At 41.0% G+C, this 70,748-nt stretch overlaps 5 protein-coding genes across 15 annotated transcripts in view; 3 read left to right on the forward strand and 2 right to left on the reverse strand.

Annotated features, from left to right (window-relative positions):
* The first annotated feature begins 592 nt into the window (after window positions 1-592).
* Window positions 593-25,394, forward strand: LOC129169806 (anthrax toxin receptor 1-like). Of its 8 annotated transcripts, none has more exons than XM_054756596.1 (20): window positions 593-740; window positions 1,416-1,581; window positions 5,035-5,106; window positions 5,204-5,275; window positions 5,366-5,447; window positions 5,518-5,551; window positions 5,969-6,048; window positions 6,724-6,792; window positions 6,874-6,954; window positions 8,076-8,136; window positions 8,364-8,462; window positions 10,847-10,916; window positions 11,039-11,117; window positions 13,073-13,168; window positions 13,360-13,407; window positions 13,678-13,770; window positions 14,663-14,830; window positions 16,195-16,275; window positions 19,810-21,255; window positions 24,439-24,570. In XM_054756596.1, the coding sequence occupies exons 2-19, from the start codon at window positions 1,418-1,420 to the stop codon at window positions 20,137-20,139; spliced, it is 1,779 nt and encodes a 592-aa protein (XP_054612571.1). In that variant the 5' UTR covers window positions 593-740; window positions 1,416-1,417; the 3' UTR covers window positions 20,140-21,255; window positions 24,439-24,570. The 8 variants fall into 8 exon arrangements, with proteins under 8 accessions (XP_054612571.1, XP_054612570.1, XP_054612573.1 ...); XM_054756595.1 differs by having other exon boundaries at window positions 678-740; window positions 1,180-1,581; XM_054756598.1 differs by having other exon boundaries at window positions 678-740; window positions 1,180-1,581; window positions 13,363-13,407.
* LOC129169805 (AP2-associated protein kinase 1-like) lies at window positions 23,908-46,990 on the reverse strand. 2 transcript variants are annotated; one of them, XM_054756593.1, is made up of 20 exons: window positions 46,031-46,990; window positions 44,795-44,913; window positions 43,490-43,598; window positions 42,575-42,717; window positions 42,179-42,300; window positions 41,903-41,984; window positions 40,791-40,923; window positions 40,546-40,649; window positions 40,273-40,355; window positions 39,996-40,156; window positions 38,216-38,337; window positions 37,789-38,139; window positions 37,587-37,717; window positions 37,365-37,510; window positions 37,202-37,291; window positions 37,004-37,102; window positions 36,793-36,900; window positions 36,540-36,704; window positions 33,672-33,782; window positions 23,908-27,471 (listed from the first exon to the last, which is right to left on the reverse strand). In XM_054756593.1, exons 1-20 carry the CDS (start codon window positions 46,191-46,193, stop codon window positions 26,921-26,923), a joined length of 3,093 nt encoding a protein of 1,030 aa, XP_054612568.1. In that variant the 5' UTR covers window positions 46,194-46,990; the 3' UTR covers window positions 23,908-26,920. The 2 variants fall into 2 exon arrangements, with proteins under 2 accessions (XP_054612568.1, XP_054612569.1); XM_054756594.1 differs by lacking the exon at window positions 23,908-27,471 and adding an exon at window positions 28,929-33,422 and having other exon boundaries at window positions 46,031-46,989.
* Window positions 46,991-47,409: 419 nt separating this feature from the next.
* anxa4 (annexin A4) lies at window positions 47,410-56,591 on the forward strand. 3 transcript variants are annotated; one of them, XM_054756605.1, is made up of 14 exons: window positions 47,489-47,527; window positions 47,590-47,681; window positions 48,463-48,513; window positions 50,184-50,271; window positions 51,412-51,506; window positions 53,106-53,219; window positions 53,331-53,421; window positions 53,802-53,881; window positions 53,965-54,021; window positions 54,093-54,186; window positions 54,264-54,359; window positions 54,440-54,498; window positions 54,632-54,754; window positions 56,375-56,591. In XM_054756605.1, the coding sequence occupies exons 3-14, from the start codon at window positions 48,505-48,507 to the stop codon at window positions 56,429-56,431; spliced, it is 963 nt and encodes a 320-aa protein (XP_054612580.1). In that variant the 5' UTR covers window positions 47,489-47,527; window positions 47,590-47,681; window positions 48,463-48,504; the 3' UTR covers window positions 56,432-56,591. The 3 variants fall into 3 exon arrangements, with proteins under 3 accessions (XP_054612579.1, XP_054612581.1, XP_054612580.1); XM_054756604.1 differs by lacking the exon at window positions 47,590-47,681 and having other exon boundaries at window positions 47,410-47,527; XM_054756606.1 differs by lacking the exons at window positions 47,590-47,681; window positions 48,463-48,513 and having other exon boundaries at window positions 47,461-47,527.
* A 5,763-nt stretch (window positions 56,592-62,354) lies between these two features.
* On the forward strand, window positions 62,355-67,489 carry prlhr2b (prolactin releasing hormone receptor 2b). The gene is made up of 3 exons (XM_054757306.1): window positions 62,355-62,395; window positions 64,023-64,466; window positions 66,393-67,489. Exons 2-3 carry the CDS (start codon window positions 64,039-64,041, stop codon window positions 67,024-67,026), a joined length of 1,062 nt encoding a protein of 353 aa, XP_054613281.1. The 5' UTR covers window positions 62,355-62,395; window positions 64,023-64,038; the 3' UTR covers window positions 67,027-67,489.
* Window positions 67,490-68,424: 935 nt separating this feature from the next.
* Window positions 68,425-70,748, reverse strand: part of brf2 (BRF2 RNA polymerase III transcription initiation factor subunit) — a 3,677-nt gene continuing 1,353 nt past the window's right edge. Inside the window, exons 3-4 of the mRNA XM_054757326.1 lie at window positions 70,407-70,728; window positions 68,425-69,496 (exon numbers count right to left, since the gene is read on the reverse strand). Coding sequence (XP_054613301.1) covers window positions 68,764-69,496; window positions 70,407-70,728 — 1,055 coding nt within the window. The 3' untranslated portion in view covers window positions 68,425-68,763. The remainder of the gene's footprint in view (window positions 69,497-70,406; window positions 70,729-70,748) is intronic.

The following is a 70,748-nucleotide window of genomic DNA, read 5'->3' on the forward strand; positions in this document are numbered from 1 at the left end:
ATACAGTAACTACATCAAATTTTAGGTCAATGCATATACATTTTGGAAATAAAAGGTTTTATTTTACTGGAAAATAAGACACTGCCATAAAGCCCATAGTTTTTGCATGCTTATGTCGTTTTGTTTCATTAGGTTTTTTTATTCCCAGCGTTCCTCGAACGCACGGTGTAGCACCACATTATGTAATAATGGTTCATTATGTAACAATTGCTGTATTTTGTCATAAAAATATTGACCGCATTTTGTAATAAACTTATAATAAACAAGTTATTACAAAATTCGGGTTCACCCCTTTTTTTCGGAAGAAAATGTAACATTTTGGTGTATTATGTAACAAAGCTAATTGATGATTTAATTTGAAAAACCATCAGAACAACATTAAGTATTACAAATTCATTAGAAATGACTAAGTACAAACATATTGCTTCTATTTTAATTAATGACTTATTTATGACTACACTAGCCTAGCCATTCAGTGAGGTAAAAATGTGAATGTATTACAGGGTTTTGTATTGACATTATGTAGGTACAAAATTGGAATACTAGTGACAACAATTTATTTGGCTAGCCTTGAGCTGGGGGGTTAGCATATAGCCTGCTAGCGGTTTGGTAAATACTTCAAACAAGGGCTAACCCAGCTGGTTGCAGTTCCGAGCCACTGGCTTAGTTAGCCATGAGCTAATCCTTGAATGATCAGCAGCAAACTAGACCCCTCCCTCGGTACACATGACAAAATACAGGTAATGATTCACGGCTGAAAAATTCATGTTAAAATCTGTTTTTAAAAAAGCATACTATGTGGTTTTGTAGTGGTCGGTGGGGGTAAACCTAGCTAGTTTATGCCATTTGTTGACCCAATTAAGTTCATTAAGTTCTCCTTCAGTCTTCTGATGCAAACCTGTTTGCACAATCAAATTGTTATTTTTGACATCAGCTTTTTGAAAACAAAGCAATTATTCCTCTCAGAACTGTTCTTGTCATGTAACTCAAATATCCTTGTGAAGTGAACGGCATCTTGAATGGTCACCACTAGGTGGCACTGACGGATAAGGATGTCACTTTCACATTCTGCAGGAATTGGAAGTAATGCTAATAAATGCTATGCTATTTTGTTAAGAAGATGATGAAATGTGCGTTATGTATTATGTGGTGTGAGGTAACAGCACTAGTTTGTTAAAGGGATTGGGCTGCAGAGACGGGAGAAGGAAGGCCAGTTTGAAGCTTCACTCCCCCTTTCTTTCCTGTGCACATCTGTTGCTGAGGAGATGGAGGTCTTGATTCCAGACTTCATTGTTTCACAGCATGGCGAGCTGCATCGCTGGAGCTTACTGCTGAGACTTTGAAAGAAGATATCTCCTTCACTGGAGATGTTCTCTTAAAGTTACTGTTTTTTCTTTTTTTCTTTTTACTCCAAGGGATGTCCCGGTGTTGGTGCAGGCAGGTCCTGCTTGGTGTGGAAGTGGGCATTGTGGTGGTGGTGCTGTTGCTTCTGCTGGTCGGTGCTGCAGGACAGAGCCAGGGCGGTAGGGAAGCTGGGTCGTCTTGCTATGGAGGATTTGACCTTTACTTTGTGTTGGACAAGTGAGTGCATTTGTTTTGTACTTGATCAAGGGATTGAGATGCCCTCCAAGGATAATTAAAAAAAAAAAATACACTTACTGTTTTTTTTCTACACTATTGCAAAGTGTATATATAACGGCTGCCAGCTGGTGCAGCTGTGCAGAAGTACTATGGAAAACCTCACTCCCTGACACCTTAAGGGTTGGGCTGGACATCGTGTTGACAGCTCGGGCTTTCAGCTTGATGCCAACCGCTCTCGACACTTTCATTTGGTAGACTGTGGTTCGAGTCCAGGGACGAACCGGAATGATTACATATACAGTAGAATAGGGTAGTTGTAAATATGCCTACACTCTTTACCTTCAGGACTATTTTGGTCCTACTGACTTCCATAATAAACACACATTTTTGACTGATCAAAAAGTGTAAAAATGCTTTATATTAGATTTGTATTAGACTTTTATGAGTTTTGATGTTTTGGGACCTATTTATTTTTAATAAATTATAAACAATAATCATTTCAGCTCCAAAAATAATGATGCATTAAAATAATCATTGTTATCAATTATTGACCAAGACTGTAATAAGATAGATAAATATATATAAATATATAAACTTTCTTTTACAGCTGATTATTGTAGTCAATAATAAAAATCCAAGTCAATAAATACCTCCTTTGTACAAATAAACACCTCCTCTCAAAGAAATGCCTTGCTCTGAATAAACACTTAGTAGTATCCTCTGCTGAGTAAACTGCTTCCAAGCATGCAAATCAATAAACACAACTGCATTCGGTAGCACAATCTTTGTGATAAAATGCACAGTCAAACTGCAGCCACGCGTCACTGAAAGGACAGCTGCAGCCCACATCTCGTCCCAAGCGTCAAGAACCCTTTCTCCATGAGAGCCAGCTGTTCCAAAGAGCATTTCTGGCCGCCTCAGCACTATGGGACTCACATCACAGGAAGATAAATGAAAACACACCAAGAGGGAGGACAGAGAGAAAAATGGAGCAGCACAGCAAGACAAGAAGAAGCAGCAGAGAATGAATGCTTCTTTTGATTTGATTGTTTATATTTTTGTCAAATAACTTACAAAATATTACAATTACCACAAAATATTACAATTACCACATTGACCATCATTATCTTAAAATTAGCATGGTAACTCCTCTGCTGTATGCTAGCAGCCTTTGAGGCACTCTTTTATGGTGTCACCTCACCAGGTCACTGGTGTGTGTGAGTGACAGGAAGGAAAGCTCTGACTCGCTTGGGGGAGAAGTTGTTTGCAACCACCTGTTCTCTTGCTGACTTTTTTCTACGGTAAAAATATATTCAGGTCAATATGGTATATGAAGTATATTAAATACATGAATGTATTTAATGTTAGTAATGCGATCTTTGATCAGTTCTCTTAAGGGTCAACTTGTGACAAAAACTTCTGGAATGATTTCCATGTGTATTGTAGGGGTGGGCCAAAGTATTACATTTTTGAGTGGACTTGGAATTCTATGTCGAGCCAAGATTTTTATCCACTGCTGTTGACATTGTAAAATATGTTTCTTTTGGTAATTTTTCCTAAATTTCTCAGTCCATAACGCATTAATCTTCATAAATGGCATTTTTTTCCCGATCTTTAATTTGTAAGATAACTATGTCAATTAAGTGACAGCTTAACAAATTACAAATAAATACAAAAATATCTACCTCAAAATAAAATTCCTCTAAATACGTGAATAAATAATAGTAATAAACTAAATACAACAATCAACAATAATCAAACATCTTAGTTAGCACACAATAACCTATACAGTATTTCAGCTACATTTACACTATGACTTAATGATATAAAATATTAAATACTAAACTAAATACAATGGTAATTTAAAATACCTATACACAACTACATACAAAACTATGTACAAAAATGATGGGTGCAGGGAGACTTGTTATCTTTTGCAGTAATATAAATTGGGCATTGCTTTCCATTTGAATCAATGTGAACTTCCATTTTAACAGTTGGCAGTAATGGTAATAGCTAGTTCTAATTATATTGTGAGTAAGTGAATTTTTCCTGATTTTTGGCATCCCCTGGAGGCCGAGGCGCCCTTGGCATCTGCTTTTTGCGGGGGTGCAACCACATGACCGAGAGGCAGTCCGCATCACTTCCGGTGATCGAATGGGGGCAGATAACCACATAACATATCAACTCAGTATCTTTGTTCAATGTTGGGTAAATGAATGCGAATAACAGTGCATGCCGTTGAAATTATTTGCTTAAGTTATGTGAGTGTGCATGGTGTGTTGCATGAAAACATAAAATAGTTCAAAAGAAGGGAAGTTTAGCAGACATAATGAATGTTGCAGATGAAGATAAGCCTTATAATGAGTGTCTGCCACCTTACACTAAATCAGGTGGTATAAATACATTCTAGTATGTATCCTTCATCGTTTCACTGCGCTGTTTGGCAAAGTGTGAGGTCCAGAGCCACGCCCCCGGGCTCATGGTGTCTGCTCGCCGTTTTATCTGCATTTCACTCACTTTCATGTCTCGACTGCTCCCCGATCCCTTCCACACTTCCCCGCCCCGTGTGGCGCATCACTGGGCCTGCTTACAGGCGGAACACCTCCCCTGTTGGACTTTGAGCCCTAATGGGTTGTTTGTTGTTGTTTCTTGAACTTTTTTCCCTTCACGATTTTAGTAATAATGTTTTCTAAAACCCCCATTTCTGCGATTTCCAGATGGGAGAACAGCGCTTGCATTCGGCGTTTGCACTCTCACTTTACATGACTTCTAGTTATGAATAATACGCTTGTTTGACCCCCATCTGTTTTGAGCCTGTGACGTCAGCAACCGGATGTGATGTCACATGCAACCTACCAATATACCTAGAAGGTCCAGAAGCAAACATCTGACAGAGCATACAAAAATGAACCTTACGTCTGAGAACATTTGTAGGCTAACGGAGCAAAAGGCAGATCTGGAAGCATGAACGTTACACCAAACAATAATCCAGTGACTACATGCCAATGAAGCAAGGCATAGGACTTACTAATTTCAGATGCAATGCAAATGTGCTTAGTCGCTCCGCCCACCATAGGAAGAGGGAGAAAATAGAAGCAGAATGCAAACCAGTAGAAGAAAAAGTTGACTTAGCAAAATAAAATGCCAACAACAAAATAACAGAACACAGCAGAGACAGAACATGACAATCCCTGTGACATTACATCCATAGGATTAATAAAATTATGATTACAGGTACTACTTTTCTGTTTTTGCACCCATAAAAATTATAATACGGACCGTTGGAGGTTGTCTCAGGGACTACCAAATAGTCCACGGATATGATGCAATTGTATGCAAAGTAATTACAATTGTTGCCACTGATGGACTGCATTTCACTGCTAATATTTTTCAATGGGTATGAATGAACAAATATATTTGAAAAATGTCTGCTCGATGATTTCTTCCCAGATCTGGCAGTGTGCAACATTACTGGAATGAAATTTATTACTTTGTGGACCATCTGGCTCAGAAGTTTATCAGGTATTTGTTGTTGTTCAAAGATAAAAAAAAAAAATATATATATATATATATATATATATAAACATGTATATTAACAGGTACCTTTCTCATTGTCAAGTCCTCAGCTGAGGATGTCTTTCATCGTCTTTTCAACTCAAGGACGGACAGTCATGCCGCTAACAGAAGACAGGTGCCACATTAACACACGCTGTAATCTGTCTTTTATGGCTGTTTTTAGTCCTTTTTATCATAATGTTTTTTTTGTTCTTTGTCCATCCAGAGAGCAAATACGAGCCGGGTTGGCGGAGCTCCGAATGGTCCAACCGGGCGGAGACACCTACATGCACCTTGGCTTCGAAAGAGTGAGAACTCACAATAATGTCAATTTCAATCTGTTTGCATTACACTGATGCCTTAAACTTCTGTTCTCAGGCAAGTGAGCAAATTTACTACGCGACAGGTGATGGTGAGTAGAAGATTTTTTTTTTTCTCCACTCTTAATTGTGTGCTTTTCCTGTGGAGTTCCTGTGTCCATCCAACTAGTACCAGTAGTTTGTTGGGGGTGTGTGTTTGTGGTTGTAGTCTGCAGAAGTGTAAAAATATTAATAATGAATAATAAATAATTAAGAATTAATAAGAATTCAACCTCCGTGTGTACAATGAAAAGTGATTTTAACTGCAAAACATTTGAAACATTGACAACTACAACCATAAAAATGATCTATGTTAAATTAGGAGCAAGATTACCTGTGAAACACAAAAACTGCTGAATACAGCTCTTGCACTGGATGTAATTACATTATATTAGATGTACATTAAGAAGTATTTGTATAAAGTTTGTATTTGTGTTAAGTAGCACATTTTCAATATATCTGTGTTCCAGGCTACCGGACAGCCAGCGTCATCATAGCCTTGACAGATGGCGAACTGAGAGAAAATCAATTTGATCTGGCTCAAAGAGAGGCAAGAGAACTACACTCAACAAAAATATAAACACACCACTTTTGTTTTTGTTCCCATCTTTCATGAGCTGAACTCAAAAGATCTAAAACCTTTTTTATGTCCACAAAAGGCCTATTTCTCTCAAATATTACCCACAAATCTGTCTAAACCTGTGTTAGTGAGCACTTCTCCTTTGCCGAGATAATACATCTACGTCACATTTGTGGCATGTCAAGATGCTGATTAGACAGCATGAGAATTGCACACGTGTGCCTTTGGCTGGCCACAATAAAAGGCGTCACACACACGCATGCACGCAGAGCAGAGAGACAACACTTCCTACACATTTTCTCTTACATATTTCTCATTTCTGCATGTTTCCTGCTGTCATTTTCACAATGGTCCGTGCAGCATTCACATTTGAGCCCGAGTGAACCAAACCACACCAGAGTTGGCTCACAAGACCGAGACCCATCTCTCAAATGGTCTCGAGTTCCTTTTAACCAAAGCAAACATATCAAATGTGAACACATTGTTGGACTTGGTGGTTGATGGGTATGTTCCATCACTACAAGACCCCCCCCCCCCACCCCCCCCCCCAACAATCGCCAATAGCCCCTGCAGCTGCACTTTTAGTGATTTAACCTTTGACATCAACCTGTTTGATGTTTTTTTGTTCTTATTTAAACAAACCAGGCAAGCAGAGCTCGACAGTTGGGTGCCACTGTGTACTGTGTGGGAGTGAAAGACTTCAATGAAACCCAGGTGAATCAACCAAACAATAGCAATAGTGCACAAATGAATGTTATGTGCCACAGATAATCAAAATGGCGCATGTTTCTGCAGCTGTCAACCATCGCCGACAGCCAGGACCATGTCTTCCCCGTGACAGATGGATTTCACACCCTGCAAGGGGTCATTGACTCGGTATGAGAGTAAAGTTCTCACTCACAAAAGCACAATTATCACATTTCGCTTCCGGTAAAAACAGATTTACTATGCACTGAAAATGACTCAACACACAGCCGTTATTGTCTCGTGAGTAGCAAGATCATTGTGTCTTGCCTATATGGTGGAAGCATCATGGTCTGGGGCTGCACAAATGCTGCGTCCACTGGGAAATATGATGGGAAAACACAAATACCAAGAAGAACTGAGCCGCAAGGCAGGTTTACAACATGATAGGGAGCCCAAACAAATCTCCAAGTGCCTTGCTGAGGAAACTGAAGGTGAGGGTGATGGAGTGGCCAAGTATCTCCTCCAGACCTGAACCCACTTGTGCACTTGTGGGTCATCATGAAGTGAAAGGAAGGTGGAGGAGTGCAAGGTGTCTAACATCCACCAGCTCTGCCAGTGATGTCATCATGGAAGAGTATTCCACTAACAACCTGTGCAGCTCTGGTAAATTCCATTCCCAAGAGGATGAAGGCAGCGCTAAATAACAATAGTCCGCTCACTAAATATTCTGACTTTTGACACAATTTGGGCACGGTCATTGCAAGGCATACTCACTTGTGTCGCCAGATATTTAGAAAATAATGGCTGGGTGTTGACTTATTTGGTGGGTACAATAAATCTATAGTGTCACGACTTGGCTCTAAGGCAGCGGCAACCACAAAACAAGGGAGACAGGACTAGCCATACAATGCCACACATTTATTGGCAAGTCTGTGTCTGCCTCAGTCTCCACTGAGTGTAATCAGCATCTGGCTTTAAACCCCAGAGGCTGCACCCGGACCCAGGTGGAGGGAGTTCACCCTCCACTCCAGGTCCTGGATAGAGAGAGAGAAAGAGAGAGAGCGAGAGAGAGAAAGATGGATTAGTAATTCTTATGTTTTTGTACGATTTGGTTTGGATGGACCCTTTGAAACGGATTAATAACCAATCAAAGATCGTGGTACCACTGTATAATAAAATGCTTGCTGAAATGTAAGCGGTTGTATTTATATTTGGGAGAGACTATGCATGCACAGATACATGTATAATATATTTAAATGTCTTGGATTGGAACTTGGATTTTTAAATTTGTTTTATGGTTAATGTTATAGATCCTGAAGAGGTCATGCATTGAGATTCTGGCTGTTGAGCCCTCTAGCATCTGTGCAGGAGGTAAGGAGGATTGTTTTTAGCCTTTTAGCCACTGTTAGCCTGCGCCAGTGCGATTACTGATTCACTAATATTGTTCCTGTCGTCTGGACCGACCCAAAATCCGTTTTCATTGTAAATCTGCCTTGTCTACATGAGGTTTCTTGGCGATAATTCTTATGTTTTTGAATAATTATGGCCACTAACCAACAGAATGATTGATTATTTCAATAACGTCAATGCTACCTCAGAATCTTTCCAGGTGGTAATCAGGGGAAATGGTTTCCTCCATGCCCGTGATGTGCAGAAAGTCCTCTGCAGCTTCCGCATCAACGACACAGTGACTTTTAGTAAGTACCTGCTCTGAGGTCAGAATTTTTTTTTTATGAGGCTCAGTGCAGCGAGTTCATACATAAAAGCGCAAAAATGATTCAGCTTGGAGCTGCCAACTGTTCCTGTGTGTGTGTGTGTGTGTGTGTGTGTGGGGGGTTACAATTAAGACGCCTTTAAGTGGGTTGTACATAAACGCAAAGCCCTCTGCTGTGTGCTGTGCCGAGGCAGAACCGAGCCAAACCAGCATATTTGGCGGTAAAAGTGGCTGGTTGGAGGGGATTAAGTAGCTGAAGAGCCAGATAGATTTCCCAGGAGTTTGGCGAGACGTTTGTCAAGTCTGTGCGCTCGCTGCCTGCGGTATTTATTATGCAGACACGTGATTTGTTTTTGAAACACAGCTTTATAGAGCAAATAAAAAAGATGATTTAGCTGATTTATTGCTGTGGCAGTCAACAAAGACACAAGGAGGAAGGAACAGTGGAGTATATGATGTAAGGGTGCGTTCATACTTGTCATGTTTACTCTGCAAGTATGGTTTGTTTGGTCAAGTGTGAATGCCATAATTAGAACCCTGGTGTGCACCAAGCATGGTTCGGTTCAGCTCAGCTCACTTGAACACTACACAGATCAGTGTTAAAATAACATCATGCAGAAATTAATTTCTAAGAGAAAATGCATAGGGAGTGCTGTCTCTTTGCTCTGCTTTCTCCCTGTGTGACAATAAGATGGTAAATATCCAGGAGAAGAATGTAATAATAACCTGTGTATTCAACACAGCAGATGGGATTTTGGTTGAGAATATTTGACTTTTGTCACATAATATGTGACAAAAGTCCATACTTAGAATCCATACTGACAAGTCCATACTTTATGCACATATTCTTTACTGCGCAGCTTTTGGTCCCATGACAAAAATACCAGTTTAAAAAAATCTGCACAGACGACAAATGTGAACGCAGCAAAAGTGTGTGTGGTAGGAAGACAATTGAATATAATAACATGGATCTTTATTATTTTTTGAGCCAAAAACGTCAACCTGCCAATTGTTTAAATTTAGACCAGTCTGGTGGGTAATGGGTGAGGGAAAAGTTCTCTGTTGTCCCCCCTCACCCTGCTTAAGATCAGCTGGTATAACACTCAACCCTTCTCAGATGTCTGAAGGGGGGAGGATGTGGATCCCATCGAGAAGGAGCGGCGTCTTTGCTCACATTTGACACCCTGCTCCTGGACCCAGTGTAAACAAACCACAGCCCTGCTCGTTGGCCTCCTTTCTCACTTGCAAAAGGGGAAGTGCAGGAATTTAGTTACAAAGAGGAAAAAAATGTCTTGATTTCATTGCTTCAGAAATGCATCACTCTGTAAAAGTTGTGTAAAAGTTTGTTGAATGCAGTACCTCCGTTTTTTTTCCAAAGTCTCAAAATCAATCACAAGCTTAAAGGTGCTGTCTGCCTTGATTTGGTACTGTATGGGGGGCTAACTTTCAAGTGTGTATATTCCACACTCTTCCTGCTCCAACATTGCAAGCCACGCCCCACATAAAACACACACACACACATTCATTAAGTTTGTTGTCAGCAAACAATAGCAATCTGGCATAGTTTAGCTACTAACAATTGACTGTTTAGCCTATCACAACCACACAATGACTCTGTGCACGCGTGACGGACATGTAGTGGTTCCGAGACAGCGTGGAGTTTATTCAAAATTTTTACAAAGTTTAACTTCAAATTGTGACAAATATAGACATTTATTGGTTCAGTCTATTCTTTTAAACCTCTATTGGTAACATATGCTACCCGGAGATGTTGGTGATATAGTTTTTGGTTGAAAAAAAGTTTGAGACAAAGAGGGATAGCATCTATAAATATCACTTTACAAACCTTGCAATGGTATATCAAATTAAAGAAGATAGTATTATGTTATTAACAAGCTCCATTGGGAGATTTTTTTTCAACAAACGACATGTTTAATATTGGTTTAGTGGCCATATGTGTTACTTGGCATCGCTATATAGTTGTGAAAGAAATTGTAATAACAAATGGAATTCAAACACTTTTTACATGTAGAAAAATCTCTTTCCTTTTTGATAATAATTACGTATGTGAACTTCGGCGGATTAATCACATCATGAAGCAATTGAGCCATGATGGTCAGTCTATATCCTGCATTACCTATACATTTTACAATGTTTCTGTCAGTTTCTTACTCCAGTATTATTTATTTATTTGAAAATGGTCACATTTAAACACAGGAAGTGAATGAACTCAGTAGTTGCTGAGACTTGGGGAAGGTATAAACCGTGTGATATTCGTCAGGCTAACCTGTTGAACATGTTTGAAACAAATAGACCATAAAAACACACACATGCTGACATATTTTGGCTTTAACTATCATTGCACAGTGAAAAGGCCTTTGGTGGTGAGAGACACCTACCTTCTGTGCCCAGCTCCCATTTTGGAAAAAGAAGGAACGTAAGTAAAATGCACTATCCCAATGAGCGTGAAACTACAGGAGTGCTCATTTATATACAGTACGGCCAAACTGTCAGGAAAAGTTATTAATGTCATTCACACGCGCTTGTTGTTCTCTGCAGGGCCGCCACACTCCACGTCAGCATGAACAATGGCCTGAGTTTCATATCGAGCTCCGTCACCATTACTGCTGTCACTTGTGTGAGTATGACGCTAAGGGCGAGAAGAAAACTAAAGTGTCACCCTCCAGTTGTGCGTTGACGTCACCGTTACATTATATGCCTCCCAGTGACTCTCAGGTTCTCTTTATCTCCCACTGATCTTAAAATCTTGGAAGATTTGAAAACCATCTGCCACACATACACCTTCCTCTTTATGTTACTGCATTTCACCAGCAACCTGGACTTGAAGATACGATGGAAAGTAATATTTTAAACCTCATTTTAGTGTGCACACCCATGATGCATAATGAAATGAAATTAGAACCCCTAAAAGCCAAAAAAATGTTTACTCAAACCAGACATTTTTGGCTCAAGCCAGGTCGGCTGTCACCTTGATTGCCAAATCGGATGGAGAAATATTTTAGTCATCAATTGACAGACACCCAAGTCTAATTCCTCGTGTGTGTATCTGTTATCAATTATACACATTACTTTGTGAAAACACTCCTGCTCTTAGTTTGCATTCTCTATTTTTGCCTTGGAGGGGTTGATTGCGTCCAGATCATTCTCCATGGACATACGAGAGAGGAAAGGCTGTATTTTAAGGAACACTATGAACATTTTACTGCTGGGAAAATGCGATATCTTTTAATGCACGTGTGTGGGTGTATCTTAAAATGAAGTACAGTAATCCCTCGTTTATCACGGTAAATTGGTTCCAGATCCGACCATGATAAGTGAACTTCCACGAATTAGGAGTTTTTATATATAAACCAAATATTTTCGTAGTTAGGGCATGGAAAACCTGTTTACGGCCTTCTAAATACAGTTTTTAACATTATTAGAGCCCTCTCGACTTGAACTAACACCCCTATGGTCACCTTTACACCCATGTTACCCAATATATTAGACATAAGAGTAAATAAGCCATTTAATACAACTTGTGCTTGTTACTATAAATGTGTTCCCTAAGGGAACTTAGTGACGGGTGACAGGAAGTGATGTCAGGGTTCAGAATTGAGCTTTGGCTTGGCATGGGTTACAGCCGTAGCAGTAGCTCGTGTTTTTATTAGGGATTTTTCTTTGGGAATATCGTGACTGTTGTGAGATTACTTTAACCTGTTCCGACGATCAAGTCTGGTGTTTGTGTCTCACCGTACATTACAGTAACATTCCTGACACCTAGTGACCAGTGTAGACTACCACATATCATTCACAGCGTTGTTGAATGCATCTTTTGAATGCCTTGTATTTGTAACTTAGTTCGTTTCGTCATTGTTATGTTTGAAAATCCTTAATTTTGGAAAAAGTAAGTAATCTTATAATTTTTTTTGTAATAATAGGCTGTATTCAACCACGAAACAGCATGATTTTATTATTTAATATTTTTTTTTTGGAAAAACGGTTATAGAGTGAAGCTGTGAAATTTGAACCACAAAGTGGAGAGGGACGACTGTAGTTATCAAGACATATGTGAGTTAGAAGAGGCCCTTACACAACTTAGTGTAAAGGAAGATGAATGTGCCAGCATGTGCATGGTAATATACATTTACAGATAAATATTATATACCGTAAATGCTCCAATTAAAGCCTCATTTAACAGGTCCTATAGTTGTTGGGTGTGTGGTCTACACAAGCAAATAACCACAAGGGTCTCTAACATTTACGCAAGGTTCTGATGTAGTTTTTAACAGTTCCACTAGATGGCAGCAGTTGCATTTGAAGCAGCAACTTTATCTGACTCTGGGTGCGCTTTAAAACGTTACTACTCAACTTACCTCCTTACCACTATTACAACATTGGCTCTGTCGTGGCTGTTTTGTACAATATACTTATTAAAAATAAATGACCATGTGAGCAAAGAGAGCGACATTTTCCTTTCCATTTTGTCCAATTATGACCTCTTTTCACATCACAACATATCTGCTATAATTAGAGCATTTCCGGTAGATTAATTAGGCTAACTAAATTACGAGGGTGTGTCTTTCTGAACAGTCTGACGGGACCTTTGTGGCCATTGCTCTGCTCATCCTGCTGCTCCTGCTCATCATTGCTCTGCTGTGGTGGTTCTGGCCTCTCTGTTGCACTGTGGTAAGACAATGCACAAGTGCACTCACTGGACACAACACTAGGTACACCTGTACAATCTAGGAAGAGTTTTATGAAAAAAGATCTGCCTGTTAAACACTATCATACTTAAAGAGAGTGCCTTGGAATGTTAAAACAATAAAAAATAACATCCTTTCAGAATCTCAATTTCAAAACCTCTCATAATTGCCAAGCAGGTCATTCATGAGCCACCTCCACCACCGATAGACGACGACTTTTCTGTAAGTGATTTTTATAATTTCATAGACCGCCATCTCCTAAATATGCCTGTATTATTCATGTCCATGCACTGTTTACTGAAAGGGTAAATACCAATACGTATGAATAGGTTCTTCCCTAGTTTTGTGGAAATTGGTTAGAAGTTGTTAGTAGTGTTATCCTGAATGCAAAACAACCAAAACCAAACGATGCTATTAAAAACATTGCAAGGTAACGTGTTTGACATTTCTATGTTGCAATTGTAAAACCCTTGCACTTTCATTCTTTTCTAGGATGATGAGGATGACTTTCACAAGAAGAGATGGCCCACAGTGGACGCCTCGTACTACGGAGGCCGGGGCGTTGGAGGCATCAAAAGAATGGAGGTAAGTGGAATGGGCATCCAGAAGGCAATATACATACAAAATATGTAAGAAAAAATAGTTGGCAGAGCTTTGTTTTAAGATGTGTAGAGAAGCCTTTTTTTCAACTTATCCTCTGTGAAGTGTTGGGCATACACGGGGTAACTAGCTAACTAGGGGTGGGTTCCAGCCAGTATCATGCCCTTTTTCTTCATGACATAATGAAACGAAGGAACTTCAAAAGTTAGTGTTCGAACGCCTCGTCCCTCAAAAGTAGCGCAAAATAGTGAGGGAGATGATAGATTTTTCTCATGTTTGGTGCTCATAAAACAGGCTCTAGGGACACGTGATACTTTTGGCACATCAATAAAAAAAGTCCATTTTGAATAACCCTTAAAATCTCTTCCACTTCCGCTATGCTGCATGTGGACACTAGGGGGCGTACTTACATGGCATCTGTGGATTGCTATGGCATGCTACAATGCTTTAGTTCATTTCCTCCTTTGGCGGTGCTTTATGACCACATCTGTCAGCATTTACATGCACTTTGCAGTGAATGTGAGATTGTGCTTCATAATAACAGTCGACAGCAGACTTTCGTTTAACCACTGCGAGCTGAACCACACAAATGAGAGGTCAAGAGGGGTCGCACATGTGTCCAGGATAATGAAACGTCAAGGAGACAACATGAAAGCAGATCTCAGGAGGCTGTTGTCCTGCAAACAGAGACTGATGGAAAATACAAATTTGTTTAAAGGCTTCATGACTTGTTGTGTAATGGACTGCTCAAGGTCACTTTGACATCACCCCTTTTTAACTTAAATGTGCTGAACAGTTTGTTTTCTTGTAGCTGTTGTGGAAAAAATTAGGAAGATTGCTTACGTTCTTGTTAGTGAATTTGGTTGTTTCATTGCAGGTCCGCTGGGGTGACAAAGGCTCGACTGAGGAGGGAGCCAAGTTGGAAAAAGCTAAGAACGCTCGGGTTGTGATGCCTGAAGAGGAACCAGAGCTGCCTCCTTCATCGCGGTCATACTACCAAATGCGAAAACCCACACACCCTCACAAGTGGTACTCTCCCATCAAGGTGCTTGCATTTAGATTACATTCCATTAAACTGGATGCATGCACAATCTAATAAACTCTTATCTACTAAGGCAGACAAAATATTAGAAACAACTGCCAGTATGATGCAGTTGTACACCGTTAAAAACTACAACCCTGTTATTAGGTTATCTTCCAAGACCACCCACAAACAGCAAAAAAATGGTAATTGAAACGCCCATAAAAATGTCTATTTTTGACACATGGCTTGTTGACTGTCATTAATAATTATTATATTAGATTCAGCTCCAGAACGTTTCTAGTCTTTCTTCAACTACCACTCTTCAATAGCTAACAACCCAAATGCATAGAAGCACAATCCAGGTTTAAACCCTAAATATGCCCCACACATTAAACCTTAATTATAAAATGTATAGGTATTCACCACTAATGAATGATAATGGAAGATGATTCTGTGTCTGACGGCACGTCCTTACGTGGTTAAAATGGGGAGGCTCTCAAAAGGGCGAGATGTCTCCCGGAATTTAACCAGTTTTGAGTGGCAAAGGTACAGTAGATGTGTGTGTTCAAGTTGAAGAACTGGATTTATTAAGCTGTGGCAACATCTGAGAAAGTTATACAGTTTCACTTTTGCATTTCACGGCACACAACAAACATGCATTCAGGGACTGACAAACAAATGTGAAATCGCTTGACAAAAAAACAAAGACATAAACTTGTACAAACTAGGATTTTTAACAGTGGTAAATGTATGCTATACATTTTACCTGTACGTATTACCTCACATATTAATAAATGATTACCAACTTAGGGTGACTGAGATCTGTTTTCTGTGGGGGGAAAAAAAATTCTGGGGAAGAAATTTGTGGGGTTGTGAATGCTGAATCACGAATATGTGGAGGTCTACCGTGTACATATTATTGAACCTACTAAAATGTCCGGACATTCTTACATGTCCGAACACACTTTGGACACCCCTGTGATAAAGGTTCTTTTATTGCATCCTGCTCTAAAGCACATAAAATGCCTGCTCTCAAACCTATTTTATGATTACCATATGCCCAGAAATTAAATATATTACTGTAATAATTGGAAAAAAATGCCTATTAATCTACAGCCAGTATCGGTGTCCAGTTTTGCCAGGAAATGGTTGAATAATGTGTGTTTTCTAACGTATCAGTCAGCTGGTAACGAGAAGCAGACGTTGACTAAGCTCACTCCTAAATATGGAATCTTTTCAGCAGGTGTTACTACTCACAAGAATAACATTCTTTCCACCAACCAAAACTTGCCAGGGCAGGACATGGCAGTCTCACACGCACACACACGCTGAATGTCAAACACAGCCGTTTAATTGAAATGTGTATGTGTCTCATGTACTTACAGGGCAAACTGGACGCTCTGTGGGTTTTCCTGAGACGAGGCTATGACAGAGTGTCAGTTATGCGACCTCATCCTGGAGACAAGGTGAGATGTTAAATATAAAAGAATGAAATAAAAACCTTACAGTGGACGCTCTATTGTTAAACAAACAAACGAAAATTTGGGAAAATTTGCCCCTAAACTTGCACAAAACTTACAAATTGCTTCTAATCAAGACGCCAGCATGTCGGCAAATGTGAAAAAGCTTGCTCTAGATGCATTGTTTGCTTTTTCTTTGGCCTTTTTTTTGCAACACTAACAAAGATGAACTGCTATCATTCCAAATGTCAGCCTATGGTCTTAGCGTACCCCACTAGACCTCGTTTCTGTGTGCATCACAGGAATAACTATCACAATGTCAGTGCACGCAGAAAGTTAGTTGAAGTAAGCGGTCTCACACCTGTTGTCAAAGTTCAGACACACTTATGTTTTACACCAGTTAACTTCTTTTTACACTTTTGTTTGAGGAAATACATTTTTCTAAAATGGTGCCTAACGATCCCCGCCTATTTGTTTTGACAAAAAAAAAACATTCCCTGCCCTGCATATTCAGAGTTATTCTCAAATAATAATAAAAAAAATACATTTAAAAAAGTATTTATTTGTAATTATTTGCGGAAAACCCGCCCATCTGCGCATTTTCCACAAGTAAATAGGAAATTATTTCTATCTTAATTTATAAACAATAATAAAACACAGCCTGTACTACATAATAATACAGCGTACAGTACTGTACATGTTTGGCAAATGAACATCATCAGATATCTGTACACTACATGTGAAGACAAGCACAGAGGAAGAAGACGTAGGGTGTTTTTGTTGGTAAGTCACCAATAGAAGGGGTTGGCTCAGACCAGCATATAAAGATATCATTTGTTTTATTTGGAGATAAATTAGAACTGCTGCGATGGGAGACTCTTGCGTCACAACAGTCTCCATTCCACAAACACTGTGGAACACACACACACAACACACATGCAAACAGAACTACATTCCTCCTCACCAAAATCCGACCAGAACCCCGCTCACGGGACCAAGTGGGGAGTCAGTCGCTGTTAATGCACTATACTGCTGATGGGGATGCCGTACAACTTCATGTCAAAAAATCCAAACTATCCCTTTAAAGTTGGCTGCGTCTTGTTTTAATTTTACACAAATACGGGAATGACTCAAAAACGCCTACATAGTTCAGTATTTTAATGATTTCCAAGTAGGACTACACACGCACTCTGCACTTCTGTTCTGTTCAATTCTGTTGTAACAGCTAACATTTTAAAAGCATTAAAAACTAAAAGTTTATAAGCTTCTCCTCTTCCTTACTGGAAGGGGAGGCACAATGCCTCTTTTGATGGTGATGGTGATGATGATGATTGGGCAAACACAGCAAAAGTGATCAGGGAAACAGACAGGAAGGCGCTAGGTGTGTCATCTAGACATAGGAAAGATGGAGGAGGCGTGGTGGTGAGACTTAGTGGTGGAACAAAGAGGTCCAAGAATGTACAAGAGTGATGAGGAAAGTAGGCAGGAGTACAAAGACATGAGACGTAGAGCGACGATTGCGGTGGCAAAGGCCATTGATGGGTTGCACAAGAGACGAGACAGTAAGGAAGGAGGAAAGGACCTGTGCACAGTGGCAAGGCAGAGAGATTGTGATGGGAAGGATGTGCAGCAGGTCAGGGTGATGTAACACACTGTAATTAAATTTAACGTGAGGGCAACATGGAAAGAATACTTGTGGTATAGCATGATGAAATCCGGGGTTACAAAGAAGTGTTCGAGTATGAGGGTAGCGGGACAGCAGTGATGTGTGCTGTAGGTGTCACAGATAGAGTCCAGGTGGAGGTTAGACTGCATCAAGGATCGCTCCTGAGCCCCTTCTTGTTTGCTATGCTGGAGGACGGATGAGGTGAGACAGGAGGCTCCATGGACAATGAAGTTTACAGATGACATTGTGATCTGCTGTGACAGCAGAGAGCAGGTGGAAGAAAACCTGTAGAGGTGGAGGAATGAGTCAGAGAGGAGGAATGACAGTCAGGTGGAAAAGAGGAGAAGCAGTGAGTGCAGGCAGGGTGGAGTTGGTGGGGAAGAGTGTCAGGAGTCCTTTGAGGAAAAAGAGTAGAAGCAAAAGTAAAAAGAGGGAAACATTTCCAGGACGGTAGTTGGACCAACCCTGATGGCAGCTGTGACCAACAGATAGGAGGCAGAGCTGGAGGTGGCGGAGATGAAAATGCTTAGATTTTTGTAGGGAGTGACAAAGATGGACAGGGTTAGAAATGAGCACATCACATGAACAGCCCGAGTTTGACTTCTGGAAGGCAAAAAGTCAAAAAAGGTGAGATTGAGATGGTTTGGCCATGTGAGAAGGAAGGATTGTGACGATATTGGTCGAAGGATGGTGGAGATGAGGCTGCCCAAGAGGAGAAGAGGGGGAAAACCAAAGAAGCGATTAGAGAGGACATGCAGGTGACAGGACTAACAAAGGAAGATGTAAAGGACAGAGCAAGATGGAAACACGTGATGCACCGTGACGGCCCCTATTGGGACAAGACAGGAGTAGAAGAAGAGTGCTGTGTACATATACAGTATCTCATACGCTTTAAAATCCATCTAACACATGTGAGAGGCATATTGTAGGGTTTAGAGTATTAAAAAAAGGCATTTTAAGGGCATTTTATGGGCATGTCCATTATTCGTAGTATTTCGCCATCTGCTGGGGGTCTCTGAACGCACAACAAATACGTGCAAGATACGTGCTGCTCATGAAAGCAAGAAAGGGTGCATTTTTTTATTTTTCTTTGCCTTTTTTGCACTCTCATACAAGATGTCAGCCTATGGTTATTCATATATTACAAAGGAGGGCTCAGAGAGGAAGAATAAGAATATGCACGGGAAGTCTGATAAAGTAATTGGACTCACAGTTGTGGTCAGTTAAGGCAGCATGTTTTGTTTTTGTGATTTAGAGGGGTTAACTTCAGTGAATATCAATACCCAAGGCTACAATATTGTAATAATAATAAGTGAAAAAGTTGTATGGGTACACCCCTAAAAATGCACTAATAGACCTTATTCCCTCGATAAACAGCACTATTTATTATTTTTTGAAACCATGATGAAAGAAGCTGTGAAATTCAAACCAAGCGATGTGGCGGGGGACGGCCGTATAGCCTCTGGAGACTTCAAACCCTTGTAACAAATTGTGTTTAACATTAGAGGTTCAACTGTAGAAGAACAACAGACACTTTTGCAGACAGATGTTGGAATTAAAAAGTATTTCGTGTGTTAATGAAAAGGGGCTTGCACACAAGGGGGTACAACAATAGCTTCATCATAATAATGTTCCCCAGGAGACAGTGCTTTTCTGCAGAAGTCATTAAAAAAAAAAAGTCCTCCTCCAGCTTCCAGCGTCTTTTCTTCCATGACACTCACTCACTCAAGGCATTTTTACATGGCTTTCCATGTGTTGAAAGCTGCCAGTGGCTGGAGATAGGCAGACAGCAGCTGCTTCTTGTCTCGTTATTGATTCTTAAAAAAAAAAAAAAAAACACTGATGTGTGACTAAAGGTTTTATTCTGCTTCAAGGGTAAGTGCATCAATTTCACCCGGACTAAGTCCTACCCGGCGCCTCGCTATCCCATCTACAAGCATCCCTCCTCGCCCATCTACACATTGCCCCACGGTGGCCAACGCCCCCCCTCAGACGACGTCTTCACCTTGCCCCCCTCGCCCACCTCCACTCTCCCCCCCTTGCCCCACTCGTCTCCCCCACCCCTCAACAAGGCCAGGTCCCTCTCAGTACTCTCCTCGCCCACCGGCTCCCTGCCTCCCCCACCTCAGGGTCCGCCTCCCTGTAGAGCCCCACCTCCATCACGCCCACCGCCACGCCCCAATCAGGACGACCACTGGTGCTGAAGAACTCCAGAATAGTTAAGTTTTCTACTTTCTTTTAAAAATAGGGGCTGATGTGCAATGAACTGCTTTTTACTCGACTTTTTAGAGAACCTTTTTCTTCATGCCTTTGTAAAGTGTGAAACAAGTGATTGTTGCATAACATCGCTGTCCAAAGATAAACAGATAATATAATTTGCTCTGAGGTGGAAATGACCCGTTCAAGTGTCATACCTGTCAGCGTCACACCCCCCTATACAGTTATGCAAATGTTAAGTAGCATTTTAACATCCTTAGCTGTCCTGCAAGTGTAAAAAGAAAGTTAACCACCTTAATAAGATTATGTCAATACGATAAAACAGTCTATAAATACTAACTTATGGTCTCATGTATTTAATGTTCCAACGTTTAACGTCACAAAAGTATAAAAAGAAGCTAACCACTAAAGTCTTGTAAAAACAACAAAATGTGACAATGCATACAAAGGCTAGGAAGTCAAGCCGGCAACTTTTGAGGCACATTTTCCCTAAAATTTTGTCCTTACTGAATTGTAATTCATATTATGAATTACAATTGTTGAGTAGTGATTTTTTAAATGAAAAAAATTAGGACTGTCAAATGATTTAAAATTGTAATCATTGTAATTGTAAATTAATCACAGGATTCCACTTCCACTATTTGCAACTATGTGTGAAATACGGCAATTTTTACTGTATTTTATGAACAAAAAGATAAATGACAGGACACAATTCCATATACATTTGTATGTATTAACAGCTACAAATGAACGAAAAATTTCATTATACTGTAACTATAACAGTGTTATTATCAGCCATGAAGAGTTGCATCCAAAGAAACCAAGTCATTTAAGATGAGTTCACGTTTTTAGTGTAGCTTGTATTTCTGAGCATACTTAAATGCATCAATTTATACTTCCACAGTAAAAGCTGGTTAGTGAGTGATAAAAATATCCACTTATTGTTTTTCTTTGTCCTTCTGTTTATTGAGACCACAAATTCGAGCATAGTTAAGACGTTAGTGTGATTTTCGGAGTGTGCATGAATGCATCTTGCGGCCGTCTGGTGACAATGAGGAAGCGTCGTTCCGAGGAGGACGAGAGAGGTGTTTTGTGAGTTGGAGGTACGTATATGGTGTTGGAATTGCACTGCTGTTGAAGTGTTCTGGTCAGAATAAAGTTATAAAAGAGCGTGAGAGTTTGTGTTTGTGTGGGGACATTACACGATGCTTTCGTCTGCCGTCATAACAGAGAGGCATGGCTTGACATGATGCGCGTGCGTTAATTACGCTAAATTGTTTTACATAATGAAATATATTTGTTACCGCCATTAAGGCACTAAAATCCATAAAAAGAGAACCAAAAAATGATATATATGCTTTTCATTGGACAGCGTAAAGCAGGGGTATGATGCATTTTGTGCATTAAAGATGCTAAAACCAATTCAGTGTAGGTCAATATATACTATGCTATCTGAACCAAACATCCACATATTAGCATTATGCTATAGGATGACCAAGCAAATTAGTTTAATATTTAATAATATCCTATTATTGATATACAGTATATTTAGTTTTCAGAATATGCCGAGGGCCAAGAAAAAATTAGCTGCGGGTCAAAAATGACACGCTTCATAAATAGACTGATATGCGTTGCCCCCTAGTGGTTAGTTGTTGTATAACACAAACTGCCCACTTGGTTTTGGCAGAATGATGGCTGAGTCGGTGTGAATGGGTAGCATGGTGCTCCAACAATGCTGCCCCAAAATTTCCCTTCAGTGACTTTCTTTCAGAGTTTTTGTGTTATAAAAGTAATGCTATTATTATTAATAATCCTAATAATAAAAATTGGAGGCTGGCCATTCAACCTGATGAACCCTGCTGTGCCATAAGGAAACCAGAGAGGCATCGGCAGCACATAAATCTCCCCAGCCGTCAGCAAGAAACTGCATTACAAAAAAAATACAGTCACCTCATTTGCAGTGCGTGAGGCTGACGTCAAAAGATTTTTGAGGTTTGTCGGGACTGGAAAATCAAGCCGAGGCTCATACGGCGGCTGGAATGTGTGCATGGTTAGCAGGCCTCTGATTGATTAGTTAAGTAAGAGTTTATTTTCCTACCTGCTTGCTTGCATCTGTTTTGCGGATTTTGATGGATGATTTGTGGATAATTAAAATAAAATACATGCGTTTGACTGTTCCAAAAATAGAAATGGACGTGTATAAATGAGTGAGGATGACTCTGGCTGCAGCGGTGTGCATTTTTTGAGAACTTTATGAAGACATATTGAAGGAAAAAATGTCATGAAGATTGTTTGAACGTTAATGCTGCCAAACAATTGAGGAATGTTTTCTAACCAATGCTTGAGCAAAGTTTGGGTGTCCACTGCGGACATTCCTGTTATTCTGATTTTGGAAAGATGTGGCGCAACGCCCTGGAAAAGTCTGAATTCCACGATGCCATCACGAAGGAAAACAACCCGTACAAATTGACAGGACAAAACCACTGCAAACATGTGGCCTTTGACTGTCATTGAAAAAAGCAGTAGTAGCAGCAGTTTTTGCTCCAGAAAGCTTATTTTCTTCAAACGCTACTTTAAATATCAGCTTTACAGATGTCACTTTAAGTGTGTATATATTAAGTGTTGTTACATCAGTCATTATTTTTTATGTTTTTAAAAAGGTGTCTATTTGAGGTGGAGCGTTTATTTTTCAAGCAACGGACGATTAATTGGGGCATCTATTCTTTAATCATTATTTGAGGGACTATTGTTCTACCTTAAGAGTCAGCGCTACCCTTTGCAGCGTTGGCTTGGTGAGATGTTGAAAAGAAATCCTAACATCTTTTCCATATGCTTCCGTTTTTATTCCTTTTGGAAAAGCTCTCAGAGACAGTCTGACATACGGTGCAGTCCCGTGGGAGTGTTAGCTCATAAGGCGTTTCTCTGGGAAGGATCGGCAGGAAACTGACAACAATAAAAGTCAAGTCCAACAGCGATGCCATGGAGATGCGAATAAAACATTCAGAGCGTGCCAACGCCTTTGGCCGGCACTGAAAACTGATGAAACTGTAAATGGCACAACAGTGCTGAGACGACTTGGGCCAAAAGTGTGAGAAGCTCAGTTCCGATGTTGAAAATATCGTTACTTCTTTAAGGTTTTTAGTCTGCCTCGATCAAAACTCAACTTTTTTGGGGTAAATTTCTGTGAGAAGTTTAGCTGGGAAGTTTGGGTGATTCTTCCAACACACGACGTGCATCATTTCATCAACCGCTGGGGTCATCATCACATGATCAAATAAAGGGCACGCCGCAATGAAATGCTGCCATTTCCTTTACTATGACTGATACAAGCATGTGTCACGCTCTTCACCAAGAGCAGACATGGCGTCTGTAAAGCTGACATTTACTCTGGTGTTTCAAGACAAAGCAAAAGTCGCAAACCATTTCAGCGTTGTCGTTTGTAGCAAATTCGCAGACGTTTTTTTCCTGTCTACGCTCACAAACCCAGACAGCTGATCCTGGCTTGTTTCTTCCTAAAATGGAGAAAGAAGCGGTTTCTGTGTTCATTTATTGGTGCATCAGCTTGACATGATAAGTGCTCATGAAAAAGCAGCGGCAACTCAGGCTGTATTTTCTGTGTGCCTTTTTCCATTTGATCTCTTAATTAAAACAAGGCAGTCAGTTTTGAGATCGTTCTCTTTGTGGCGTCTTGTTCTCACTATTGCCGCCACAGGACAACAGCGGTATTACCAGACAAAAGAAAGAGCGAGGCAAGCTTGTGTGTGTGTGTTTAAAAAAAAGGTCCCTTTTAATACACTGTCAATTGTCTCTAAGGAAAGTATTCAAAGCCGGACAGGATAGATAAATGCATAGACAAAAAGAGTTTAAATAGGTAGCATGTTTTTCAAAAGTCCTTCTACCACATTCTTTAGCTCTTAAAAGTGACATACAGTATTTGTGTTGCCTGTGACATACCTGATATGTTTCATTGGAAATACCAGAATTATAAACCTGTTTCAAATAACATTAAGTCCTTGTTTTAGAATTTTTTTGCGGTAGTATTTACAGGTGGTCCTCGGGTTACGCTCCCATAAATGAATGAAACATTTCATTTTGGTCCGTAAAGACCGTACTCGTTTGAACTGGTTTCAACAAACACGGCGGGCGAATACGTGCTGCACCCTGCAAAAACGCGCCGTGTACTCGTCTCTGTGTACATGAATACTGTGTGTGCCTCATTTGAAGCTGCACCGAACGGATAACATTGCTTATTAATGAACTGTTTGCACTTCGCTATGTCTCCCAAGCTTAAGGAAAGCTCTTCTGGTGGAAATGTGCCGAGGAAAAGAAAAGCCATCACCATGGAAGTGAAAATGAACATCATATCTCTGAGAGAGAAGAAACACCCACCGATATTGGCAGCAGTTTTGGTATTGAACCTTCAACTACGACGACCATCATTAAGGATAAAGATCGTATCCTTAGCATGTTAAAGCATCTGCTCTTATGAACGCAACAGTAGTAACTAAGCAGCACTGTGGTCGTTTATTCTTTGATTTGTTCTATTCTTCTTCTGCAGAGGTAAAGGTAAGGAGATGTTCTCCTTTTTTTAATTACTGTTTCATTTAACGCTTATATTTAATATTATGACTGTATTTTACATGTCCTTCATGTGTCCTGTGTTCAGTGTGAGCCAATTAGGAGTTCATTTAGGTATAAGATAACCCGCGGACCACTTGTATTCCGAAAAGGAGTGTTTTGCATTATTAGTTTCCTTAGTCAACACAATAAAATATACTTTTAAGCAAGCTACTAACATGTAAAATGAAATGTTCATATGCACACGCAGCTATCAGATGGATGACTGTACACGGTAATCTTTAGTTATACAGTGGAATCTCACTTAGCATATTTTTTGGTTCATCTTGGGTCCATTTCCTGGTTAGCATACAATACGGCACGCGTCTTATTGTGTTGTTAATACACTGCATGAGTCCAACTTTGTGCGTAATGTATTTTTTAAAATGTGTCCCGATCCAACATTGATGTTGGATTTCGGACCGACGTCAGATTACAGCCCGCATCTAAAATGTCCGATACTGGCACTCCGATTCAAGCAGTCGATTCTCGACTGCGGCCCAGCACGTCTATCCCGCAGCACGTTATCACATCAACACCGTGTGCCAACATATTAACAGCTGTGTGCAAAACTTGTTATGCACAAGTTTCCCGTGGTGGCACAGAAGCGAGGAGGTTTAATCGGACCAACCTCATCGTGCATTTGAAGCAGCGTCACGCGGGAAAATCCCACGGGACGATAAGAAGTCATTAGCTGTAACAGAAAAGATGATCAGCCCGTCGGTGGTGAGTAAAGTCGGGTTTAAACGCTTCATTCAGCACCTCGAACATCGCGATATCATACCTAGCTGGCTAAAGAGGCAAATGGATCAGTTTTTCCTCATACTTACTGTTGTTGATTATCCTTCTCGGAGTAATATCACCTGATCAAGTCTTCTCCAACATTCAAAGCAAGTAATAAAAGTATGAATGCTTCATGCTGCTATCAGTATTGGTATTGGACGATATTCAAGGCTTCAATATCGGCGAACTAACACAGTTACGCCACAAGCCTCTGCTTTTCTTATTGATCACGGCTGCAAAACAACCCACAATGGAGCCAAAGTTAGGAGGTGAGAGAGACTATTGAATTCAAGAAATAACTCACAACAAAACATGTGTGGATCTCTCCTCGCTGCCTCATCGCCGTCTTAAGTCAACAAATGTCTTCAATCAATGTAAAAGTGACGTTAAATGTTCCTTTATCCCTTTCATTTATCATTGATATGCATTTCAAATTGTTTTCTGCATGCAAAACTCTTTCAACAACTGTTTTTTTGTTAACATTTTCGGGTGTCCGGAACGTATTACTGTAATTGGATTTACATAATATCTTATGGAAACATTTTATTTGGTTAGAGTACGTGTCTGTTTGAGTTGGACCTTCTGGAACGGATTAATGACGCTAAAAGAGGTTCCACTGTACTGCACATATTTCCAAAGACATCCCTTCCCTTCACTTTACACAAATAAAACCATTTATTTGTAATCATTGATCAATTCTTCATTCATGGCCTCGTTCAGTTTGCTGATGCCACATCCAGCATGTAAGTACTGTTATTGTGCTCAGTCCACAACAGGGGTGTCCAAAGCGTTTCCACAGGGCCGCATACAGTCAAATCGAAGGATGCGGGGAGGGGCACTCTGATGGAATTTATACATTAAAGTGGCTCAAACCAATCCAGATGAGGTCAAGTGATGCGAAGATACTTGGACAGAACATCCACACCTTCGCTTGTGTGTTGTAGGTGCCAAAGCAAATTAGTGTGATATCAGTAACATTTATTTTACTTTTAAAATGTGCCGAGGGCCGATAAGAAAACAGAGGCGGGACAAAAATGGGTCACGCTTGGACACCCCTGGTCTAAAATAATCACTTAACCGAGGTAGTGAGCGTCATTTGCTTCATTAATACTGCAGTAAAACTGTCAAAACGGCAACACTCCTAAAATAAAAACCTGTAAAAACAACCATTTCTGACTGTTTCAAGAGATGCACATTTAGTAGAAAATGAGAGATAAGCACTAATGTTGCATCTCCATTAAGTGAAAAGTCTGCACTCCACCAACATGAAGGGCATACAGCGTGATATATGGACAAATATTAAATATGTCACTTTCCTACAAATGAAAGTGCATTTTTAGTAGAAATGTCCCCCATACTGACCTCTGATTAAGGTCTGTGTTGGGGGCATCTTGGCTGAAAAGGCGCGGCACTAAACGGGTCGTCCAGACTCCGTCCTCCTATGGTCCATGAATGCAGCGGCCCCACCGCCACGGAGCCCACAGCAGCTTGCTGACCTACGCGGGATACAACGCGGTGTACCGCCACCGGCTGCTGGTGCAGCGATGTCACCTGGACCGGCGGGAACTGCCGCCCGGCGTGTATGCGCTCCCTTCTTTTTCCGAAGGGAGCCTGGAGGAAAACGTCGGGAGATTCGGGCGAACAGAAGGAGCTGCCGGACGGCATCTTTTTGGGTTGCGTTTTGAACGGTGCTAGCTGGAAGACGTCGAGCAGAGGAGGGCTGTCGGGGGCTGACAGCTGTGACTGTGACTCTATGGGTTTTGGTTCTAGGCTGGTGGAGGGTCCACTACACTCATCGCTTGACGCAGCCTGACTGGTCCTCCGCGGCTGCCTTTGCATCGGCGTCTCCACGACGACCTGCACAGAAGCCCCAGTCCCATCCTCCTCCTGTGTGTTACTGCACAGCGCCCCCTGCTGGTCTGCATGTGGAAATATAACGAGGCAGGTGAGAGATGGAGATAAGGTGGAGGGGGTTTGTGCTCACATTTTTCACGATAAAAAGAGCAAATAAAACAAAAAGGTAAGTCACACTTTAAAAGACTGACGTTTGTTCTTACCTGATTAGAACCTAGCAGCTCTACGGATCATATCAAACGTTCATTAGCACATGAGACAAATCAAGGGGGAAATGAGACGCTGGGAAATAGAAAATATAAGAATGACTTGGAACTGATTTAGATACTACAATATCTAACACAATGACATTTTTTTTAATCATCTAAAAAAAAAAAGCTTCTTGCAACTATAAAAGCCTGATGACAACAATCATGTTGCAATACAAAAAGTGGATGAATACCAAATAAAGAGTGTAGTAAATTATTGATGTATTACCACCAACCCTTTGACAAAAAATGACATAAATTACATAGAGACACCACTTTTAGTCCATGTTGAATGCTGTTATAAAGAAAAAAATCAAAATGAATAGTGATTCATTACTTTTACATTAACAAAAATCTATTTTTATGACAGATTATAATTTTCCGTCCATCCATCTTCTACCGCTTATCCGAGGTTGAGTCACGGCGTTGAGAGACACGGTCTCGGGGGGCATCCTGACCAGATGCCCGAGCCGCCTCATCTGGCTCCTCTCCATGCGGAGGAGCAGCGGTTCTACTCCGAGTTTGACCCGGATGCCAGTGCTCCACACCTTATCTCTTAGGGGGTGCCCAACCACCCTACGGAGGAAACACAGCTCGGCCGCTTGTACCCGTGATCTTGTCCTTTTGGTCACTACCCAAAGCTCATGACCACAGGTGAGGGCAGGTACGTAGATCGACAGGTAAATTGCGAGCTTTGCCTTTCGGCTCAGCTCCCTCTTCACCACAACGGACCGATGCAGAGTCCGCATCACTGCAGACGCTGCACCGATTTGAGATTATAGTTTTGTAAAGCTTTATTTATAATACACTGTGCATATGTTTTAACATCTATACGGTACCAGAAGTTTGTAGACACGTTTGCAACTATCTGATGAGAAAGTGAAACCTTTGACTGGGACTGAACATACACGCATCACATAAACTGGATGTACTGGTCATCCACACGTTGTGCAGCACTGTCCCGTACGTACTTTTTGGGGATTTTCGCGACAAGAATTCTTTGCGTAATCAATCAGTCGACACGCTGACATTCACATTTGTATTTTATTTGCCATCCCTTTTAAGAATGATGTCACAAAAATAGAAGGAGCACAAGATTACCACAGCTCTTGACGCAGGTTTGGGCCATGAACACAATGAGAGGCTTGAGAAAACACGCTGCTAGTATCAGTATCAGTATCAGTATCAGTATCAGTAGTTTCCTACAGGAGGGGCTTTCTGCTTCATGTACAGTAGATTGCACTACCTGCCTGCCTGCTTGGGAGTTGCATAGGTTCAAACTGCAAACGACTCAACTGTTCAGAATACGGGACAAAAACAGAACTACAACAACCGAGGTGTCTGCTGTTGATGCATTTCATGTTGGGAACTTTTTTTTTTCTTCACAAGGTTAACGCTATTTTAGAAGGGGTCCCGTATCGCTAATAACCAACAAAAAAAAAGTTTTATATCGCTGATTATGGATGCTAACGGGTGCTATCACCTTGCCTTGTACTTCATTATTATTATTAGCATCAAGCGGGCGATGGAGGAAACAAAGCTGTGTGATTCTCAGAGTAGCTCCAACCTGAGACAACGCTGTGCTTTCAGGAGTCGCCGCCGCCGCCCACGTTTTGCAGCAAAAACAACACCACATCAGGATTTACTGGAATACACACCGCACAATTCAGACATTCATTTACATTCATACACACTAAAGACACCTACACAAACAACCAAGGACACCGTCATGCTTTTCCATGAGAACTGTGTGGCATATCCGTAAAGCAGAAATAAAAGCTTTACAAAGCCCCAGCGGCATATACAGTACGACGGCAGGGGAAATGACACAAACCAACACACTGGCAAGAAAAACCTTTTGGAATAAAAATATAGTCCTTCATATCAGTCCATGTAAACGCACGAAAACACTTTCAAGTTTGTACAAAGGGAGGAAGTGGAGCGTCTCGTCTCGGCTAAGATAAAACATATCACACCTGCCCTGCATGACTTTAAATCACCATCGGGGTGCTGATGTCACGTCGGGTTTTGTCAAAAATCACTGTCCTTATGGAAAACCAGAAGGAAACGAAAGTGTAGTAAACGGATGTTTTTCATGAATTAAAGTCTGAAATCCCCACGACAGAGCGTTGCATCTTCATGGAAAATGAGTGTGCCTTTTGCTCACTTCCACAAATAGCATTGGACAGAGAGCCGGAGCACTGCCATTAAGCTTCAGTACTTCACTGTAAAAAAAAAAACGGGGGTATGAAGAACTAATCATTGGAGTATTTGTTTTAATATTGTGCTGTGCTTTTCAGCGTCAGCCTTCAGATTTTCCCTTTCATGCCCACCTTTTCTTCAGTGACAGTGTTTTATTTTTTTCAGCGTCAACTTCCTGCTTAAAGACAGGAAGTGAAGAAACTATGGATGGGGCCGATCCCATCTGGTATCGGTGCCGGGTTCCGATACCAGCGTAACCCGCATATCGGAAAATTGCCGATACCGCCTCTGGAGATAGCCGATCCATGAGCCATGTCTGTGCTTTACTGTTGTCAGCAAACAGAAGGTAGAAGAATATCAGCGACTGTAGCTGTCTCCGCACATGCACTGCAGCCGTCCTCCTCACTCACGCAAACACTCAAGTGCTCCGACTGATGCGTTGCTGATGCCACACAAAATAGTCGGACATCTACAATATCATACTTGCATGTTGAGGAGTTTATTACAGCTTCATATAAAATCAACGATGTTAATGTCGTCACCTAAAAGTTATTTGTGTGTGCGTGCAGCAGTGCAGGTGTGGACACAGCTACTGTATGTTTTGATGATATTCTTCTAGCTACATTCTCTGATATTCTTTTGGCGTGGTTGCATATAAAAGCAAACAGAGCTCTGTTTTAGGATTTCTATCAATATCGGCAGAGATCCAGATTCAAGTATCGGGATCGGATCAAAAGTATAAAAAATAAAAATAAAACCTAAAACAAACTAAGAGTCGCTGCTGAGACATGGAGAAGGAGAAGGCTCAAATAGACATTCAATTTTCTTTTTTCGACTTTCAACTTGACGGCAGTCATTTGGCATGTGGGGGGTGGGGGGGGTGGGGGGGGGCTAGGAAAGGCTTGGAGAAGGGAGCACATTAGAAAGGATATTCATCAGTGGCATCTTTTTCAATGCCAAAGTGGGTTTTCAACTCTAAAACTTAATGGCGGTGCTTGTGGCGAGCACTGCTGTGGTTTTCACTTCAGGCTTCAGTATTCATGGAAAAGTGTTACCAAGGAAGATTACTGTATGATGGCCGATCACTATGAGATTGTTTTGTTACGTCATAGAAAAAAAATAATTCGCTCTGCTGCATTTGTTTGTTGTTTTTTTGAGGTGATCCACACATATTTCGGGCCAATTCGCCATCAGCACCCTCCAATTCATTCAATACACTCCACACTATTTATCCAATAAGCTGTCAAAAACCAACAGGCGGTCTTATCAAAGTACCGACGAAGGGAAAAAAACAACAAAACAAAAACAACTTTTTTTTCAACACATAATCCCACAAAGAGGAATGAAATATCGATATATTCTTTCAATATTATCCGATGGATATACATCATTATAGATATTTGGACTAATATTCATTTCTTACATTCATTCTCTAACACTCTATTCATATTAACATTTATGGACAAGGAAACAAAGTCATATATATACTGTATATATCATATGTATGTATAATATCCACAAGTAAAGCTATATGACATGGGACCTCATTATTTACAGGGGAGGGACAGAGTGGAGGGTGTCGACGGTATTTACACTAATGGGGAGGAATGTCGGGAATTTGTGGAATGGGTTAAAGCAAATGGGAATGGATGATATTAAATGTTGGATACCCAGGCTGGTGTTGTGAGAATTTAGTAGCATTCAAGTGCAAAAAGCACAACGCACACGTTTGGTACATTTTTTCCATGAAATCAGACTTATGGAAAATCCAAAACAGGTGTCAGCATACAACCACTATGTTTTTTCTCTCTGCTATATTAGTTGTAACACACCATAAAACTGGATTCAATACAGGTAGTGCAGTAGCGCTAACTAGCACATTACCTTATCGCAAAAAGTGTCCAAATTGAAGGTGCTATCATTTTCTGAATGGTGAAATGTTGAGAGTAATAAGATGCACAGCACAGATGATACAAATAAACTATAAATCCTATAATTCATTGATTCTCAAACTGTGGTATGAGTACCACTGGTGTTACGCTGGCGCCATCTAGTGGTACTCAAGCACACCACCGATTCAATATATATATTTAAGACTAGATATGAAATAATTGTCTATTAACCAGAGATTTGCTCAAATGGAATTGAAATGGAAAAAAAAAACACTCTGCAAAGCTAAATATTTTTGAGGTGGTACTTGGTGGAAAACGTTTGAGAACCATTGCTACAGACAATAAATCCAAAAGCCCTAGAATTATGGTTAAATTTGCCATTTTCAGGACAAGATATTGCATTTTTAGCACAACATGTCAGCCATGTTTGTAGATATAAAGAAAAAAAATGTCCACTTATAATATTAATATAACTTTTTTGTATGTTTTCCTACTAAATTCTCACAAGAACACATTAATTATAATACATAATAATAATAAAAATATTATTCCATCGTATTTAATATCTACTGTTCTATTATGATTATGATTCTATTGGTGCATAAGCTGAAACACTATTCTGAAACTCGATTTCATGCTCTTTTCCTAATTGATATGGCACACTGCTAACGGCTATTACATGACCTGCTTTGCCCTTTAGAACTACCTTAAAACACAAGATATTAATAGCAGAAAATAGAACAGTTGGACCTTGTTTCGGTGTCGTACAGTAGCTTTGTTTCACATGTTATTTATTTCATGGCACGAGGACAACTGTGTTTTCTTCCCCACAGTAACGTAGCTAAAGCAGGATATGTGGCTAGGCTAATATACAAACCGTGTTAAGGGTAAAGCCTCCAGACGCTTATACAATGTAATGTTATAATTTTTTGTTTGTTTGGACGCTTGCGAGACAAGCTAAGGTGCAGAACAAGGCATGTGTTTGGAACAATTCAGTCCCCTTGTACTATCAGATAATACTACACTTCATTGCTTTGTGATTTCAATCAGGGGAACAAAAATCACATTTAATGGAACTGATTGAACAAAACTCTCAGCTTCCCTCTTTTGGCCTGGATATGTATGCTGTTTTAAGAAATATGAACTTTACCTTCAATTCGAACTTAAACATGTGCAAATAAAATCAAGGGGGAGGGGAATTTGACCAAGGCAAACGACGACAAATTCACTTGTGCACAATGAACTACAACCACTTATTATTACTAATTGTATCTACTGTATTGTACATGACAACAATGATCGCCTATTGTTTGCATCATACATCCTGTAATAGTCAACAGTTTACGCTTGATATTAGCTGTCGGACAATGAGAGGAAATGGGAAGAGATGAGAGGAGTCAGGTGATGATAAGGAGGAGTAGGAATGGAAAAGGAGTGCATGGCCAAGAACGGTGACATGAATGAAGGTGGCAGTCGTGAATGACCTATCACATGATTGCTGTTGTGTTATGCTATGCCGCTCTCTAATCCAGTGTTACAGCTTCTACAGAGGAGAGAGGAGGGGAGGTGCGGCCTACAAGTCGATGAGCTGGTCCACCAGCAGAAGGGAGCGAGCCAAGTTGGGCAGGCTGGATTCAGAGCCGCCACTGTTACTGCGCGAGTGGCCTCCTGAAACTGGCCGGAGAGACAGGGTGGGAGGAAGGTAGGTAAAAATGTAAAGGGGAAGGAAAGGCAAAGGAGTTTCACAGAGCAGCAGGCGAGGAGGGGAAGTAAAGGAGAAGAGAAAAAGAGAAGGCAGAACTGATGCTTTTAAACATTCTCAAGAAAGATGAGAGAAAAGCAGCTTATCCCATAATAATCGCTATGCATCTGACTGTTTAGCACACAATACTGGAAGAAGATAACCAGGCAACAGTGGCTTACCTTGGGAGTTCTTACGTCCGGTCACCGGGATGGGATCAAACTCGTCCTCGGTGGCCGCCTCAGCATTTGCTTGCTGAGGGGGCTCAAAGTCTGAGATGAGGAGAGACGAATCTGCAGAGGATCAAAGACAAATGGCTGATGTTCGAGAACCACAAGCCTTTTTTCCACACAGAGAGCAAAATAGCTACATCAGGAGTTCCAGCAAAATGCCCCGTGCCTTTCACACAGAACCCAGTGAAAGAAAGCTGCAACATGGTGTCACTCTTAGCGATAATTGTTTTCAACACAACAAGGCAGGAATATGAATGTGCAGTGTGCAAATGCATTGCGGCATTTGCTTTTGCACAGGTGTCTTCCTGCTTCTACGGCTCTTATACTGCTTCAGAAAGGCAGGATATTGAAAGATGACATGCAAATAGTCATGGGTCAGTATCAGATTCCGACGGCATGATAACGTTGGGCAAAAATATCATGGTAATTCCAGCTCTTAAATGTGTTATTTTGAAATAAATGGTGGTGAATGTGCAGGTCACAACTTGTCCACATGAGTGATTTGGAGCTGTTGGATTGAGTATTTGCTGAGTTTTGATTAATTTCCTTGTGTGTGACCCACGATATACTGTAGTTACGACATTCACCAACTTTCATTTCAGTTTCCAGGTCATGTGATTAGCAACTGTTGTCAAGCGGTTGTTGCTTGGTGTTCGGTGGCGAGTAAACGGTTCATACCCATACTCGACTCCTGTATTGTTTTGAATCCCATCTCCACATTTGGTGACCCTCGACTCGAGTAATATGCCCACCGACAAAGGTGACAACAGAGCGGCTGTACGGGTGCAATGACGAGGAGTGTGCATCCCTTTTGAAGCAATCTTTCAGCTGAGTACAGTGTTTTCATTAAATAACGCTACAATAGTGTATTTTGTCATTTACTATATGTTTTACGCTGCAGCGTGTCGTGTCAATACGTGTTTACACTACAAGCTATCAAATGATGACATGTAGGACTTACTAGGTTATGTTATTCACATCAACATGTCGAAAATGTACTTTTAGTACAGCATTATCTGCTTACACGTTAGTTCAATAGCTGCAAAGCCAGGTGAAATCCTCCACTTTCTGTCATCATGCAGGAAGGGTATGACGGAAAATTTGAGTGGTTTTCAAACGGTGAATTTTTCATATATTACCTGGTGGTATACCTTGAAACAGCTAACCGGCCCATGCCTACTTGCAGAGATGGGCATAGTGAACCAATTCATCACGTTTTGATTGTTTCTTTTCACAAATTCTACCACAAGTAGAACTAACAAGTCAAGTCAACTTAGGAAGAGAAAAGCTTGTCTTTTTTTACCATACAAATATCATGTTTGCATGCTACTTTCAGGGTAGTGTACTGGGGGTGAAGGAACAAAACATGCATGACTGGTGGTCCCCAGATGATGACCCAAAATGATGCCCACAAAAGTGTTCAGGATAAAACACTTGGACAAACGTACCAGTGGGAATGCCCAGCAGGTAGACAATCAACCTGGATCTTATTAAGCAGCGCGGAGTGTCAGAAGGCTACGGTTCTTTCACATGTTGACATATGTATATTATATATTCATTAGGATGGAGTTCCTGGTTTATGCGTACAATTTAGCTCTGAGACCAAGGCTTTTACTGCCTGTCCATTCAGTCTTACTTTACTTTCAAGTAAACACTAGAGTCTATGATTAATTGTTGACAAAACACTTCCTTCAGCGATGTTTTTTTACTCAGATTGAATTTTCTTTGGAATTAATAGTATTTTCTGTAGGGCTGTCAAATGATTATAATTGTTTACCAGATTAATCCCAGTTGTCAAATTAATTAATCACCATTTACAACTATGTCTGAAATATGCCCATTTTATTGTATTTTGTGAACAGAAAGACCTTGTGTGACTGGGGTGAGAATGAGGACGGGCGGACAGACGTGTTTGTACGTTGGAGATACACATACAGTGTAGGAATTGCACTGCTGGTGATGTGTTCACATCTAAATGAATTTCTAAGAGTCAGACTCTGTCCAATAAAAAAAAAAAAGAGCCACGGCCCGCAAATGTCCTCTAGACCGCACTTTGGACATCACTGCTTTTATAGCTCTTTGTCAGAGTTGAGTGCATAATGTGACGTCAACTTTGTGTGCGACAACTCTGTGGCTCTGTCTGCAGTCATCAGGTGTAGCTTGCCATGATGCCCATGCATTAACTATGTTAAACCTTTTAATGTAATTACATTAACATTAACATGTTATTTTTGAAAGCCTCAATTTTCCAACATCATTTAGTGATTCTAGCTACTCATGCGCTGTACAGTCCCTCCGACCACAATTAGTACATCTTCCTCATTAGCGCCATCCACACCATGGTCTCAAATTAGCAGTGACTGCCCAAATGAGCACACAAAGGCGGCTTGATGAGTTGTCGCATTGCCAGCGGGTCAAGTGCTTTTGCAATCATGCAGCAGGTGGGCATGCAGACACTTCTAGTCTTCACAGCTGCCTCAGTCAACAACAGTCAAAACGCTTTCATTTAAAGGCCGACAACTCAAACTGCAAGCAGCTGCACTCATTATGGGATGCCACGCTGATGACTCTGCCATATGATTCAGTTCCATGTTACAGGGACCACATTTCCAAGCTCACATTGGTAAGATACTTTCCACTTAATTAAGACTAATTTGGAAGATTTCAATGCATTTGGGGACATTTTAACACATTACAAACATCACGGCATTTAATATTATCATGACAAGGATGTGCAATGTGGGAATACCATACTGTTAAATCTGAAAGAATTAGTGATTCGCTGAATATGCCAATAGAAGAATTTCCCATGCCTACCTGATGTTTTGGCCTGTGCAGAGTCTCCAGACAGCAGACTGAAATCATCCAAAGCGGCGGCGGCTGATAACACTGAGGAAGCAGTGCTGCTCGCGGCTGCCGGAGCAGCAGACGGGCCTGAGATCAGAGAGCAGCCCAACAAAGAGGAGTCTGCAGTGATGGGGTCTAGATGAAGACAGGAAAATACACATTGCTTTGTCAAGGAGTCCCAAGTGTCTAAGTGTGCAGGGATGAATAAAACAATTTTCTGCACCTTTTGCAGACTCCTCCACAGAGCCACCAAACGGATCGGACAAAGACAGCAGGTCGGGGAGTAGGAGTGAAGACACGTCTGGAGATTTTAGACCTTCAATCAGCTTCTCTGAAAACAAGAGGGCAATAAACATTAAGTATCGTTGTATGTGGTTGTTGGTTTCATATTAAGAGTAGTTTCTAAAATTTTGCAAAGGTATGAAAGTAGTTACCGGATGCGTTGGACAGTTCAAGGGTGTGAAATGGATCGGGGACTACTAAGAGCGACGCTCCTGAATCAGCAGCATCAACAATGGCTGACGGGCTTTCAGCTAAAACAAAGTAACAATGTCGCACCATAATAATTTCAGTCTCAGATGGAGTCTGATGCCATTTATATGTGATGGCATGTCGTGTGTGATATGACATACCGTGAGTGTCTTGCAGTGTGGTCTCCCCAGCCGAGGTCTGTAAGCCCGGTATCAATTCTTCACATGGGGTCTCACATTCTGAGGGCGGGTCTGGAAAACACAGTCCAGCAAAGTTTACATGACCTACTCAAGAAAGCCACACACAAATGAGCGAACATCTTACCAGCAGGCTTTGCATCCTCTGGTTTGACTTCCTCTGCTGTGAAGTTGGAGAAGCCCTCGTCGTCGAATGGGTTCCATGTGGGCGCCGTGGAGGTATCAGAGCCTTTGCTTTGGTCCTGAGCGGGCTGGGTGGAGCCAGTTTGAGTTCTAAAGAGGAACAGGTAACTAACTAAATGCGATGTCATTACAGTATTAAGTTGTATTTAGCATACAAGCTACTTACTGGACGATGTCTGCCTCTGCTCCCTGTGAGGAGTTAGCCACTAGGCCTCCATTGGTGGTGCTCGCTGTGGCATCACTTGGGACGCGTTTATGGCTCTGCACCTCAACCATCTTTGGGGAAGCAGGTGGGGTCTGATCCACAGAGAAGTATTACATCATGTGACAACAGTGATTATAGTTTAGTATGTGGACAGGCTGCTTACCGTCTCAGCTGCTTTTTGGCTGATTTCAGTAGAAGCTGACTGAGCCTGGACAACCGATGGCTGACTCTGCTGTTGCTGCTCGCCCACTGATGGCTGAGTGGGGGCTGATTTGTTTGGCGATGGCTGAGCGGCAGGCTGTTGAGCCTGGGCGGGCGGCTTGCGTCGAGCAGGACGCTGAGGTGCGGCTGGGCTGGACGGAGTCTGTGTCACCGGCTGGGGGGTGGTGCTGGTCGCAGAGGGAGGTGGGGCCTGTTGCTGAGCTGTGGAAGGCTGCGACTGAGCCTGTGGTTGGACATCTGGCTTAGACACGTGCGTGACTGTGGCTGCCATAGCTTCTGCTCCTGAAGCAAGCTGCATAGCACATAAAGACAGATTACAGAAACAATTCCTACATCTCGATAGTGAACAACGCCCCATATGTACGTACCTGCTTTTGTGCAGCTACAGCTGGACTTGCGTTGTTTTGTGACTGGATGAGGGGCAGAGTGGATGTCTGCACCTTCTGTGACTGCAGAGCTGCAGCTGGCTGTGAAAGGTCTAAGCTGACTCCTGTGGAGTGGACAAGGACTGCATGGTCAGCAAAAGCATGATACAGATGAGAGTAGATGTAACAAAACCTGAGGCAGCAACAACACAGAAGAACAAACTTTCTGAAATACATTGAACATTACATCCTGTTAAATTTGGCCTGATGGGACTCTACTGATCCTTGTCAGCAATTATTTAAGTTGATAATAATCTAACAAATTCTCAACTTGTAGTACTTGTATCACTGGTGTTAGGCAGGCTTATCTAGTGTTACGCAGGTAGCAAAAACGATGGTATTGATGGAATTTTGCAGTGGTACTTGGTGTACAAACGTGGTCCATGTCCCACTACTGTGCCACATTCAGTCCATCTTTTCAAATTCCAGACTATGCTTTCAGTATAGTTGATTTACTGCCACTGATGAGCATACTTTGATGACATCCAGCGGACATGTGATTCATTCATTCATTCATTTTCTATGCCGCTTAATCCTCATTAGGGCCGCAGGGGTATGCTGGAGCCTATCACGTTGGAGCCTATCCCAGCTGACTTTGGGAGAGAAGCGGGTTACCCTGGACTGGTCACCAGTCAGTCGCAGTGCACATATAGACTATTTAGAGTTGCCAAACAACCTAACATGCATGTTTTAGAATGTAGGGGGGAGCAAGAGTACTCCGAGAAAAACCACGCACGCATGGTGAGAACATGCAAAGTCCCAAGGGAGATTCCAGATCTCCTGATTGTGTGTCCAACATGCTAACCACCTGGCCACCATGAAGCGAATATGTGATTCATATCAGATTTTTGACACCCCTATGCAAAGACTCATAGAATCGGATATGAACAGATAAAAATCTGACATTTCACGAGACACTTAGTTCACGAGATGAGACGATACACAAGATTGGGTCGAAGAAAATGCGACGAGGCAAGATTTTTTCTTTACTTTTACAAAAAGTATAATAAAAAATATATATATATATAAATGACAATATATTGCAATCTACTAATATAATTTCTACTTCATTACACTCTTTTGCACTCTGTGTGTACCGAGACAAAGAGACTGTATGACTGACAAAAGGGCTCATTCCGTTCACGCTGTTGTTCTACGGAACAAACGCACCAAGGTGCTGAAAGCAAAGCACAGAGTGAACCCTCTTCCTGCCTGTTTGGAGGCGAGAGACGAGGAGAGACACACATGCACATGGCAATATATTGAGGCCGGCAAAATGACTGAGTTCATGTTCAATTATTGTGTGATCAATTATTATCGTCCCAGGCCTAGTGGCCATGAGACAGCTTTTTTTCTGAATGAGAAATTTGGTCACATTTTAATCTTGGAAGATCTTGTGACACGAGATCTTGGGACACCCCTAGTATTGCATATCCAAACCAGACCGTATGGGAGAAAAGCTACATCCTATGTCTCTCTCAAGACAGTGGGTAGTGCTTGAAAAGTAATTAATCACACAACCCTTGCTGAGCAACATTAAAGGGCCATTAATACTAATAACGCTAGCTTTAATTTCATCTTTTGACCTACGCACCTGATCTCTTCCTCTTGAGAATTCCATCATTCATTGTACGGATTACAGGCACTGCTCTAATTTCACACATCTTCATTCATACACTCAGTGACGGACAGGAGTAAAAATGATGTGAGTCTTGCCACTTACCGACAGGCTGAGTTGCCCCACCGGCGAGATTAGCTCGCTTGCGAGGGGTAAGGGCAGCAGGTTGGATGGGGAGGATGCCAGCAGTCGGCTGGGTATGAGCCGCTTTGGGCCTCTGGCGAGGGGTGATGGAGGTTTCCGTGGTGGGGATGGGATCGGTCAGTCTAGCAATAAAAAGACAGAAACTTGGATATCATGAAATAGTCTTCATTTAAACTTATTTTTGTATGCAAATAGCGATCACTTAAATGCTCATGATATCCAGGGAGGGGAGGCTCACCTGGGCTTGGTCTGGCTCTTCTTGGCCGCTGCAGCTTCGCTCGCTTTGATTGGCTCGGGAAGTTTGGAGGGAATCATCGAATTCTTGAATATGGAAAAAATAAATAAAAGGAAATAGTGTTTATCTTTCTCTGCAGTTGGATGATGTATAACTCGTAGTGCTCGTGCCTTTTCAAAACGTTGCAGCTGAGATATGTGCTTTAATGGGTCAGGCACAGACTATTTGGATTACATCAATTCTTCATGACAGCAACGAAAAAAAGTGACAACAGACCTTCGCATTCTGAACAGGGCAAGTCCGCTGTGCCAGTTTAAAGGCAAAGTAGGACACCTGGTAGATGTCTGGCCTTTTGTCTGGGTCTGGCTCCAACATGTAGCCTGCATAAACGCACAATGCACAGCAAAGAAAGTCAGATTTGAAAAAGGAGAACTCCACTGTGGTTTAATGGGCCAGTAAGTGCATGCCTTTGTGAGAGGAGCACAAAAAACAGTTTAATAAAAGTGTTTAGATGGACTAACGGATGAGGCAGTGGAGATCGTAAGAGTAGCGGGAGTTGTCCGGAATGGTGAAACTGCCGTCGCAAATGGCCACCTGGCTTTCACCAAAGGGCAGAGTGAAGAAGCACAACTTGTACAGCAAACAGCCCAGCGCCTGGAGAAGAACACCACACGCATGCACACCCCGTCACACCAAAACACCAAAAAGGAAAAGAGAGGAGCAATCAAATCAATTAAACACGGCACATCGTTTAGTGGCGAGCTGCTCAAATACAACCAATGTCACCATCTCACACTTCTATGTTATCTATCTATTGGTTTAACTCTTTGCAGTTTTTGTTAGTAGCAAAACAATTATTGTCAGCATATATGCAGGCTGAAGTATTACATTTGACAAAATCCTGAAAAGTGAAGCAATTCAAGATGCTTGAATTATTTTTGGGGATCCACAAGAGGGAAAAATGACTGTCACAATGCAACTATGCAACTATGCAACAACGGTAATCCATCATGGAGGAAAGAGTGTAGCAGAGCGTATTAGAATTTAGCTTCCATCATACTTTGGGGGCTAATAGGCTTCCTTTTAAAAAGGTCCCCTATTAAGCAGAAAGTACTGTTTAATTATGGTCAAATAGTAATGTCTTATTAGAGCATGTTTATGAGCAGCAAGCATCTCCCTCACTTGTTTACTCCACTTTTGAGGGAAGAGGTCGGGTCGTTTTGAAGTTCCAGATTGTCATGACATCGTAAAAGAAAAACCTCTTTCCACATGGATGTGATACTTCTTCTGACCCGGCCCAAGCTAGATGACCCCTCCACATAAATACGCCCGCCACTTCTTTGTAAAAAAAAAACAAACAAACAAAAAAAAAACAAACAAAAACAAAAAAAAAATACAATTTTTAAAAAGAGGCTTTGCTACACATCTTAAAATAAAGCCTGGAATCAGCCAAGACGGAGGAGCTGTAAGTTTGACCATTTGTTTTTCTTCAGCGAATAGGCTGACCTACTATGATATGCTAAGGTTGCTAACGTCCTAAAAGAGGATAAAGTGCACAATAGTACTTTTCAGAGAAAGTGTGGGTCTGATGAACAGTCCATAGGGTTTGTAGACAATACTCATCTTTACTCACCCAGATGTCTGCTTTGGTGGTGATGATCTTGTTGTTATAGAGGTTCACCATCTCAGGTGCACGATATGACAGAGTAGTGTACCTGACGGGAAACCAGGAAGAACTTAATGTAGGCTTGCACAGTATCTGCTAATAAAAAATGTTTAGTGGTTTGGTTTTGTATAATGCTACAATTTAGTTGTCCAGATGGGAAAGACGAGATAAACAAAACAACAATTAGCTTGACTGAGAATAAAAGAAGTAAATCAAAACTGCAGAGCAAAGGAGCCAACTAACTTTTTAATCTCTTCCTCCACAGCGGCGACGCCTTCTGTTTGTGGACTCAGGGACTTGTTAGTGGCGCTGCCAAAGTCACACAGTACATAATGACCCTTGTCGTGCAGGAGGATGTTTTCCACCTTTGGAGAGATACAAGAGATGAGACATACAGTACTTGAGAAAACTGTGTAAAGAGTAAGTGGTGCAAGTGATTGACCTTTCTCTGGCATGTTTCTGACCACCTTTGAAATATGCGCTTCACATAATGAGGAGGGGAAAAAATTCAAGTGACTCAGATCTTGGTACCACACACTCTTAGTGTTTGGAGTTTGATAGGAAAAGGAAGAAAAGTGGTATGTTTTTGTAATATGACAAATTGCTTCTATCTAGTTTAAATTAATCGTAAAGTGTCACCTTTAGGTCCCTGTGGACGATGGGCATCTTGCGCTGGTGCAAGCGAGACACGGCGTCACAGGTGTCACAGAAGATCTGTAGCACCTCCGCTTCTGTGAAGCCGGTCTGCAGCCTTTGATTCATCAAATTAACAACCTGGCCTCCTGCAAAACAACCATATTCAGTAGAGTTCACCCTGCATTTAAAGTGTGTCATTTATGACGTTAGAAAACATGACCTCTAGTATAATACAGTTGTCTAAAACAAATAAATAAAGGGTGAGTTTATATAGCATCTACCTGCCATTACAGTGCAACAAATGCGAGTAATTGTGTCTTGCCTACAGTCGAGCATGGCGGTGGTCGTGTTATGGTCTGGGGCTGCGCCAGTGCGTCCAGCACTGACGAGCTGCGGTTCATTGACGGGTAACATGAATTTAGACATGCACTTTAAAATAAGCAGCTCATGAACCACTGCTTTGGGAAACTAGGCCGCAAGGCAGTTTTCCAACATGATAAGGAGCAGAAACACACTTCCACGGTGACAAGTGCTGTGCTGAGGAAGGTGATGGAGTGGCCAAGTACGTCTACACCACGCTTAGATCCAACTGAGCATCTATGGACCATCCTCAAGTGAAAGGAAGGAAGGTGTCTGAGTGCAAGGTGTCTCACATCCACCAGCTCCACCAGTGACGTCAGCAGTATCAACCTATGTAACTCCAGTAAATTCCATGCCCAAGAGGATTCGGGGCAGTGCTAGATTACAGTATACTGTATACTGTAATTAAAATGGTTGCGGAAATTTAAGGGGTGTACTCAATTTTGTGAGATACAAAACTATACAAACTGTGCTCCAACTGTCACCAAAACTCTTTTAGTGATTAAAATCATGTTATTGCAGCCACACCCGTTTCCTTCAAGGCCCTCAGTCACTCACCCTTGCAGTAGTCCATCAGTATGAAAACCTCCCACACATCCCTGGATCCCATGGCCGTGATGCTGGAGTCCAGATAACCCACAATGTTCTTGTGCCCGACAAGGTCTTTCTGCAAGACGGACACAAAAAATACCACCAGAAGCCATTTTGTACTAAACTGGTCAAATCTGAGTGAATTTCAAGGCTAGAAAGTATTCTAACAATGCCAGTAGTGGTCAGCATATTTTGAAATGCAGAGTGAGGAACTCTGTGCTTGGTCCAGGAACACAGAGAAAGCGAGTATGGTATGGAGTGGGGAGGAAGAGAGCCACAGACTGTAAAGACAACATTGCCCCGTGGATGTTAGAATCAGTGTTCGTTTAAAGAGAAAACATCGGCGGGGTGGAGCCCGGCAGATAAACGTGTCAAATGGTTGTCGTGACCTGATCTGGACAGTCATTATAGGCTAGACCGCTTTGAGGGGTTGGGGGGGTGTGAGCGGCACAAGGGAGACAATACGGAGAAAACAATAACAACACATACCATGAACCAGGTGAATAAACATAGAACAGTCTGTGTGTGTGTTGACAGACAGCAGAGCTGCACAGAACATAACGTAAAGCAGCCTCTGCTCTACGAGACGCCTGCTTCAATTAAATGGAATTAATAAATAAATGTCGCATAGCCACTTCTTTCTCTCCTCAGGAAAAAAAAAACTTCACTATGACTAATACATCACGTGTCATGGTAGAAGTCTTTCCCACACCGTATGCAGAGAAGCCATTTTCAGCCCACAGCTGATTTTGATTGGCCCTCGACATGTTGTAAAAATTAAATTCATTCATTTTTTTGTCACCTATGACACAAAGCTTACATGTCAATGTTTTGTTCAGGTAGCTTAGCATATATTGACCTATACTGGATTCGTTTTTGCATCTTTTTATGCACAAAATGTATCAAAGTTGACCCTCGCATCCTTTAATTTATCTGTATGCGGCCCTCACTGGAAATAGTTTGGACACCCAAATGCAGCAATATATATTGTGTAAGTATTATTATTGTTGTGCTGTGTTTTTTTTATAGAAAAGACAGCATGATATACTGTATGTGCAATATTATATAATGTCATTATCATACTGTAAAATGCATTTCCTCCCCTCTAGTAAACACCATACCCCTTCTAGATGTCTAGTACTCTCTGCAGTAGAGTAAATGACAGCACTATATGAGCAAACACACTTAAGTTTTGTTGTGTTGTGGCCTTCATGCAAAACAAAGCAGCATATGAGAAGAAGGGGACAGACGCTTTAATTTACAGCCACTCACCATTATTTGAATCTCGCACTTGCACACCTGCAGATCGTGCTCGTTGTTGACATACATCCTCTTCAGGGCACAGCGCACGCCCTGGTTTGTCCGCACAAGGAACACAATTGCAAAGCCGCCTGCCAAACACAGAAAAACAATGGAAGTATTTCACAATGTTTATTTGAGATGATCTTGGCGTACAAATTATGCTCCAATACACTAAATGAAATGGTCAGAACAAATATCAAACGGCTGGGGCCTTATAGCGTTATGCATTAGTCATGTCTTTGCTGCAGGGTTGACAAAGAGGCCTACATAAAGGCCTTGCCATCTGGTGCAGCTCAGACCACAAATTCATTTTGCGGGGCTTGGTTCAGACGGGGGTCTTCGATTTCAGGCTGAAGCCGTGGCTGATGTTACAGCCTCAGCACGGCATGCAATATTGAATTATGTGATATTGTGCCTCATTAAATCTGCATGAAATACCTATGGATATCTGAGGGTGTGTGGTCACACACAAATGTTAACTCACTCATGGGCCACAACATTAAGTACACCCCAATGACAAGATCCAACAGAAGAGTGGTACTGAATTGTCACGTTACAGCAGTACTACAGTATAATGGCGATATATATATCCCAGAGGCAGCCATACTCTAACACATCAGTTTCCTGTTATCTGATCTATGTATGATGCAGAGGAAGATGGACACAATAAATGGCAATTAGATAAATCAATTAATGCATTTGATGTGAATGAATGGGCTTAAAATAGGCGCAATGCATTTGTTCATTATAGCTCTACAAAGGAAAAATAATAATAAAGAAAACGCTCCTGAATGCAGCTGTAGCACCACTGTCGAGCGTTAAGAACAACTATATAATGACAAAAAAAGTCAAAGCCAATCTGTTCTATGTTGCGGCAAGTCACATGTCCAGAGTCAATAGCAAAGTAAAGTAATAAATGCGGTAGCAGTGTTGGTGTTGTTGCATCTCTGCAAGCAGAAGTACCTTCTCCAGGGGATAGATTGGTCAGCAACTTACAAATACGCCATATGGATGTGATGGTAGTGATAGAGGGGAGGAGAGTGGAGCTGAGTGCATCAATGGAGAAAACTAAACAGTGGTGGTGCAGTGGAGGTCTACCAGCATCAATACTGTTGGTGGTAGAACTTCGAATAATAAAATCCTCATCAAGGCTTGACAGCATATGCATGGAAGTAACAATCAGACATCATCTGGCAGGAATCTGACCTTCAGCAATGATCTCCTCCACGGTGACTTGGTGCTTGCCGACAGTGAAGTTTCTTCCAATGAAATTCCCTCCTGCATGACTGGATCCAGAGCTGCCGCCGCCACCTCCAGAACCTGGCCCAGAGCTGACCAACTCCCGACGGGAGTCAAAAAACTTCCTCATAGTATGTCCCCACCAAAAAATAAAAAATTACAAAAAAAATGCGGCTTCAATCACAGACAGTAAAGATGCTGTGTACAACGCAGGCTTATTTGCAGCATCCAAAATCAGTTATAATGATGCCGATGAAGATTTTGATGTGTGGCAAATTTCCCATTGGTGATGGTCAGAGCTGTAGCTGTTATGTAAGTGAATTACACCAGCATGAGGCTATTGCATCTCTGGGTAATTTCTTGCAGCTATGCACCTTTTAGCTGTGTGTTTACACTAGACAGACTGACAGCTAACGACAACATTGGCGTACTAGCTTTGCAACCAGCTAGCTTCAATGCTAGCCACTTACACGCTATGACATTTCGTGTAAGGTTATCCAGGTTATCCTCTTGACGATCATGTCTTGGACTGCGATGTGTCCGAATGTAAAACAGCCTCCCTCGACGATTATTCCCATCCTCAGTCGAGTGCTGTGCCCGCTGTATGCCACATAGCAGCGCCTTTCGCCATTTAATCACATCAGCTGACAATAAAACTGATTTTTTTTTTACTTAGCTGAATGCAGTAGCCCGCTATCCAGCCGTTTACGTCAACGCAAAACCACCACCGTATCCACCTCTTGCCAACGTTTTGTTTCGAATGTCGCTCAAAATGCGACCCCTCTCTTAAAAATGCCACACATTAAAGAGGTATATTTAAGTCATTTGTGCCAATCTGTGCAACCACAGCATTCTCTGGCTGCCAGCGATATCGCAACATCCTAGCTGTTGCTGATGAAGGCGCGCTGAGGCTTGTGGGTAATGCAGTGCAGCGACTCTCCACCTTCGTCGAGTCTGGTCATGGTGTTGCTTTTGGAGCCGGTGGATCAGGATTCTTACCGAGCAATTGTCTTCTTTTTCGTTCCCGATTCTAATCCAAGATCGGTTGCAAAAATACATTCATCGAAACGATAGAATTTCCCTTTTGACGGCTTTGAAAGCAAAAACAGACTCGTGTTAAAATGTTAGAGTTGCTAGCTTCGCTTTGGGATACATAGAAAAAAAACTAAACGAGCAGAATTATGTTGAAATCCTAGTATAACGTTAAATATCCGTTCTGTCTTCCCATCTTAAATTAAACTGGGCTTTCATAAGAAACACGTGTGGTTATTTTGTTGTAATTACAGTGAACGTTCTCCTTTCCAATTTGCTGTAGTACGTGAACGCAGCAGCAAATCTCAAAGGGATTATGCAAAAAAAAAAAAAAAAACATGCAAAAGGGTGGGACTGACGGCAGCTAACTGTTAAAAAGGTGTCGTTTCCTGGTAGACTGTTCTCTTCTGGCTCCGTATAGACTCGGACGAGGTAAGCTTTTTGTTCGATTTGCAGCGACATATATTCTTATTTATATATTCTTTTTGGAATAGTTTTGCCGTGTTTGACGCAATAGAGTTGGGACTGCAGCGGGGGTGGGGAGACACTCAAATTTGGGTGTGCCCAACTTCATTGCAAGTTAACGGTTAGTTCTTACCATTCTAAAAAATGTTCCAAAATGGTTAACATTTTTGAATACGGAACGCTGTCTTTGGGAGTAACGTTGATTTTGTGCATGAAAGTGCAGTGTTTAGTATTGTTGCTCAATTCTTGGCAAGCTGTGATACATTGTTGCGTGGTATAAGCAGGTGTTCATATGACGTTTCTTACATGTGACACTCACCTGAGCTGTTGTGTGTGATTGCATAGTAATTACATTAATCAGTGCTACAGCAAAAGGGTTCACTTCTGAGTCCCCCCCCCCCATTTAACACATTAGGATTTAGGAGGTGCATACATTGATATTTTCTATGTGCATATATTCATATTTTTCTCTGCATTTAACACGACACGTGTATGTATTTACATCCCGAAGCATTGAAACACTATGCTGACCTCTTTTGTAAATACTGTATGGCCCCCGCGTGCTAGTGTTGTGCATTTAACCAACAGTTTATGCCTGTTTAACTACAAATATCATGCATGCAGGCTAACAATAGCCATGTAATGCAGCCATGCCAGAGTGGAAGATGATCCAGTGAAGCCATAGGTTGATTTAATTACTGGTGTGTTTGAAACCAGAAACAGAAAACAATGCTTAATGGGATTAGCTGGGACACAGGAGAGGCTATATGTGTGTGACTGACATCCTCCTAGATTGCATGCATTATTGACAAGGGGTTAATGAGGGTTGCAGTGAACAATAATACCTGATGCTGCACCTATTCAATGTTTTAATGATAAACACTTACGTTATTCTTTTGCAGCATTCTTCCAGTCCAATTTAAGATATCACCACTTATCCCACAATGGCGGCGGTGAGTGTATTCCCTACATTTTTACCTCCTCCTTGTTGATGGAGCAAAGCTGTTGCAAATAATGACACACATAACAAGACTTTTTAAAGCAAAATGTGGTTTAACTTTTTATAGTGCAGAAAGCCATATTATGTAACATAATTCAGAATAGGAATATAATCATTTGATGAAAGAAAAGATAATAGTTATGGGCATTATTAAATGTACATTTTCTGGGGTTATAATTTGACTTTAAAACATAATAATACAAATCTAGGATTAAAACAGCTCTGTGATTGGATTTCTTTTTGTTATTCTACATTTCATTAATGGGGCTTTTGCGATGTCATCTAAAATTCCCTGTGTGGAGTTGCAGAAACGAGTAAAACTTGAAATACCCACGAGCAAAATGTACAAACATATGTCATGTATTGCAATAAAAACTGAGATACAACATATAGATCACTACTACTTTTTGCTACAAAACTGTTTGATGAACTGAATCACCAGTTTTGTATGTAATGTGCAAATTCATGCTGTTTTTATTGAAAATGATGAAAGCAACATTAAAAAGAGGAACTTGCGTCATGTGGACTTTACAAGGGAAATGAAAGACAAAACATACAAAGAATGATGCAGGCTGACGGAACAAAGCCATCGACAATCTAAAAACAACACTAATGACATCGATAGGGACACGAAGTTATTTTTCAATTTGAGCAAAAACTGCTTTCACTGCATGAAGGAACAGTATACAGCAAAACATTATTTTTAACTCTAAATTATTCATTAGTCATATCAACAGCAGAACGCATGCAGGCCAATTATAACAATATTAAGCATTATACAGTACAGGCCAAAAGTCTGGACGCACACAACACATGCGATGGTCCCAACTCTATTAATAAGGCAAGTAACCATGAAAAGGCACACCTGTGAAGTGAAAACCATTTCAGGTCTCATGAAGCTCACTGAGAGAACACCAAAGGTTGGTTCGCTGCGCTATCAAAAAAGCGAAGGGTGGCTACTTTGAGGAATAAAATATAAGACATTTAGAGTTATTTCACTTTTTTGCGAAGCACATAATTCCACATGTGTTCATTCATACGTGTGATGCTTTTTCTATTCATAATTTATTTACACTTATTATTTATATAACCTTTTCTGTTTTTAGATCTTCATTTTAGTCTATTATTGGCAGTTTTTCTACTCTGTTGTGGATCTCTCTCTGAGATGTTCAGAGGCACTTCAGCAGCCTGAAAGGACGTTGCTCTTTATTTGGGCAGGCAATAGTCAGCACACAATAGGAATGAAAGGCGGTAACTTAAACCATGGCCATGGTGTCAGACCATGATAAAAGAATTAATCCCTAATCGTCATAAAAGCAATTATGCATAAAAGTCATCCATGGATGAAGAGTCTGACATGACAGCGAGAAAAAAAGTTCTCCCATTCCACGTGGCATTGGTACGTTTTTGTTCAGTTTCAACCCAATTGAGTTGAGCGTAAATAAATTGGAGGCTAAGTAGTTAGCTCGGTAGAACGTGTTTTGTGTTGTGTTTTACTTTCTTGATTAATTAACGGATTCATTGGATTTGGATTGGATTTCTCATGGGGAAACATTTTTTGGTTAGCGTCCGTTCAAGGTTCCACTGTATTATATTTTCCTCACGGCTGTAAACCTTTTTTAGATTGGAAAGCGTGGAACAGTGATTGAGGCGTCTGGGTTTGACCCAGAGGCAGACGTCCAGAAGCTTCGCGGAGCCATGAAGGGAGCTGGTGAGTCTCCACACAGACATATGCACACATGGTGACGTCTCCGTGGAAAAACATACAACCCCTGCTCCTCCTCTACAGGAAAATAAATTCCGTTTTGCTCAGGTTGTCCATTCATAGTCCATCCATGCTAATTATTGTGTGTGCATTCTAGCAAGCATTATGGAGTATGTAGCGGTCATGTTTCTATCAGCAGGTATACGAACAGGAATGTTAACCATGTTAGCAAACGTAATCTTCCTCCCCTGACTCTTGTTGCAGCTTTATTGCAAACAGATGCTCTTTATGTGGAGGCTAACTTACTTTTGCTGGATTCCGTGCCCAAATCATGAGACCGACGCCCCTCCCTTATGCAGTGAATATAATCCTGATGTCTCAGCTGTCCCACAATAGTTTATTGGATATTGGAGGTGTGTTGTCCATAATTTAGCCTCGATTCTTGAATTCTTGAATCTTGAAAAGTTAAGTGCTTTTAGTAAGTCCCACTGGGAATACACAGTGTGTGCTTGTTGCTGTAATGCTAATGAGCTGTGTTTGTCCAAGCCTGTGTGTCCATGAAGCGCTTGTGCACTCTATCCACTTTCACGTATACACAGTAACTCTGCACTTGTCAAACGTAATAGATGCGTTTTTCACATACAAAAACATAGCTTTTAAGGAGAGGGACGGGAGGACACGCAAGCTAGCAACACTAGCATAGCTATGTGAGCTACACTGCTAACATGACACTCACATTTAACACCAAGGTTACTCTATTTGCTGAATAAACACAAACCGAGCAAAGTTACAGTTCCTACGCCTATAGCTAACTGACGGCTCAATGGCACAGCTCCGGGTTTCATTTTAAGATGTGTAGTGACACCTACATTTGTCCAAAATGCTGGGCGTATACATGGAACAGGCTTATCTAGCTCGGGGAGGGTCAGAGGCGACATCATCTCCATGAGGAAGGTTTCTTCCTTCATAACATGTCATGAAAACACAAAAGTCTCTCAAAAGTGGAGACAACAATGAGGAGGATGATAGGTTGTGCTCATATACAGGCTCTAAGGACACGCATCACTGCGATAACATCATTTAAAAGTCAATTTTGCATAATAGGGCGACCTTTAAAATCATACCAATACAATGACTGTCTTGCAGGCACCGATGAGGCCACCATCATCGAGGTCTTAGCCCATCGTACAATTGCGCAGAGGCAGCGTATCAAGGAGGCCTACAAGCAGGCGGTGGGGAAGGTGAGAGGAGTTGTCAATGTCCGTTATTAAAACATGCAAACAAGCTCTTATTGAACAAAACTGTGTCGAGTGCTGTAGAACTTAAACCATCCGCTCACGTCCGCTGTGTACTGTCTTGTCTTTTTGTTCTGTGTGACGCCGGCTCGGGCTCTGTTGCCATGGCGCTGATAACGCGACTGTTAATTATTAGCTGAAAAGCAGAAATGGATAGTAAGAACAGGAACAAGTGAGAGCTTTGTCCTCTGCTGCAAGGAGGAACGCGCCATGTTCTTCACTAGAAGATAACATGTACGCTGCCGTGTTTTTGCATCCGCCCAATCAATATATTAATTCAAGGGGGAAGTCTACCGGTGTTTATCATGTCGGCATGATGAGATAATGATCAGCCAGCGGTGCCGTGGAGAGGTCAGTGAGGTTATCCGAAGGCGAGTGAGTCATGCAGTGGTGCAGGACGCCACCAGATCCAGCATATTTCCTTCAACAACGTGTTTTATACTGAATACAGAGAAGTGAGTCATTAGTCTATCTCCATGTCCAGGGGCATGATGTTTTATAATCAGTCACAAATCTTATTTTGTTGTTTGTGCTCCATATAACATTGGAAAAGAATATGACATTTAAAAAAATAAAGACTACTGTGCAAAAGTCATGGGGCACCACTAGCTTGGTTTTTTGTAATATAGTAAAGAGAAGGGCACATGCGCAAAAAATGCATACCTGATTTCCGTGGAAATTTGATGAGGAATAGTGCATGTGCCAAGGAAGAACCTATTGCATTCCGGCGAGGATCTGGATAAAGATGCGGATACACAAAAGAGTTTGCTGCCTAAAGGATAGGTCAGATAGGTCAGGAGTTTGGCACAGCTCCTCTGGCCAGCTCTTACTCTGCTCATTTTGACACTTAGCACACATTGAAGCAGGAGTTCAGAACATTCTGCGAGAGATTGTCCCATCCGTTTAAAAACGTAACTTAAAACGACAATTCATTTATTGATCGTTAAGTTTCTCCCATAGTTGAGGAAGGAACGATCCCCAGTCACTATAGCAGGGGTGTCCAAACTTTTTCCACAATGGGCTCCGTCATTAAAAATAAAGGATGTGGTGGCCACTAATGATAATTTTCTATATTTATCCAATATGCTAATAAATATATATATATATATAAAGAAAAAACAGCTTTCATGTCAAGCTTTTGACACCCCCACACATAGCATCAATGGAACAGACCACACCCCCAGAATCAGAAAGCCACCTGATCTATTTGGCATCCTCTATGAGCCAGGAAGTAGTATGCTAACTAGTGCTCAAAGACAAATACTGTATAGCGCATGGAGGTGTGTGTGACATTGTAGTTCATAGCATCTATCTAGGACTTTTGCATCAGACAGTAAAAGAGCATGCTCTCCTATGTAGCTTACGTAAGAATTTGGCGCCCCACCTCAATCATTTTCATGTAAGAACCACTGGAGTCATGTTACTCATGGCTTCACCCACTGGTGGTCACACAGACAAGACAGGGCCCGCGTAGATCACTGACAACACAAAACCAGAACATTTAAAGCTATGCAAAGTAGAATTATTTAAAATGTTCCTCCTCAGGACCTGCCAGACGACCTGTCTTCGGAGCTGAGTGCAAACTTCAGGAGTGTGGTTTTGGGTCTTCTGATGCCTGCGCCGGTGTACGACGCCTACGAATTGCGAAACTCAATGAAGGTCAGAGTCGCTCAAGCTGTTTTAGACGTTATCCATGACGTTTGGTGACTCGTGGATTGAGCCCAGTTTCATTACAGTGCTTTAACCCACTGTATCACATCATTTCATCAGGGGGCTGGGACAGAGGAGGCGTGCCTTGTTGACATTCTCGCCTCCAGGTCAAATGCTGAAATCAAAGCCATCAATGCATTCTACAAGAAGCGTGAGTGTCAATATACTTTCTAATTTTGCTGGCATAACATTAGGTACACCTGCACAATGAGAAAAATTGCATCTTTAAAGGAAAATTGCACCCTTTTTTGGGGAATTTTGCCCATCATTCGGCTTACTTTTGTAAACCACACACCCGGTCACTACAGGAGACTCGGCGGTTAATCAAATAGAGCCATTAATTGTAGCATTTCCAGTAATCAAAATTGAAAAAATCCGATCTGGTGTAATGGATTTAGACTGTATAAGCGTACCTAATGAAGCGGCCCGTAGCTATATCTGTTGGCTGTCTGCCTCAAATTGTCCAAAAATCGAATCGATGCAAATGCATGGTGCAACATTTTAAAAATGTTATTATGTTTGTTTGGTCAGAGTACGGCAAGAGCCTGGAAGATGACGTATGTGGAGACACATCGGGAATGTTCCAGAGAGTTCTGGTCTCTTTACTAACGGTTGGTATAACTAAACAAAGATGTCATTTAAATGAAATAATAAGTTATGCTGCATCAACTATTGTGTGTTGTGTGTCATGTAGGCCGGACGTGATGAGAGTGACACCGTGAACGAGGCCCAGGCTGTGCAGGACGCCAAGGTAAGGAAGAGGTCAAGGTCTTTAGACAAAAAAGTATAAACTATGAAGTATTTCATCACGTATGTCTGCAGGAAATCTACGAGGCTGGCGAGGCTCGATGGGGCACGGATGAGGTCAAATTTCTGACTGTGCTTTGTGTCAGGAACAAGAAGCATCTGTTGCGAGGTACTCTTGCACGAACATGAACATTTAAATGTCTAACTGTGTGCATTTGTTTGCATTTCACACATCTTTTTCTTCAGTGTTTGAGGAGTACCAGAAGATTAGTGGAAGAGACATCGAGGAGAGCATTAAGAGGGAGATGTCAGGCTGTCTGGAGGATGTCTTTTTGGCTATAGGTTGGTGGTCTCTTATACTGATAAAGAAGTTGTGTTTTGCTGCAGCTGATTCACTTCTTTTTTTTTGTCTCTCTCCCCAGTGAAATGCCTGAGGAACAAACACGCCTTCTTTGCAGAACGTCTATACAAATCAATGAAGGTAAATATTCCATGCTTGTATTGTATAGACGCCGTATACGCTTCACTGTGTAACCATGAAACATTCAAATGGTTGAAAGAAAAGCTGATGTGTGCGTGTTGTTTGTGTGTGTGTGTGCGTGTGTGTCAAAAAGGGGCTGGGGACCACAGATAGTGTCCTTATCAGAATAATGGTGTCCAGGGCTGAGATTGACATGTTGGATATCAAGGCACAGTTTCTGAAGATGTACGGCAAGACTCTGTACTCCTTCATTAAGGTGAGACACTTAATCAGTTAGCTGAAGATACAAGCGCTAACAACTGTTGCAATGCTAATTGTAGGCATTAATGCTGTTTGGAGTGGGCATATCTACCTATCTCCATCATATCCGTTTATTGATGAATAACAAAAGTCCTTATGCCAAATATTCATAAGTTATACATAATTAATTAACTCTAGATACCCTAATTATGCAAGCATACTTTTTAAATCTTTCAGCTGTGCATTATAATGGTTAATGCATGATAATATGTTTGATCATTTATTATCCATTAACAAAACCCCCGACACCCCGACACATGCAGGCATACCCTTTTCTGTGTATCTATCTAGCTCAGGGGTGAAGGATGCTGGGGGCGCTTTTACAGTTTTTAAACCAGGCTTGTAGATATGCTGAGACATTTTTATATTAGAAAAACAACAGCCTGTATCATTTGTATGAACTGTTTGTAAACCGTTTGCTTTACTTTTTTGCTGTTTTTTTATTTTACATATATATTTTCACATATCAATTTTATTCTTGCATCATTTCATATAATTTTTTCTCATAATATTCTGACTTTATTCTGATAATATTTTCACTTCATTTTTATAATTTTTTTTCACAAATTTTCCAAAAATTGCAACTTTATTCTTTGTTTTGTTTTGTAATATTACAACTTTTTTCCTTAATTTTTCAACTTTATGCTATTTTTCTAATAATATCATAATCTAATATTAATATAATAATCAGCTATTACCATTTTTAATGACTAATACTGTATATAACTATATATATATCTATTGTTTATAAGCAATTAATAAAACTTATAGTTGCCCTAATTATGCAGGAGTACTTTGTATGTACTTATGTGTCTATCAACGTCATAACTGTTTATTATTATTTATAAACAATAAACCCCATCAGTGCCCAAATTACAGTATATAGGCATACGTTTTTTTACTTACACCTGTTAACTAAAGAATAATAGTGTTTATAACTAAATGTTTTTCATGTATGAACAATTAATAAACCTTTGACTGCCTTTCACTCATTATGCAGGCATACCTACTGTTAATTAATGAATAATAAAGTGTTTATAACCAAACTTAATAAACATTTATAAGGACAACTTTAAAACTCTAAAGTTACATATTACAGTAATGCTGTGTGTTATAAATGGGGCTGTCAAAAATAAACACGTTAACGGCGGTAACTAATGTATTTGATGGGCTTGCTGGGTGTCTTGGAGACAGGGATCTGACAATTTCTGACCCAGGTGACATCATAATATGCAAATTAGATGAGTGACTTTACTCCCATCACGAACTTTGGGTGAAACTGATGACATTTCTCATTTCAGTATGCCTTTATCTCTAACCCTTTTCAAGCTACAACTGTTTGAAATAGTTGTATCAAAACTGAATATTTTCTTGAAAAAACTCTGGCGCCTAAAGGGTTCATTCAGATGTACAATTTGCTACATTTAAGTATGCTGGAAATTACCCTGAAAAAAAGTAATTTTAAATGACATGATGTCTTTGAACACAACCCCTTATTGGTCTTAATAACATGGCTTAAAGTATGATTCAAATGTTCGACTACTATTGAAGAGACTTTTCCCTCATCTTTGCACAGGGAGATACGTCCGGCGACTACCGCAAAATCCTGCTGGAGCTGTGCGGAGGAGAGTAAAAAAGATGATACAAATCATCAATGCACATCAGGTTATTCTTCCCTGAAGCACATGTAGATGACATCTTCTATGGCCTTTTACATTTCTGCATTTCACCACAGTGCCTTGTTTTACTGTCTCAAATCCCCATTAAAGCCAAAGACCAGTGGACCTTTTACACGTCAGTGTTTTTCTTATTGATTTGTTGTTGCAGGATTCACTCATGGCGATAGATTTAATATGCGCCTCCCGCATCTTCACAGACACACAAAAGACGAATGTTGTTGTCTTGTTACCGCCCATTGGGGTCCATTTGTTTAATTGGGAACTATTCTTCATTTGTTGAGTCAGCCCTCAATTACATTAACACAGGATCCTAGCTGTAATTTTGTGACAGTAAGGTGTACTCTAATCAAGTTAAGGAGGATGCCTGTACTGAATGGTTAATTAAAGTCCCATCTCAGGAGTTGCCAGGGAAACGTGCAGAAGTAATACCTCCACGTAGACCACTGGGCGGCACTAACATTACTCTTAAAAAAACAAAAACAAACTTGGATGCAAGCAGGGAGAAAAAAATCTCTAGTCTTTTGTGTTTGAGCTACAAGTAGTACACTAGAGGTATCAATCCAATACCGAGAAAATGCAGGGCCAGTTTCGCTGATACCGATACTTTTTGCTTTGACAGTTTTCAAGATCATTCAGTGACTTTTGTCATTAATTTGATGATCATGATCATAGAATAATACATAAAACAAACGCACTTACTTGTAAACAATTTTAACAATACTGTATACAATTACAATATAAGATCATTAACGTCACCAAAATATTTATTTTTAACATATTTAACAATATTGTTATTATATAATATTTATATTAATAATCATTCCCATTTGTGAACATACAGTTGTTAGAATATACAGTCAATAAAAGCAAAAACAAAAACCACTATTGACTTTCAGTTCAAATTATTTGTTGTTTTGCCCCCAAAGCCTTCCTGTGTCAAAGACGTTACTCGCTGAGTTTGTAAACAATATATAAATATATTCAATATATTAAAACAACACGACAAAAAACACACATTTGTGAAAATAAACATAGAAAAGAGCTGAAAAATATTGATCTCATCACGCTAGTCCCGATCCGACATCAATGCTACCATGGTATCGGTGATTTGGATTTGGATTGGTCCCTGCACGATGTAGTACACAGCTCAATTCAGTTTTTGTCTTTAACGACAAATGACTACAGATTAGCATAAAGACAATGACCACACTGCTTGAGTGAATAAAACACAATTTCAATGTTGCCAGTTATATGTACAAATAGTTCCTGTCCTTTTTTTTTTTGTCAAGGTAGCTCTTTTACTAATGAAACTTGACATTCACCAGGACTGGAAAGAAATGCATACTGATCAACCTTTTTTCTGTGGATGTATTCATACAAAATGTTATTAATATGGCTACACGTTCTGTCAAAACAAGCTTTTTGTTGAAATAAGATATGAAAATAAATGCTGCAAAAAGGAGTAGCTCTCAGCCAATTTCATTTTGTGAAAGTAGCTCTCGGAAGAAAACGCTGGCGACCCCTGTTATAAAAGCTGCTCTCTGAAACATTTCACACACGATAATGGATGGGAAAAAGGCCTATCTTTATGACACTAAATGATCTCCCTATGGTTTTTATTTTGTCGAAAAATCATTAGTTATTTTCTGTATTTTCCTGCAGATACCGTTTTTAACGCTATGTTCCAACCAGTTTATACGTTTTTTATACATTTGAAATTACAAATTATATTGAGGGCGTACAGAAAATTGATGGATGCAGTGGAGCCACTTTGAAGCATTTTTTGCATGAAAGATGCCATAACCGATCCAGTGTAGACCAATATATGCTAAGCTATCTGAACGAAATATCTACATGTTAGCAGCTTAGTGTAATATCTAATAATATAGCTCATTAATAATGATGAATTGGTTGTATTTTTCAAATATACACATGGCCAATAAAAATGCACTTTAGACACCACAATCTACAGTATGGTGTACAAATTTGTAGATATTGCAGCATATAGGCACACCTATAATAAAAAAAATACTATTTTGTACCTTTTTCACTCTATTAAACAGTTTAAAAGGTTGGAATTCAATGCGGATCAAACTGAAATGACATTTTGAATAGCAGTACGGCTGAGAGAAATTGAAGCACATATCACAAAGACACTTTTGCACAACCTCGTGCAGGTACTCGTGGAATGAAATCACATTTAATTTGATTTGAATTTTCCTTGACTTGCCACCATTTTATAATAACACAGTAGATCGAGCCCAGCAATAAGAGAACTTTTTGAAAAAGCTGTCTCGGGGGAAGAGACAGTCATATCTTACACTTCATTCATACGTTTGATTAGTTGTGAAGTTCCTTGCGCTGAGGAGAAGATTTTCAGAATTCTGTATGTAGAAAAGCTGATGCACAAAAGCTGGAATAAGAAGTAGCTGTTTAAATTGTATTTTGTGTTACCATTTTTTAAAATATATATATTCTTGATGATGCTTCTTCCTCCTCTTCAATCTAACACATGGATGATGTGGATCTCTTCATACATGTTGAAACCTGACTGTAAGGTGCAGTGTCTGGGGGGGCTTAGTGACTTCCACAGTAAACCCCATATATCCAAATAAAAGAAAAGGTAACACATGTGATGCGCTATAGAAGGAAGAGGCAGGATTTTTACACCTCGGTGGGTACAGTGAATGTGATACCAGAGAAAGTGAGGGGGTAAGGTTGTGGCCAGGTTGACGGGAGTAATGTATTATGATAAAGAGGACAGAAAAACCTGAATAGGATATGAGTATGTAATAAGTATGATGAAACATTGCTAAATACAACCATCCGTGGGTCACAGCAGAGACTGGAGCCTACTACTGCTTTGACTTCGCTATAAACTTTCCAAATGCCTTTGCAGTCCTTCAGTAAGCAGGTTTCCAGCTCAAGTCAAATATGATGAAAAGAAATGGACACCAATAACATGCAGTTTTTCACATGACTACAGTATACGTACAGTGGTCATTTTTTTAAAATGATGATTATAATAGCCCATGACACCCATGAATCTGTTCTATCGATCATTATTATCATTCTTTAGTGGTGAGTAACTAGAGGTGAGACGGATACTTGTTTTAGATGAGCATCCGTTACGGATATTGCATTTTTGCAGAGTACGAGCATGAAACGAGTACAGCTCGGCATTATCCGTAATCGTGAAGAAGTAGAATCCTCATTGGGTAACTACTTATGCATTCACTCTTCACGTTCTGTGATTGGCCAGTCACACACAGACTCCCTACTACAGCCAGAGAGAGGAGTACGCGGTGCATTTGACAAGACAGAGTTGAAAACGGCTCGTGTCGTGTTGGTCACTGTCTCCACTCCGGACTGGGGTTTTCTAGGTTTTCCTCAGCTCAGCTCGTATCTAAAGTTTCTTGGTAAACCTGTTTCGTTATGTATGTGGTGCATTTGACAAGACAGAGCTGTAAACGACTCGTGCTTCTAATTTGGCTGGTGATATGAAAGTCAGTTGGAAAACTGCTCGTAGTACTGAACGCGGTGCTTTTGAAAAAACTACAGTGAACGAGGCTGATTATTTCCCCGTTTGCCATTACTGGATGTTTGTATGAATCACCAACTTCACACAGATCATTGAAAAAAATGAAATAATAAAGTCTTACAGATCATTTACACACATACACAGTACACATATAGCTGAATAATAAATATAGCAACTTCTGAACAATCCATGTCAATTTCAAACGTAAAATAATGTACTGATTTAAGCTCCGCCCATTTCCGTGTAAACCATGCTCACTTCCGGTTTATGCCCCGCCCAGCCCGATTACAGGTAAGATCATTTAGATGGGTGAACAGATACAGATACAGGTACAGATAGAGGTAGTGGCGTACTCGCTCATCCCTATGAGTAACTATACACTTTATCATTTAAAATGTGTTCCATAAGTGTGTGAAGCATATTTAGGCTTTAAACTTGGATTGTGAATTTAGCATTTAGCTTTTTAGCTTCCGTCGCTAGTGAACAATAGCTATTGAAGTGAGTGTCATCTGGAGCAGTCACTTTTATTGCAAATGTTGATCTGAAATGGAAGAATGTCAAGGTCTGGAGGGGTGGGAGCAAGCCATGTGTTAAAAACAGACGTTTTTATGGGCATATCAATTACTTGCATACTTTTGTCATTCGCTGACGGGCGCCGAAGAACTCCCGTGTAAAGCGTGGATCTACTGTATTTGTTTGCGCTGCGCTACGTGCATTGCGTAACTTTTTGCGTACCTCCGTCTTGGTGGTGGTCATAAGACGATAGAAACATCCGCTTGCTAACAAACTCTTTTAATAATAATCACTAATAAAACGACCCCCCAGTATATTACATATATGAAGTACGGTTGTTGACTATTTAGTTTCATACATTTGAAAAATAATAACTACCGCACCACGTGACGTCACGGAAGCGCTGTTGTAAAAATTTTCTAAATGAGGAAGTGGCGTAGGTCTCGCGCGTGTCTAGAACCGATTGTGTTTCCTGGATGGATTGTGCAGTGACAGCAACAGCTAATCGGGAAGCAGAACACAATGGGCGGGTTCTCCTTTAGCCAATAAGGACTGTTGTGGCTCTATATTTGGCGGCTATTGTCTACTGTGGGTTCCTAATATGCTCGAACAAGCACGTAAACACAGTGAGGCAGGAGCTGTATACGTCTTCAACAAGAGTATACAACACCCACTACTGGTAGCAGTAGTAAATACAATAACAGACACACAACAGAGCACAGATAGATCGCTCTACAACACAAGGACGCAGAACACAATGTGCGTTCAAACACTGTTAAAAAAAAAAAAAGAAGCAAAATTGCACTTAAAACAATACGTGAAAGGTGAATCGCCGTGCAGTGAGGGAACACTGTATTATTGTTCTTGGATGTGCTGTGGACCGTGTGTGTGTATGTGTGTTTGTGTCCTTAAATAGATGTCCTTTCATAGATTTTTTTATTGTTTCCCCACACAAAGTGAATTAATGGAATGTGCTGCCTGGTCGTTTACCTTAAGTAGGAGAGCACAATAACGTTTTCAGATGTTCAGCCGGCTGGAAAGAGAAGAAAAAAAGTATGATGATATGTATTCCGCAAACACAATGAAAAGCTCAAACACCGTGAAATGCCGTCGACTTACCTTGACAGTGGAGAACATTAATGCAATCACAGGTCAATTGGCGTTTTTTTTTTATCCAAGAGCCTGCTAACACAAACAGAAAACATGATTTATTTTACATGGTTTATTTAATCTCAGTCATTCATTCATTAATTTCCTATGCCGCTTAATCCTCACTAGAGTTGCAGGGTTTTTTTTGTTTGTTTTTTTTTAGGTATGAATGTGAGTGTGAATGGTTGTTTGTCTATATGTGCCCTGCGATTGGCTGGCGACCAGTCATGGTGTACCCTAATGAGGATTAAGCGGCATAGAAAACAAATGAATGAATTAATTTGATCTCAATTTTGGACAATTCTATTTTTAGTATTGTTTAATTGTTATGTTGCACATTATTGGCAATAAATATTCTATATTTGTTTAGAGTACAGAAACAATGTATCTTCTTTCTCCTCCACAAGTGAAGCTTTACATGTCAGATTCTTCACACACAGTATGACTGAACTGCCAACAGGTCAGTGGCAGGTGTTGCATCTTTATGCTGCAAATCTCGCCGCACTGACCACTAACCAAGGGTTCAAGACCAACGTTGGGTGCTCACATTAATCTTTTCGGGACGCTGCCATCTTATTGGCGAGCTGTCATTCGCTTGGATTTCTTCTCTTCCCTCCCTCCCTCCCACCTACAGGCTCCTTTCTTTCTCATTCTGAATCATAGGCAGCATCGGAGCACACAGAAGAGGAAGGTCTGCTCTTCGTACCAAACACACGTAAGTTGCTGACCGCTGCCATTTATATTTAACAGTGCAAAGTTTATATAGTACTACTATTACCCTATTTTTCTACTTGTTATTGTTCTACTATTTTTTCATCACAGCATAATCTATTCCTGGGGTCTACATTTGTCCAAAGGCCAGAATTTTTCTCAAAAATAATAATAAAGGATGTCTATAGAGATACTGCATTTTATATAAATATATAATTTTATTTAGCCATTATTTAGCCTTCATTTAGCGCCTTTGTCAGTGTTAATAAATTCATATTACCTGTACTGCCGCAAGCCATAAAGACCAGAGTCTTTCACGGGTCCAAATGTAAAAATCCAGAACTTCTCCACCTGTCAATAATCACAGTGGGGTACATGATTGTAGGCCTCTGCGGGTTATATTCCTTTGAAACTGCGTTTACTTGGTCACAAAGTAAACACATCAGCTTCCCCACTGCAAATTCGGTAAAAGCATATTTTGTAGTCCAGTCACTGTTAAAAGTTACATTTTCAGTGTCTGCTATTCTTTTCTTTCTTATTTTCGTCTTCCTCCACTGTTGATTCATCGCCTCCCGCAGGGTGAAGAAAGCACGTCTGTGGTTAGACTGAATAGTCCATCTCATTTGGGTAATGTTTGGCGGACCAAATGAAAAGCTTTGGCTTGCCAGATGTGGCCCACAGGCTGTCCATTGAAGACCCCTGGCCTCGGATCTACAGTCTTTTATACACGTTCTCTATTGTTTTCTCTCCCTATTAGAAAGCGGTAAGATTTTCAACACCGAACGTAAACAAACTATCAGTACAGTATTACACACGAGGGTAGACACAAAGTACTATAACTGTACCTGTACCTGTACTAAAACAATTAACCACTGCGAGGAAGGTCCAAAATAAAATGCAAAACATTAAATACAGGTATTTAATATAATATACTGTAAATATGTTATAACATTATTGAATGTATGGAATATTGCAGGTTCATATTGTCCAATGAGAATATAATATACATATGTTGTTGTTGTACAAATGCATACAGTACAGTATGTGTATTTATTTTAGTTTTTGTACCCTATTTAATTTTCTCACCGAGGTGCAATTTCATCGTTGCATATTTGTTTAAAATTGATCCCCATTAGTTGCTACCAGAGCAACTAGTCTTCCTGGGGTCCATTGCACAAGGCAGCAACACAGCAGAAAACCCAACAACGCATAGGACTCCCAAAAAAAAAAGGTGTTTTACTGTACAGTACATCATACTTAAAAACAGATACACAAAGATTACAATAATCTTTGTAAGATTATTGTGAGGGTTTTTTTTTTTTTTTTACCAAAAAAAAGCATAATTGCTCCATTATAATACCATTTTATTGCAAGTTGGAATCACTTCCAGGTTGTTGACTCAGCCCCAGCTGACATTTTCCATTTGCACCTTTCCGAGGACGTCTCTTTGGAGTGTACTGTTCAGATTCACATGCGTTTAAATGTAATCACTCTAAGCATCTTAGTGCCAAGAAGCTGTTGATAAAAGCACCGTTAGTCGATGATTCATCGTTAAAGGTGTTCTTTTTACTGACTAGATTAATGCATGACCTTTTTGTTAAAAGAACACATCACTTTTCTCAAATCAACAGGATTAGCTTGGCCACCATGGAGGCTAACCACAGCGGCACGTTTGAGAGCGCACAAAAAGAGGTTTACGAGGTGGCAGTGCATGACAACAACGCCGCTGGCAACCACAGCTCCCAGTTTGCAGACGTGGCCTTGCTGCAGACGTTCAAGCCCCTCATCATCCCCTGCTACATACTAGTGTTGCTGGTGGGTGTCTTTGGAAACTACCTGCTCCTGTACATCATCTGCAGAACGCGCAAGATGCACAACGTCACCAACTTCTTCATCGGCAACTTGGCCTTTTCGGACATGCTTATGTGTGTCACGTGCGTGCCCTTTACCCTTGCCTACGCCCTCAACCCTCACGGCTGGGTCTTCGGACGCTTTGTTTGCTACCTGGTGTTCCTCATCCAGCCTGTGACGGTCTACGTGTCAGTCTTCACGCTCACGGCCATTGCTGTGGACAGGTGAGTGACTCAAGACGCGTTTCCAGGTGGTTCGGTTCAGTATGGTTTACCATTGGTACGCTTTGGATCGGGAAATCCTGATCAGGCTTTTTGAGTTTTTCTGAAATGGTGAAGAATCTGTTTTGCTATTTGCTGTTAATTCTCTGCATGTGACATTGAGAACAGCAGCTTTCGATCACCATAAAGACTAACCTTGGTTTTGCTTTACGCTGCCTCTCATCTCAGCTTTATGAGGCTCCACTAATTATACAAGTTATAAACCTGTCAGTCTTTCTTTGATTTTTTTGTACTTGGATGCATAATTAAAGCAGTTTATACAAATTGGCTTTCTCTAAATGACTTGGAGTGTCAAATTGTAAATTCCTAGGTGTGCTCAACGCGATGTACTAAAATGTGAGGACATTTTTGCATTCAAAGCAGATTATTTTGCAGCCATATAAGCGGCACTGTGCCCTCTAAGATTGACGTTGTTAATTTTCACACAAATGGAAGAGGAAAATAACCCCTGTAAAACCTAAAAACAACAGTGGCTCACTTCACCGTAACATCCCTTCACTTCTTCTGCTCTCAATGAAGGCTCTCTCCTTTCCTGATCTTCCCTGCTTTGCTTCTCACGTTTAGTTTTGCCCTCTCTCATCCTTTTAACACATTGCTCTCCAAATTTAAATAATGGAATTGATCAGCTGATCTCTCCATGCAATTGACAAAATCTTCTCGAGGAAGCTCAGGTTCATTGGAACCTGTCTGCCCTGACGGAACGTTCACCGCCGACTACATGATGGACGGGTGGGAAAGGTGGAGGCTCATGTGCCTGGCGATTCTTTCCGTTGAGAACGTCGAAGACATCTACCTATTTGGAACAACGATATCAGGTCTTTTGCTGATTGGATTAGGCGCTGCCCTGATGTATCGCAGAATTCGGAAGACGGAGACAGAAGTCCAACGCACCCCAGCAGCTGCCCGTCATGCTTGATGCGGTGGGCAAAGCCATTAGCACTCTGACTGTGACTATGAATCACAACAAAGAAAACATCTTGGAGAAGCTTTTGCAATGACATCCTGAGGACTGAGGCGCCAAGATTGTGTGCTAGACGGAGCGACTCTCCAGGCCTGTGCACACACATGCAACTAAGGACACTCACGCACATGCACATATGCTACACACACCCCAGTGCTGACCACAGGTCCACGGCATGCGCCTGGCATGTGCCTGGCATGGCTGCGACGGCTGTGGCTTGCTGCCCTGGTGCAAGCCTTCAAGCTCTTATGTTGGAAAGTGTGCTTAGTTGTTGCCGAGGTTTTTTTCCAGTCCCACATTGTACTCCCCCATAGGAGCATAGTCTCCTCCCCTCTCCTCTTGTTCTTCCATTTCCTCTCCTGCTTTTATCGCCCAGTCATCCTGTCCTGTCTACCCCGCTGACATATTGTATGGTACGTTGTATGTGTACGGACGGGTGATTGCACAATTTCGCTTGTACCTCTGTATAAGTGACAAGTAAAGGCCATTCTCGCTCCCTCTCTCTCTCTTTCTCTCTCTGAAGTTGCCACTTTTGTTTGCAAAAAAGCCAAAAGCCAAAGAAAAAGCAAAACACGTGGAGCTATTTTTTTTGTCGTTCAAATCTAATAAAAAGTTTTGTCAAAAATGTTGGCTCAGTTAAAATCTTGACCTTAAAAGTTCCACTGTATATTGATTACTATATTGTATGATGATTTTAAAAGGTTTGAGCAGTGCTATCAAACTGGCAGGCGGAATGGCATCAGACCGTCCGTCTTGAGAGGTTTTTTTGTGCAAAATGTACTTAAAAACAACAGAGCGCTACTGTCATATCGTGGATCTTTGGCTAGTGTTTTTGCAGTAGATTCTTAAATTTTAAATTGTTGTATGAAATCCATTTGACCCTTGGTATACTGACCTTATTATTTTAGATACTACGCAACAGTGCACCCCCTAAAAAAGCGCACCTCTGTGGCCACCTGTGCATTCGTCCTGGCTGGAATCTGGCTGATGTCCTGCGGCCTGGTCGCTCCTGCGGTGAGCCACACCTACCACGTGGAGTTTAAAGAGGAGGGCTTCACCATTTGTGAAGAGTTCTGGTTGGACCAAGAGAAGGAGCGACGGGTCTATGCATACAGCACCCTGCTCATCACCTACGTCCTACCCCTGTCCGCCGTCTTTGTGTCCTACTTGTGCATCACGGTCAAACTGAAGAAGTGCATCGCCCCTGGTCACAGGACGCAGGAGAGGGCCACTGCCCACCAAGCCCGTAAGAGGAAGATCTTCCGCTTGGTGGCCCTCCTTGTATCAGCCTTCGCCGCATGCTGGCTCCCTATTCACGTTTTCAACATGCTACGGGACGTAGACATCACGCTCATCAACAAGCGCTTTTTCTTGCTCATACAGCTGCTTTGCCACCTGTGTGCCATGAGCTCCTCCTGCTGCAACCCCTTCCTGTACGCGTGGCTGCACGACCGATTTCGAGCGGAGCTGAGGAAGATGCTCAGGTGCCACCGCCGTATTGGAGCACCGGTCAATCACTGTACCGCAGGTGTTGTCTTGTAAAGGCGTGACAACAAAGAATGTCATTCTTTCAGAATTATTTGAATCATAAAGATGATCATCACAAATGTGTCATGTGACCACAATGTGAGAAACAAAAAAAAACCCATTCCTTTACTGTTATTGGTCGAGGGGGAAGTTAGCCTTGAGCAGGGGTGTAACTGTTCATGTATTTGTATACGTTTACGTATACGTATACGTTGTATACAGAACATTCGTTATGGTACAGAGGCATGCATTGGTTGAGGGACAGGAAGTGTAACTGCCTCGTCACATGTCTACTCTGTAAACAAATAAAGTGCAGCCCAGCCTTTGGCTAGCAGGAATCGTAGCCAAGAAGAAGCCAGAGCTTGAAAACCCTCTTCCGTTGCTAAAATATCCTGTTTGGGGACACTTGGCCTTCCCGGTAAAATTATACCAAAAAAGAAGACGAAACCAGTGTGCCGCTATTGTTGAAAAGAGATGGAATGGCTACAAGCTGAAATATTAATGTGTACTTCAGCCAATGAGGAACTTTCATTTCCTCAAGATAAGATAATAATTCAGACTGTTCAAACTGTTTCTGTTGCACTCATCTGCATTGTTGTTCATTATTAATCATCAGAGATGTTGCCACAAAAACTAAGCAGTTTTACATTTTCCATTTTTACAAGAGTGACCTTAAACCGAGGTACGTCCGTGATTATGGCATACTGTTACACCCCTATGATTGGGCCCAAAAAGCCTGCCGAGCAGCAAGCAGCAAGGAAAGTATTTCACGATTTACGCTGTTGACCTGTATCTGCTAGGTTGTTAGTGTTACTTCACCTGTGAAGGTTTGTACTGAATTGCAGATGTTCTGTGTTGTGTGTGTGGTTGGTGTCCCATTAATGTACAGTTTATGTTGTCTTGTTTAGCGATGTCATTGTGATGACACGGAGGAAAACTATTATACTACTTTGTTTGCTAAATTCTGCAGGTAGCTCATAGAGTTAGCATTTGTCATGTTGTCATCATTTTTATTTTGGACTTGATACTAAATAAGGGAGATGTGCATACAGAATGTATGTCAAAAAAAAGACTTGAACAAAGAGTGTTTGACTGATAAATGGTGCAAAATATGCAAAGCTGATTTATGTGTTCCTGGTGGAGCACAGGTTTACTTCTTTTGTGTGACAACTGTGTACAAATGTCTCTTCTTTTAAACGGGAGCACATCTACTCAGTGATTTGTTTATATTTACTGTTATTACAATGATAGATGTTATGAATAAAGACAAATACATGTCTTAAGTTTGCGGTGCGTAATTATATTGTGTGATTGATCCTTCTTCAAAATCTTTGTGCTGCTTGAGAATAGTTGCGGAATATTGAATTCCAGCTGTGCATTCACAAATCATTCTGGCAGCTTGTATATCCTCCTACAAATATTTTTAATGAACATTTACATTTGCAGTCACTTTCATAGTTCACCCAATAGTCCAACACCATTTACAAAAGGTTGCATTATACATTATGAATATATATAAAAAAATAAAATCTTATAATCACACCACCTCTGCATAATTTTGCAGACATTGGTTATGTAGGTGTTACAGAATTTTGCTGACCTTGCACACCTCTAGTAGTACAATGGTGTCAATCAAAATTGAGCATTACTATCTTTTTAAGGCATATTTTTTTGGCTGCAGCTCTTGCATTGGATTGCATTAATGTGTGCAAATTTTGTGAAATCATTGTATGAACGAAAAAGAGTAAAACCTCATTTGGTGGTCTCAGTCTGCGCTACGAATGCTGCCTGTGCTAGAGCGAATTCCCTGGCCTCCCGGGGGGTGCGAATGTACGACTCAATTTCACTGTCAGAGATGTCCTCGTCACCCGTCACATCTTTCAGCCCTTCTGGGTGCACTCTCCTTTTCTTGGGGTGAGTCACGCACGGAGGGGCCAAAAGCACCCTCTTCCCCCAGTTTGGCTGTGGATGTTGATCAGCTTCATCATTATTGTTGTGTCCATTTGTCTGCTTAGCTTTTTCACAGGTTGTCTGACCTTCAGTCTCAGAGGGCTCTTCACTCTCCTCCTGCAAAGCTAACTCGTGGGTCTTCAAAGCCCTCCGTAACAAAGCGTACCTATTCTTGACGATATCCTCCACGTGCTTAACAACATTCTCTGATGTCACCGCATCCGTGACCCAAGGGATCTCCTTGCCTAGTTTGCAAAGCACCCGCTTTATCTCGGCCACTCTCGTCATCGCGGCTCTGTGCTTCCTCATCTTGGCAATGAGACAGAACTTCTCCAGGGTCATTTTGAGACGAACGTGGTTGGGGTTCAAGGACTGCCAGGCCAGATAGACCATAGCCATCATTAAGGGGACGGGTTTGCGTCCCGTCACGATCCAGGACTCGGCGGCCAGCTCCACCAAGGCCAAGGCTCGTTTGTTCAAGTCTTTGTGGTCCTCAGCAAGGTCTTCATGCACGTCAAGAGAGGTGATTTTGTATCTAATGGAGAGAAAAAAAACCCCACAGTATATAAAATCATTCATGAGAATCAGTTGTACTTTATTTAAATTATGATTGAATGCCAAAAGAAACAAAACATACAAAAAATACAGCAGATTAAACATTATGTTGAAAATTACCATGGAAACTTAATAGCTGAAAACTATCAGTTTAAATTCTGAACAAAATCTCCGTAGAAAATAATGAAAACAGAAATGATCCGTTCCCAGGTCAAACTGTCACCATCGCAAAACATGAATTAACAGTAATACATTCCTAGCTTAAAAGAGTAAAATGAGAAATAACGGTATTCATTCTTTGAGGGAGCATAGATCTTATGCGTTACTCATTTAATATTCATAACTGTCATACAGCCGTAAAAATAAGCTAGAATATAAAAAGAAGAATGAATGGTGTTAACTTTGATGTTGTCGCTTTCTTTCAATGTCACATTATTGTTGCTTTAGCGGTGTAGTAATGAGCAGCCAAAACAGAGTGAGCGTATACGCTCCAGTGACAATACGTTCAGTTTTACAGATTTGCTGAATTCTTGTGCTAAATGTGGCCGTCTTGCATGAGGACTGCTCAATGTAAAGTGATCTTTTAAGCTGATTTTTCCCAAAAAATTTGGGTTGATTTGCAAATTTTACAGGTTTAGTCTAACTTAGAGGTTCCACTACAGTAGAAAAAAAAAAGTTTTCATTAAAAGGTTCCATATTATACTATGTATTTTAAGATGTGTAGTGTAGCCTTTTTTCATAAGAGTGGAGCAAACATGTGAGAGAGATGATTTTTCTCACGTTTGGTGCTCATAGCGAGGCACTGGGGACATATTACTGTCATCAAAATGTCACTTGCGCAAAATAGGGGACCTTTAATGACACAAAAACACCCCTGCTTTACTACTTACTCTTGACAGTGTGCCTCCATCACGTCGGTGACATTGACAAGTGGTGCCTCGATCTTGAGAATCTTGATCATGTTCTGGAAAACGGCCCCCATCATCACCGTGTCAGCCTCCAGCAGACAGCTGATGGTTCCCATGGTGACAGGCCAGTTGAGCTGCCTGCAGCTGGCCAGCACACAGCAGCCGGCCAGGTTCTCCTTCTTCTGCAAGCTTACCTTGATGAAACTCTCATGCTCATAGGCTTGCGCGAAATAGGTGCTCGACAGGGTCTCAATTTCGGCATTGACTCGAAGGGCTCGGCATAAGGCTTTGACTCGCTGTTGGCCTGCATGGGTGGGATAAAAG

Source organism: Dunckerocampus dactyliophorus, chromosome 17 (genome assembly GCF_027744805.1).
Source record: "Dunckerocampus dactyliophorus isolate RoL2022-P2 chromosome 17, RoL_Ddac_1.1, whole genome shotgun sequence".
Classification (NCBI taxonomy): domain Eukaryota; kingdom Metazoa; phylum Chordata; class Actinopteri; order Syngnathiformes; family Syngnathidae; genus Dunckerocampus; species Dunckerocampus dactyliophorus.

Bases quoted from the DNA above. Each gene is read 5' to 3' on its own strand.
- LOC129169805 (XM_054756593.1), bottom strand. From the start codon at position 46,193: ATGAGGAAGTTTTTTGACTCCCGTCGGGAGTTGGTCAGCTCTGGGCCA. The intron at 43,599-44,794 runs GTGAGTGGCTGT...TCCGTCTTGCAG, and splicing joins AGTGCGAGATTCAAATAATG to AAAGACCTTGTCGGGCACAA. The intron at 41,985-42,178 runs GTTAGTTGGCTC...GTTTCCCGTCAG, and splicing joins GTGGAGGAAGAGATTAAAAA to GTACACTACTCTGTCATATC.
- prlhr2b (XM_054757306.1), top strand. From the start codon at position 64,039: ATGGAGGCTAACCACAGCGGCACGTTTGAGAGCGCACAAAAAGAGGTT. The intron at 64,467-66,392 runs GTGAGTGACTCA...TTATTATTTTAG, and splicing joins ACGGCCATTGCTGTGGACAG to ATACTACGCAACAGTGCACC.
- LOC129169806 (XM_054756596.1), top strand. From the start codon at position 1,418: ATGTCCCGGTGTTGGTGCAGGCAGGTCCTGCTTGGTGTGGAAGTGGGC. The intron at 5,107-5,203 runs GTATTTGTTGTT...CTCATTGTCAAG, and splicing joins CTGGCTCAGAAGTTTATCAG to TCCTCAGCTGAGGATGTCTT. The intron at 13,408-13,677 runs GTAAGTGATTTT...ATTCTTTTCTAG, and splicing joins CGATAGACGACGACTTTTCT to GATGATGAGGATGACTTTCA.
- anxa4 (XM_054756604.1), top strand. The intron at 50,272-51,411 runs GTGAGTCTCCAC...ACTGTCTTGCAG, and splicing joins CGGAGCCATGAAGGGAGCTG to GCACCGATGAGGCCACCATC. The intron at 54,755-56,374 runs GTGAGACACTTA...ATCTTTGCACAG, and splicing joins CTCTGTACTCCTTCATTAAG to GGAGATACGTCCGGCGACTA.